This window comes from Notamacropus eugenii, chromosome 1, assembly GCF_028372415.1.
Source record: "Notamacropus eugenii isolate mMacEug1 chromosome 1, mMacEug1.pri_v2, whole genome shotgun sequence".
NCBI lineage: Eukaryota > Metazoa > Chordata > Mammalia > Diprotodontia > Macropodidae > Notamacropus > Notamacropus eugenii.
In genome coordinates, this window is record NC_092872.1 from 81,282,489 (window position 1) to 81,344,092 (window position 61,604).

Genomic DNA, 61,604 nt, shown 5'->3' on the forward strand with positions numbered 1-61,604 from the left:
TGTCCTTGCTTACTCAAGGTCTTTCCCAGTGGCCAGTCCCCAAACACAGACTCAGCTCCTGCCAGGGACAGTATGTGCTCAGCTATATAAGAAACCGAAATATTTTTCTTGGTCTGGGTTCCCAGCTGGGGCTCTGTCAGTGCCAGACAAAATGATTACAATAGTGTGAACATGTGTGAGAACCCCACAGATGACATATTCCATTTAGTACTGCCACCTTCATATTTGTGGGGTTGATGAACTAAGTGAAAATGATTAGAATGGATCTAAAATGATGGAAAGGGCAGCCCAGGAAGAGTAAATGTCCCAATGATGTTCTCTTAATCATAATAATAATATATATATTAACAAATTTAGCTTTTCAATTAAAAAAAATTGGGGGAACATCCTGAAGAACCAGCATTTCTGGCTTTGCCTCCAATATCCCAACACAGGTTCCCCTCACAAATGCCACCGTATACATTTTCAGATATTCCCCAATAACCTTTTTTTTCTTACAGGATGGGAAAACACATATAATTTTTTATAAGACATCCCTTCTCTTCCCCATCAAAAAGCCTGAGTTCTTGTTACTTTTATTGCTAAATGTTCATGGAAGCTATCAAGGACAGAGAGCCTGATCTGAGTCTCCTAGTCAAGCAGCACCAGGAGCTTAGGCTGGCAAACATGTAACACAGATCATACCACCTGGCAAGCACTAGTTACATCCCCACTGCCCACCTGAAGAAAAGCAAAGGCCCAAATAAGCTACAACTAGTCCCCATGTTGCCCAAAGGCCTGCTTCTCTAGCAATTTGACATTTTGGTACTCATGTGAACACAAAGATTAGTTTAGTTTTAATTTTCTTTCTTCATTTTATTTGTAAATTCCATGTGAAAAATCAGACCATTCAAAAAAAGATTAAAATTATTTACCCTAATAAATAATATTCCCTCTATCTACATCACTTTGGGGATTATACAAATGAATCTTGGCCCTCTTCCTGTTCAAGAAGATGCCTTGATTCCTGATTCCTGGCTGAGTTGGTAAAATATTCCCAATAAATATGAGAATAGTACTGTTGCCCAGAAAATTAGCTCTCACCCCCCTACCCCACACCCCACCAAAGTCTGCATAGTAGGATCAGTAATTCACATTCCTCATGGAGGCCACTTTGCTGGCTAGTCGGCGGGGAAGACCTTTGGCTGCCTGTCTATAATCCTCTGGTTTGGTCTTCAAGAGAGTCACCATGTTCTGGAGGGCCCGGGATGGCTGGAGGCCCAAGGCATCCATCACATTTATCAGATAGTCTGTAGGGTTTAAAAGGAAAAGAAAATACATCTCTACAAGATCTTTCTCTATAAGCAGGCAGGGGTTATTACTTTAAAAGCAAACAGGCATTATTACTCAGCACAAAAAGTAAAGATGACCAGCACATCCTCTTCCTAAATAAGAACAACCACAGCACTGCAACCTGAATGAGACCACTAAACTTCATGAAGAAAAGTTCAGGCACACACGCCCCCAGATTCTCATTTAAAGTGCAAATAATCTACAGTTCTGTCTGAATTCAAATATGCAAAGGTCAAGTCATATATCTTTAAAAATAATTCCATTTAGTAAAATTCCATAACATTTATAACTGAAGTGCAAATTACATCCCTTAAGCCCAGTGTTGTAAAGGGATATCATTATAACTAATAGCATTCAATTCCATAACCTTAGTTACATTAATTTAGAGAATCAAGGAAATATGTTTGCTTTTCTAATATATTAAACTTAGAAGAAAAAAACACAGAAGATAAATATGACCTCTTAAACAGATGTGATATAAATTAGGAGGCAATGCCTTGTTTTCCTTCTTCCCTTCTGTCATCCATTCCCTTCTCTAAATTCATATGGCATTAAAAATTTGTACCACATAATGTGGCTTCTGATTATACACTGCATTTTCCTGTTCTCTACTATTACCTTCGTGGTTCCTAACACAACCAATTTTATAGTCTTATTTTACTGGGCCCCTTCCCAAAGATGTTGCCTAGGTAACAAAGATAATAAATCAAGCATCAGTTTAACTGCTAAGATAGCTTGTTCAGCTCCTTGGAACTGAATGAATCCTTGGACATCTCTTTAAAATATGTAGGAGAAGGAATAACAGATGATTATAATTTACAAAGAATCCCAAAATCTCAAGGTTTCAACCACTCTTCCTCACCAAGACTTTTGCCTGACAGGGGTGGGGTACCTGCAGCCTCAAGGCCACATGTGGCCTTCTAGGTCCTTGGGTTCAGACTTTTGACTCAGTCCAAGCGTTACAGAACAAAACCTTTGTTGGCGGATTTGTTCTGTGAAGTTTAGATTCAAAGGGCCACACTGGCTACATGTGGCCTCGAGGCTGCAGGTTCCCTCGCCCTGGCCCTAGAACAATTAATAAGTAGTAACACAAATGAATTTGAGTTTTATTTCTTTTTACTTTCCTAAATAAAATATGTCCAGTAAAGTGGGAAAAAGTAGATAGTTACACTGTGATACTGATGGCTTAACAGGTAAGAACACTGGAAGAGGAATAGGAATGCTTGGGTTGTAGTTCCAGGTCTACAATTAGTTTCTATGTGACTCTGGGCAAATGACTTAAACTCCCTAAGCTTTTGTTTCCCCATCTATACAAAAAAAGGTTGGACTAGATGACCTGTATCATCCCTTTCTGTACTAATATTCTATGAGTCTATTTAGACTAAATCCACAAACAAAACTATGTTTTCTAGGCAATGTGGCATAACAGAAAAAATGCTGGAATGCTAAGTTCTGGTTCCAATTCTACCATTAATAAGCTATTCAACTTTGGGAAGTAAAGCCTGTTTCCTCATCAGTAAAATGCAGGGGGCTGGACTTCACGGGCTAAAGTTCTTTCCAGCTCACAATTTCTTACTATGATTCTATTAAAGTGACTGGTGAAGGTTTTCTCTTCACAAACAGCATTATCTTAGCAACCCTCTCTCATCCTGTGGAAAAGAGTTTTTTGAACATCAAACAGTTAGACAGGCACTCAGATGAAAATCTAGGTAGGCACTGTTAATAACTAGTGCCCCATGCTGGCAGGGTCATTGTCTTGCAAGGAATAAACAGGCACCTGGGCTGCTCCTCAAGGAAACTCTTTATTGTAAAAGGTTCTTTTTCTGTAGAGAGCAGGCAGCATTATACATATGAGGCTTTACAACTATCTCTAAATGTTCTCGTGTACTCTAAGCAGAGTCTGCAACACATAACATAGTTTGAAAACAAAAAAAATTCAGATTTTAAAGAGAGACTTGAAAGGCTCTTTCTGTAGTGTCCCGTGTTGTTGGTAAAAGCTGGTCTTTCACCTTTCAGGAAGGAGGCAGAGGGGCACACCTCAGACTCTGTCACATGCTTGGGCATGCTGAAAGGTGTTAAGCTCTATATCTGATCTGGCAGCTGGTCTATCCTGTCAGAAGCATAAGGACAGTGCTGGGATGACCCAAACAAAGAGGGCAAGGAAGCAGGCTTGTTAGTGTTTGTTCATTCCAATCTAACCCCTATGTATGTATTTGACCCTGAGGGCCTGCCAGAAAACCAGCTGGTTCCCATAAGCCCCATACATACCAATGTCTGTAGCCAGTTGCTTTGTGGAGTGTGGGGTCAGCTCAGGAATCTGAAGGATCACATCACAATATGTCTGCATTGTGGCCCTGGCAATGGAACCCAACCAATAGTCAGCCATGTTGTCCAGCTCAGGTAACTCATCCCCTGAAATGAAGAAAGAATATTTCACCAAAAACACAGGATATCTCCCCATGAAAAATCCCACTGGTCAATTAGATGTTACTGAATACCTCCTATGTGTGTACAGGATTGTGTTGCATGCTATAGAGGTTACAAAAGAAGCCTAAAAAGTGGTCTGTCTTTAGGGAGCTCCATGTCTAAATAAGGCCAACACACAAAATAATCAAAAAAATGTGTTGAATTGCATGATACATGAAATACCACAAGAGCTGGAAGAAAAGGAAAACAGGATGGCTTGGAATAATTGGTGAAGATGTCATGAAAGAGATGGATCTTCACCTAGGCCCTTAAGGATGCATTAGCGGGTTTTTTTTTTTCTGTTTTCCACTGTTGGTTGAAAGCAGAGAAATGGAGCCCAGGTAGAAGATCAGAGTTGGAAATGTAAATTCAGGAGTCATCAGCACAAGGAAGACAGCTAAAGTTGTGAGTGAGTGACTCCAGGAAAGGGAAGTGGGGTAGGATGAACCTTGGAGGACATGCTTAAGTCAAGGGGCAGGGAAAAAGAGCCCCTAAAGGGTAGTCAGAGAAGCGGGCAAATAACTAAGGAGAAGAACTGTCACAGAAGTCAAGGGAGGGGAGAGTCTGAGAAGAGTTGTTCAAAAGCTAGATTTCTGAACAACAGCTCTACGGTATCTTTTAACTTTGGATTTGGGGTCAATGCAAAATCTTGTAATTACTTCAATCTTCCTCAATTGTAATAGCAGCCACTTCACAGAAATGCTTCTGATTAAGTTACACCCAAGGACTTTTGACTTTACCCAAAGAAAACATGAACATTCTGATGTTTCACCCTTGAGGTCAATAATGCTTATCTCTGTTTTCTAGGCCTGTGACCCAACCTTTGCCTATCAGCTGACCCTCCATTTGAGGCAAAGTTTCCAGGAACCTTAAACCTATCACTCTCAACCTATCAATAAACACTATACCAGCCCTGACCTGTTCTATTATAAATGCCCATTAGAGAGTGGCAAACATCAACAATATTAGTTAAACATCTGAGCAAATACTTTCTCCTTACTATGGAGTCACAATTCCACTGCTGTAGCTTTCTGACAACCGTTGATCCAAAACTGTTAATCTATTCTATTAAAGTGAATTAATTCACTGATAAGAGGGATATAAAAAGAATACTGAAATGAGAATTAAAAGAACTGGCTTCTAATCTGGGTTAAGCCAAGAGACCTCAGGTAAGAGTTTTTCTTTCTCCAGACTCAGTTTCTTTATCCATAAAATACTCCAAATAAAAGCTAAGGTTCCATCTAGCGAATATTTTATGAGTTTCTTTTTTGGAAGAGAGTACATAAGCAAGCATTAAAGTGCTTCACTGATAAGAGAACAACAGCATGGTGTTGTCTACAACAGTGGTGGATTTAGAAGTCAGAGGACCCAAGTTCAAATTTCCATTCTTCCATTTACAATCCTTGACACTCTAGGCAAATCACTTAACCTTCAAAAGCTTCAGCTTCTCGGGCTTTGGACTCAATGACCTCTAGGGTTCTTTCCCAATACAAATCTGGGATCCTGTGACATTCGGTGATATCTGGATCCGTGTTTCCCAAGGTGCAATGGCAGCTAAGTGATTCTCTCACCTTGCTCAGGAGGAAAAGGCAGCTTTCCAGCATGCAATGCTAATTCCAAAGCAGAGTCTTCCTGGGTAACAAATGGCTCAAGATTCAGTGGGAGGGACATGATATACTGCCCAATCTAAACGGAAGATCAAGTGTTATTACTATTCATGTCCAGGCACAATATGTATAAACATTATACTAGCCCACAAAAAAAGGCTGCTAGTTTGTTCTTCTCATTGGTAGCAAAATAAAGGACATCAGCATCCTTTCTTATTCAAACTTTACTCAATTTGAATAAACTCTGACTTTAAAAGTCAGATTGTACATTTTGAGTTGAAGTTGACAACACTGTTTTAACTTCTAAGGTTATCTCTCCCCTCCCCAGCTGGTTGCTCTTTTCTCTCAATATTCACTCCCTTGGTGATCTCATCCACACTCCAGACAAAAGAGACTCCTCAGTTTTTATCCTTTTTGGGCAGAATACCAAATCTACATTATCTCTACCTCAGAGAGCTCACCTGTATGCCAGTCCTGTATTTCCAACAGATAGTTTGACTGTCGTATCAGATTTGTGTTGGCAGGATGCAACCAATTATTTAATATATTAATTATACTAGTATGCTTATTAAAGGCAAATAAAAGACAAAATATCTTGATACAAGAGCTCTTTGACCTAAATTTCTTTCCAGAATTTAGTTACATTGACCATTGTTATAGACTTTCCTAATCCAATGACATTTTGTCTGTGTGATACAGATTTATGTGCTTAAGTTGTGTGATTATTATCACTTGTTTCAAAGACAAAACTCTTGACTTTCCTGATATTCTTACATGTAGGCATATTGAAAGAGATGAAGAGATAACCCACAGGCTTTTCCCTACTACCTACAACAAATACCATTCTCTCACTAGAAGATTCAACTAACATTTTTCAGATCCCAGTGCTCCATGCAACTCTGTCCCTAAGACTCATCTTTACCCTATGTCTAGCCTCAAAAATCTATGAGTGCTAGTTTACTCTATTATTGTTACTCTTCTGACAACTCACAACAGTGTAGTCTGATGGAGTTGTGCAATCTTTAAAACAACTGTTGATATAACTACTAGGGTTGCAGCTGCCATAGTTCAGTTTACCATATAGGTACAGCCCAGCCTAGCTCAGCAAAGTGCTGACACAGTCAATATGGCTAACAGATTGGCTAGATTTCAAAATCCTGGTGGTGATCCTCCTGGCTTGCACTTTAGCATGAATCAAAATTCAGAGAATACCAATGCCTAAAATACCAAATGTAAAAGGTCAAGCCCAGATTTCAGTTATAAAGAACACTGTAAACAATTCTTTAGGTTTCAGGTTTACATACTCCTCTAGCCTCTAAAAAATGGACTAGCCTTACTGGTTCAATATTCTCGCTCCAATCTATTAGTATATCCTGAGACAGCATGCTACTTAGGAAGCACATGAATATAAAATAGCAATGATGAAAAAGTACAGCAATTTCGACTACATTGTACTCAGTTTCCTCCCATCATAAGGTATTTTATACAAGTCTAGACAGATAGGATTGGAAGTCACAAATCCCAATTTCTAACCCTAAACCTGCTGTTTAAACAATGAAGGTCAGATATTAAAGGAAATCATGTAGTTCTCATACTCCTTGATCTCTTGGCAGCATCTGACACTGTCCATTACCCTCTTCTCCTTGATAATCTCTTCACTCCCAGTTTTCCTGCCATTGCTCTCTTCTGGGTCTCCTCCTTCTCAGGCTCCTTTTGGGGATTTTCACCCATCACATTCACTAACCACTGGTTTCCCCTAATGCTCAGTCCTAGGCCTTCCTCTTTTCTCCCTCTATTCTATTTCATTTGGTGATCTCATTAGCTTCCATGGACTGAATTATCATCTCTATCCTAAAGATTCTCAAATCTAACTCATCCAGACCTAACCTCTCTCCTGATTTCCAATCCTGCATTTCCAACTGTCCACTGGACATCTCAAACTAGATGTCCCACAGCTATCTTAAACTCAGCATGTCCAAAACTGAACTGCTTACCTTCCTCCCTCTCAGACTTTCTCTCTTCCTAACTTTGCTACTGCTGTCAAGGATACCACCACCCTCCCAATACCCCAGGCTCACAACCCAACTGTCACCCTCAACTTCTCACTTTCTCTCTTCATATTCAATCAGTTGTCAAATCCTCTTGTTTTAATCTTAATAACATCTCTTACATTAAGCCCCCTTCTCTCCTCTGATACTACAATCACCCAAGGACACATTAACTCATACCTGGACTATTACAATAAATAGCCTGCTGGTTGATCTCTAGCATCACTCAGCTATCCAGCATGTATTGGCAGAATACATGCGTGTTAAATGATCAGTTTACAATATGACACTATACAGTTACATGACAAAATATTGTATCATCAAAATTTCAATGTAGGAAAACCCCACAAATTTACAATAAAATATTAAAGACGTGTCATTTTTTAAAAATTATTTTATATTTTTGGAAATAATGCAAATTTCAAAAAAAAAATTATAAGATTAAAGAAAGATCTCTAAGGGGGGAACTGAGTAATTTTCTTTTTGAAAAGGGGGCAGGAGACCAAATAAGTTTGGGAACCTTTGTGCTAGATAAATGCCAACAACAAACAGTATGGCTGTAGTATAACCAGTTTACTAGCTTATGAAAAACATTACTAGTTTACACTCTCTCTGATGAAGGTAATAGAACATTTTAAATTAGCATTTATTTTCAATTAATTAGAATTCAGTCTTTATATAATCTGACTGAAACAAGACAAAATAATACTGTTCATTTGTTTGAAGCTGTCAACAGTTTTCCCATTTCTATAAAGGACTGAGAAAATCAAAACAGCATCACCAACTTCTAATACTGGAACTTTCCACATATTTATTTATCTCATTCCTTTTCCTTTTCATGAAACTTCACCTTCATCCTTTACCTACCATATGTGTTTGATAAGTTCTTTAAAATAAGTTTTCCCTTAAAGAATGCGATTTAAGTACAGACACTGTAAAAGTCAAGGCACAAAATGCAGAACTGGAATAAACAGCTACTTAACCTTGAGTGTCAAGCAGCCAAAACACAAAAAGATATTTTATTTGCCATGGCTGTCCCAGAACAATCAATATGCTATGTCTCTTACATTGCTAATGTATTCAAGAGGGGTAAGGCTAAACGTGGGAAGATCATCTGTCAAAGTCTCTCCAATTCCAGCTGTGTTCCAACTCTGAAAAAGAAGGGGACAAAATCAATTTTATTAAATAATTCTGCCTTCATCAATTACCTGAGTCCATCAATGATCTGCTCATAATTGAGCCTAAACTTTAGAATGTGGCCCTGAACCTCTGGCTTAGCACTATGGGGCTGGCCAAGTCACTATGGACAAGTCATTTAAGCTCAAAGAGTCTTACTTTCTGCATCTCTAAAACGGAAATGACAATACCTGTCTTGCCTATTTCAGAGTTGTTATGGGATTCAAATAAGATCATGTGTGAAAACAGTATGGTACAATGGCAGAAGCACTGGATTTGGAGTCAGAGAACTTGAGTTTGAATTCCAAATATGGCACTTATTACCTATATGACTCTGGGCAAATTATTTAACGTCTCTTGGTCTCAATTCCTCTGCTGCAAAATGAAAGGCCTGGGCTTTATAAATGGCTTCTAAGGTCTCTTCCAGTTCTAAATCTCCAATCCTATAATCCTAGGTACTATATAAATGTCAGTTATCAGTATTATTCATCTTCAATCACTAACTTATTCCTCTTGATTTTTTTCCCTTCTAGGAACACCTCTTTATGTAGAGAGCCTCTTTATTTCTCCGCTCCTGCCCCAGAGTTTTCTAGTCACCTTGCCCTGGTTCACACTTTCTGCTCTGAATTCCCTTCTTTGACTTCAAATATGTCTTTATCCTCAATGTTTTCCTTTCTATCAGTCAAATTCTAACTTACTACAAATTAACATTTCAAATACCTGTTTTTATTCTTCCAACTCAACAAATATTTACTGAGAGTCTCCTATATGCAAAGGACTGTTCTAACTGGTAAGGTAAAAAGATTTAAAAAAAAAAAAAAAAAAAGGCATGGTCCTTCCGTCCTTCAGGAGTTTAATACAGGAAATATGACAAATACTTATATTACAAAGTAGTATAAAACAAGTATCAGAGGGCCACAAATCTGGAGCTAGAAAGGACCCCTAAGTCTAACCCCATTTAGTCTAGTTTTTCCATTTTACAGATGAGAAACTTAAGGCCCAAGGAGCTTAAATTCCTCAACCAAGGGTACACAAGTAAGTTTCAGAAGTAGGATTCAAACTCACATCCTCTGACTTCAGAGTCAATGTGCTTTCCACTGTGCCAGATAATAAATACAATAAAAGAAAAGAGATTATTTCTGGCTGGGGTAATCAAAAGAGACTTCATAGAAGATGTGATATTTAAGCTGGATGTAGAATTGACAGGTGAAAAGTGAGGAAAGAATTCCACTTGAGAGTAGCATGGAAAAAGTAATTAACATAAATGACAGCCTTGTTTGGAGACTGCTGAACAGATCAGTCTGGCCAGAACAAGGGGTTTATACAGTAGTGGAACAGTGGGGGAAATCAATTTGAAAAGCTATCTCGTGTTCAGTCAATGAAGAGTCTTAATTATCTGGCTAAGGAGTTTAGACATCATCCTAAAGGAGACAAGGGAATGACACGATGGAAGAAGGAGTTCAGAAGTTGAATCAGGTGATAGTGCTCAAGATATAGTTTAAAAAAGAAAAACTGAAGGCATGACTGAAGTAACAAGGCCTGAAACTGGATGGTGTAAGTAAGAATAAAACTATGGATTTGTATTTTTCATTGCTGTTCATACTGTCTCCCTGATATGTATAATATTTTCACTGGATATACATGTATTACAACTGTGTTCCTTCTGTCAATGGTATCACCAAGTCCTGTCAATTTTTCCATCTCAGTGTCTCTTCTATTCTTTCTTTCATTTCTGGTCTGAATGACACAAACCTAATTCAAATTAATGGTATTAACTCAAGAATCCATGGTAAATAATAACTTACAGAAGAAAAGTCAACTTTTAAGGTGAAATTCTAGGATAGTGAAAATGGACTTTCCTTTAAAGTCCTGGAAAGAAAAGCTGAATGTTAGCCCTAGATTTAAACAAGAAGTAGTGCCAAGGGAGTCTCAAAGATGGTCGGCTTCCTGATGAAAACAGAGATCTATAAATCAGAATGGGTCCTGGGAGAAACTTCAAAAAACAAACCTCCATCTTAGAAATGAGTAGAAGCTGCTGCTTGATGCGCAGGAAAACAGAATCAAAGGCCAGCTGGTGGGCCTGCTGATTGAGGCGAGTTAAGGCTGTACGAGAGGCAGACAGCAGGTTGTGATTACTCGAGCCCTTTTCCTACATAAGAATAAAAGGTCATATTAATAAGCAGAGAGGACTACAAGATTTTTTACTAATATCTCTAAATACAAAGTTCTATGGAAACTACCATAAAAGACATTAAATGACAAAAGTTTTTGAAAAATGACAATAAAACAGGATTTAAGGAATATCTTTATACAACTTCTAACCATTCAAGGAATAGAGAAAGGGGTAGGAAAAAAAATCACCAGCTTAATATCTATGTACACTAAATACATAAACGTGATCATGATTTCCAAGGAGGTTAAGTCAATAAAATTTAACTAAAAGCCAAAATATGTACTGTTTGTGTAAATTCCAAGGAATTCTAAATAGCCTGAGAAAATACCACGACAGAAACTGTACCCTTAGTTTTGCTATTACAAATGAGTCAGTTAAGACAAACAAACATAAATCAGATTAGCAATAAAGATAAACAGAGTTACTTTAACCTAATCACAAAAACACGGATGAATGGATTTACAGAATTACTTTCAGAAATGTATGTGTCAGGCTAAAGTGCAGCCAGGTAAGGGGGACAGGCTGTAGAGAGCAGGGAAACCGCACAAAGATGGTATACCAGCATGAAGATCTGACCTGTCTTAGGGTGTAGTGGTCTAGGAAATCACTGACTAAATAACAGAGGGACACGCATGGTCAAAAGCAGGTTCACTGGACGATACAATGTGGGTACAGAGTTTTTGTAACCAACTTCCTGAAAACATTTCTGGATATAAAAAACTGGTATACCACACCTTATCAATACTGCCATTCACATTATAAATCACAATTTATTATTTGCATCACCCCTTTTGTTAAAAGGGTTGTTATCCCCAAATGCCAAGAAGATTTCTGTACAGTTGACACAGGCAGACTAACTTAAATGAGAGTCAATGTATAAATGGAAGGAACAATGGCCAGAGGGAAAGCAGCAGCATGCATCCCACACAAGGAGCAAGATTAGCTATGTTATGGGAAGAGCACTGGACCCTAAAAACTTCCAGAGTTAAAGTTCCCAAGAACACTGTCATCTGGCCTCATACCTTGAGAGTGTAAAGTACTTCCATTAAACTGGCATATTCTACTGGATTCTCCTTTTGAAGATAATTATATTCCTGCCATGGGTTTTTAACAGAGCTCTTCTTCTCCGTCAGGCTGCTGTCCTGAAAGCCAGTCAAACTGCGAGGGCTGTAAGAGTCTGCAAGATACTTCCCAGCTGTGGACAAAATCCTATAATAAGAACGAGTATTATTATCATGACATTATATATGTGTGTGTATATAGTATGTATAGGTATATAGCATGTGTGTGTGTGTGTATATATGTGTGTGCACGTATATATGTGTGTATGTGTATATATATATATATATGTGTGTGTGTGTGTGTGTGTATACACACACACAGAGCAAGTTGGGGAAGGGACCTTGCCATTTTTTCCAGCTCCAATTTACTAAGCTCCAGTGGATCAACATGAAGCAAGCAGGGAATGGTTATTACAATTTCCACATCAGTACTAAGGAAATGGAGGCACTGAGGGGTGAAGCGATGTCTCACAGTCATAAGTCATACAGGACAAGATGGATGATTGTGAAGACAGGGCTACAGAAATAAAAATGAGTTTTCCCCCAGTAAAATATAAGTTCCTTCAGGACAGGGATTCTCTCATTTCTGTCTTTGTATATATACCCTGTGCTTAGCACAGTACCTTGCCATAATCAATATTTAATAAACGTTTACTGAAAACACCTCGGATGTTCTAATTCCTAATTCAGTACTCTTCCCACCACATTACTGCCTCCTTAACAGTGCACATGAACTAGTAAACAAGAATAGGTTCAAAGGAGACCAGGCAGTTGTCAGGACCATCCTTAAGAACCATTACAATTACAAACAACTTTCTGGGGGAGAGGCAGGAGCGGTCTTTGTACCTTTATATTTATGCTTCGAAGACTGAATGAAAATGAAATTTTAGGCCTCATGTATGAAAAAGACAATAAATCTATGTGCAAACTATGGGCTGGTCTGATATTGGTGACCAGACATATGAGAAATCAATTTCCTCCCTGGCTCACAGTACACAGGATCTCAAAGTCTGATTTCCCTATTAAAATACTCCAAAATGATTCTAGCATAAGTCTCCAACATTTTATTCTATGGATATCTTTCCAAGAACTAGCAACACTTAAGCGCACAAAAAAACAACATACACCTCACTTAAATCTGAGTCACACATTATATGGGAAATCCTTCATCTAACAGCCATGCAATCCCACTTCTACTTGCTACAAAATCATTAAACTATCAGCTTCTGCAATGTGGCAATCTTACAAGAGAATGATGACAAATCCCAAGATTGTTGCTGAAGTGAATTCCATTGAATTTAAAGATGCTGCCTCTGCTGTTTAAGGGAGTGGCCTTTGTTAGAAGTCTGTGTTCCATATTTAGATAGATTGGGAGATAAGATAAGTTTTATAGGCCAACGTTACTCATTTTGTCTTCTTAACAGAGAGAACACGTGGTAGATTATTGTCTTTCCTTTCAATTCTCAATGTTTACAGGATTATAGGATACAATATTTTCTATATGCTTGTTCCTTTCATTCTATCACCACAGGAAACCCCTGCTTCAAGCCTCTCCTTTCTTCAAACTCTGAGAAGTCAAATCTTTTACTCAGACTCTCCTATGTCTGAAATACCATGTTCACTTACTCCTCATCCCAATTTAGAACTTTTAAGTTAAATATTCATCTCTTCCAGGAAATCTTACCAAATCTAATCTCCATCTCATTCACTGTCAACAACTGACAATGTGTTTGGAGTAAATATTGATTTCTCACTTATATATTCCATTCCACATATGTAAATCTATTCACATAACTTCTTTCTTCACCTGTGAAGATAATCCTGACTGACAAACAAACTATACTTATGGGCACCCCCTGACCTGCCCTGGCTCCCTCAGTAACAAAGTAGCTACCGTGAAACTAGTTATAAAATATGAGAGAAGATAGTGAAAACACAGATTAAAGAATGGGATGAATTTTGAAATCAGATCAAATTGTGTGCAATCAGATCAAACATCTTCCCCTTTCACACTCCATACTGCTCCATTTTTTTTCCATTTTACTTTTATGTTGCCTCAAGTATACTACCAATTAGCATTTTTTTACTTTAGCAAAAAATATTTTTTTAAAATGCTAATAACTGTGAAGAAGTTAGCAGTCATTAATACATCAATTTAAGTTCAGTCATAGTGCTTTCCTTCTAAAGTCTAGTTGGTATTACCTACAATGAAGGAAAGCTTCTTTTTGGGGAGGGGAAGGGAGTAATTTTAGGATATTGAACACTAGAGAAAGGCAGATCTAGCTGATGTACAGAAGTAGGAGGTTCCGAGAGTATAAAGTCACTGAGTTCCTGAAGAGAGGGATATCGGTGCAGCAAAAGGAGAACGTAAAAAAATACATACCTCAAACTTTTACCTAGGAAACTATCTTTCTCCTCTCTCCTGCCCCCAAGTACCTAAAACTCAGACATATACCATAGTTTGGCTACATTGTGAATTCAACATATGTCTGAGGCCAGAACTGGCAACCTAACCACCATTTATATAACATTATTTCTATTGGAAAACATGGTTAGTGGTCCAAGCAACTTCTATTGACCGTGACTAAACAAAACTATACTATTAGCCCTTACTAGCACTAGACGGAACCATGGCCTCTCACAGTGCTGATAATGAAAACAACAATAATATAAATTTTATCCAGGTACGTATCAGCAGGTCTTGAGCTCTACAGACTTTGAATTTGACCGGTTGGTTGTTGTCCTTCATTTTCAAAGAGGATCAAAATGACATCACCATGATAAAGTGAAGCTTCAGTGTGTCTGACTGCGGCTGATCAGACCAATACAAGCTTGGAATGCTCTACCACAGGCTGGGCACAGATAGTCCATTTGAATATTTGGGGTGGATATCCCAAATTTGCACATCCTGCGTTTACTTTGTGCTGTCTCAATTCTGCTTTGCTCAAAAAGCAAAGCACCTTTTCTTATGTGGGCACACCATGCTGAATGGTCTGTGCCAGTGTCTCCCATGTTGCACAGTCAAATCCAAAGTTCTTGAGAAAGACCTGGAAGAGTGTCCTTGTATCGCTTCTTCTGGCCACCATGTGATCACCTTCCCTATGTGAGCTCTCTATAAAAGTTTTTTTTGGCAAGCATACATTTTGCATTTGAACCACATGGCCTCCCCATCGGAGTTCTGCTCTCTGAAGCACAGTTTGAATACTTCACAGTTCAGCTCAAGCAAGGACCTCAGTGTCTGGTACCTTATCCTGCTGGGTGATCCTCAGAATCTTGCTAGAGTCTTTAACAGGCTGATCTTGGATTTGATAGACTCATGACTATAACACACATTTTTAAAAATCAAGTTTCCCTCTGAACAAAATTCTATACAGAGAAAATCGTAACCCAAATCTTCCCTACCTGTTTGCTAGCTGTTGCTCAAAGTCCCCACAATGCCGCAAAAGTTCTCCACAGGTGGTTATTATCCTAAGCAAAATGAAAAGCACTTTAAAAAAGTGAAATATGCAGAATTATGACACTTACATAACAAACTTTGTCTCCCTAACAAAAATTCCCGACTTAACTATTTAATGATTTGATGGAAAGCATTTCCTACTCTGGTGATTGCTATAAAAGGTAAATGCTATATATTTATAAAATCCTCCCTATCCCAGCTCTTTCTGCCCCAAAGCAGTTTTTCCTGCTATGGGAGTTCCAGTAATAATAAATCAGAGAACTGCTTAAGGAATCTCATCTTGAAAAAGGAGAAAGACATAAGTACCCATCAACTGGAGAAAGGCTGAACAAATTATGGCCTATGAATGTAGGCCATTGTGCTGTAAGAAATGGCAGATAAGAATTCAGGGACAGCTAGAAAGACGCATTTGAACAAATCTGCAGAACCACAAAAATGATTTACACAATGAATATAATAACATAAAGGAAAATAAAATTGGAAGACTTCAAAACTGTGGTCAATGCAGCATCCAATCATGACTCCACAGCTCTGATGCTAAAAGCGTCGTTCCAACTTTTTAGCAGAGAGCTTCCATTTGGTAAGACAGATAGTCAGGGGAAGGAAGGTGCTAGTGAGAAAATGATATAAGTATAAAAAAGAAAAGAAAAAAGCATCAATAAAACATTTTTAAAATAAAAGTGGTAGAAAAATACTTGGAAAAACGTTTTCTGTTAAGATTAGAATGTTTTATTGAATATTTGTTGAGGTACTACACAAAACTTAGATTTTGGTACTAGGGCTATATCGTAAGAGTTTTCTGTCTATGATTTCTTGGAAATTCAATGAGAAACAATCTACTCATTCTTCAAAGATAATTTGCTAAGGCCATCAAGTTAGAATTAGTAGTCCTTTGATTTTCAACGCATCTTATGGCAGACTTCAAATTTCAATTGCTGAGCCCTTTAACACCAAATTCATAATGTCAGGACAGATTCTAGAATTAAAAATATCCCAAGTCTGGTTAACTTTTAACTTCCTCTCAAACTGACTATCAGCAGGGTATCTAAGCATTCCATCATAAGGAAGGTTTATGAGAACTAAAACATTCCATCACCCTCTAGGTACAACACAACTACCTGTACACACCATATCAATGTATGCTAAGAAAATGTGGACCAAGGGGAAGCAAAAAATGCTATCCTGCCAAGCAATAGTAGGCTTTATAGGAGGGTCTGCTCTAGGGTAACAGGGGAATCTTAGAAAAAAGTAATTCCCTGCTAACCTCTATACATCTTCCAAGCAGACCCAAATCTCCTTAAATAATCTAGGCTTAAAGCACTCTGAGGCTTTCTAAACAAATGTTGAGAAACATCAACCAGACTCCTGAGGATAAGACATCAGTGTACCTAACCTGATGACTAATATGTTAAAGGTTTTCTCAAAAAGATTTCATTGAACATAGGTTCTCGTTCTGACTCTCCCTTTGGCAGGTCACTTCCTCTCTCACATAGCCCTTTCCAAACAATGCAATGTTGCCTTATGATTAATTGTCCCAATTCTTAACAAAGGAAATCATTTTAGATTTCCAAACAAAAAGGTATCTTTTCATTTCTTCCATTCTATTTAAATTTGTTTGCCCATCACACTCGACTTAACTCAATTACACTAGAAAACATTATTGAGGTAAATCAACTGTATTTTGGAGTGTTTTGCTTTTTAATTTAAAGAATACATTTGGATCCATATACATGTGGTTATGGGGGTAAAGAAGTATTAAGTCCTTTAAATTTTTAAGAAGTGCTAAGAATCATTAAAGTATAAGAAGAATTCAAAAGAACTTTTCCTTCCCCCATACCCCAAAGATTCCAGGGGTGTGGGAATGGACAGTGGGGGACAATGGAGAAAGAAGTTTTTGCTTTGTCTGTATTATTCATTTTATTTCTTTAAAGAAAAGGCAATGAAAAAGAAAAATTACAACTCATACGCATTCTTTTCATAGAACATACTATAGAACTTCACACTTTCTGTATTTTTTTCCTTTAAATCCCAATTCCCACTTTACCTAACAGAGTTCTGGAAAGCTGTCCAATCTTCTTGAAAAAGGGAGTTGGAAGGAATATCATCGAGTTTACACTTTTTTCGGATTGACTGTAGGGTGTTAGTGAAATCAGATACATACCTTTGAGGGAAAAAAAGGAAGAAGACAAGTTTTCAGTAAACTCCTCAAATCTACAAGGCAGATGAAATAAATATATGATCTTGACCAAAGAGTTGATTACCTAAAAAAATATATATTTTGATTAAAGATGTTGATCAAAATAAATGCTGAATGTTGAACTCACACTGGTCTTAATGAGGGATCAAGAGACCTGGGATATGGCCATAGCTTTGAAGTGGGTTGTTACTTCTCCCCTCTGGGCCTCAACTTCCTCATCTATAAAGGAGGAGGCTGGACAAGAGGATCTCTAAAGGTTTCTTGTACCCTTGTCCTGGGACAATCCTACTAGCATCTCTGGGTCTATTAATTTTCCAGACTCATTTCAAGGAGCAGTATGGTGGAGTGGATGGAGAACCAGCCTCAGAGCCAAGAAGACCTGTGTCAAGTCCTGCCTCTGACCCCTACAAGTGGTGTGACCTCTTGGTTCCAGGTCACTCTCTAAGACTACAAATTAGAGAGAAGAACCCATCCTGCAGAAAGGTCATTCTTTACTGGGAGGTCCCTACATCAATGAAATCCCAAGTCTAATCCCTATTCCTTTACTACTAATTTATAAATCACACCACAATAGATCTATCAGGGACCTTAACATATCATTTAATCCAAAGAAGATAATAATACCTGCCCTACCTACCACACAGGATTTTTGTAAGGAAAAAAATGAGATAATTTACAATAAAGTAGTTTTCAAAAGCATAAAATATAGTGTAAGAGAGTAATGTTAGAAGAATCTCCTTATGACAGAAAGAAGGTCTACATGTCCTCTATGGGCTATTTGGATTCCCTAGAAGTTAAGAGCACTAACATACTTGTCTACACAATAAAGACTTACAACTTCCTCAAAAAAGGAACATAAAGGCGGAGCCAAGATGGCTGAGTAGAAAGACAGACCTGCTCTAGCTCTGCCCCTATAACCCATAAAATACCTGTAAAAAAAATGACTCTAAACAAATTCTAGAGCAGCAGAAGCCACAAAACAACACAGTGAAAGAGATTTCCAGCCCAAGACAGCCTGGAAGGCTGACAGAAAAGATCTATCACACTGGGCTCAGAGCAGAGCACAGCATCACAGACAGCAGCTGCAGTTCCCAGATTTCTCAACCCACAAACGCCAAAGACAGCTTCAAAGGTCAATGAGAAAGCTCTTTAACCTGGGTGAGAGGGTAACTTGGTCTGGCCCCAGCCCTGGTCCCAGGGCAGCAGCAGCCAATGCAGCAGCAGTGTCCACTTTTGGAGCCCTCAGCCTAAAGACCCTGGGGGAATCAAGCAGCCCAATCTGGGTCTCAGTCCTGGGGTGAGGAGGAGCACTGGCGTGGTGGAACTGGAGGCAGTTGTGGAGAGGGAACCCTACTTGCAGATCCTGGGCAGAAAAGACTGCTTATGGTTGCTCCCAGACCAGAGCGCAGGCCAGGAGAGGAGTAAACTCCTCTCCCTTGATTGTGCCACCTTGGAGGAACTGAGAACTTACAGGTCCCTAGAGTATACTCTCCACTTGACAAAGGACTCAAAACTGGCTGGAAAAATGCCCAAAAAGGGGAAAAAAATAAGACTATAGAAGGTCACTTTCTTGGTGAAAAGATATTTTCTTCCATCCTTTTGGATGAGGAAGAACAAAACATAGCATCAGAGGAAAACATCAAAGTCAAGGTTTCTGTTTTCAAAACCTCCAAAAAAAAAATATGCAATGGTCTCAGGTCATGGAAGAGCTCAAAAAGGATTTTGAAAATCAAGTAAGAGAGGTGGAGGAAAAACTGGGAAGAGAAATGAGAGAGATGCAAGAAAAGAATGAAAAGCGAGCCAACAGCTTACTAAAGAAGGCCCTTCCTCCTCCTGTTCCTGTTTCTCCTTTGTTGCCGAAGAAGACCACGCCATCAGAGAAATGATGACATGACTTGCACTTGACTTTGTTTTGAGTGAGGGAGGGCTGTGCAGGTCACCAGCCTCACTTCTCCTCCAGACCCATCTGAATCCAGTGACCTGATATTCCTCAGGATGACTGGAGATGGCTAAAAAATTGCTCAAGAAAATAACACCTTTCAAAACAGCAAAAGAACTCCAAAAAGCCAATGAGGAGAAAAATGCTTTCAAAAGCAGAATTAGCCAAATGGAAAAGGAGGTTCAAAAGCTCACTGATGAAAATAGTTCTTTAAAAATTAGAATGGAGCAGATGGAAGCTAATGACTTTATGAGAAACCAAGAAATCACAAAACAAAACCAAAAGAATGAAAAAATAGAAGACAATGTGAAATATCTCACTGGAAAAACAACTGATCTAGAAAACAGATCCAGGGCAGACAATTTTAAAATTATGGGACTACCTGAAAGCCATGATCAAAAAAAGAGCCTAGACATCATCTTTCATAAAATTATCAAGGAAAACTGCCCTGACATTCTAGAATCAGAGGGTAAAATAGAAATGGAAAGAATTCACTTATCACCTCCTGAAAGAAATCCCCAAAGGAAAACTCCTAGGAATATTGTAGTAAAATTATAGAGTTCTCAGGTCAAAGAGAAAAAACTGCAAGTAGTCAGAAAGAAACAATTCAAGTATTGTGGAAATACAATCAGGATAACACAGGATTTGGCAGCTTCTACACTAAGGGATCTAAGGGCTTGGAATATGATATTCCAAAGGTCAAAGGAGATAGGATTAAAAAGAAGAATCACCTATCCAGCAAAACTGGGTATATGGAATTTCACTGAAATAGAGGATTTCCAAGCATTCTTGTTGAAAAGACCAGAGTTGAATAGAAAATATGATTTTCAAACACAACAATCAAGAGAAACAAGAAAAGGTAAACAGTAAAGAAAAGACTCAAGGAATTCACTAAAGTTGAATTGTTTACATTCCTACATGGAAAGATGTTATTTGTAACTCATAAGACCTTTTCGAGTATTACAGAAGATAAAGGGAATATATATATACATATATATGTAGGTGTGTATGGGTATATATGTATGTGTATATTATATATGTGTAGGTATGTATATGTACATTGTGCATGTGTAAGTATATATGTATACATATATACATAGACAAAGGGCACAGGGTGAGCGCAGAATATGAAGGAAGAATACCTAAAAAAAAAAATTTACCGTTGAATGGAATGTACTATGAGTAGGAGAAAGGGAAAGACAGAATATAACAAATCATCTCACATATAAGAGGGAAGAAAGTTTCTACAATGGAGGGGAAGAGGGGGGAGATGAAAGGAAAGGGAGCCATACTCTCATGGGATTTGGCTTAAGGAGGGAATAACATACACTCAATTGGATATGGAACTCTACTTTACCTTGTAGGAAGATAAGGCGGAAGGGAATAGGAGAGGGAAGATAATAGAAGGGACAGCAAATTGGGGAAAGGGATGATCAGAAGCAAACACTATTGTGGGAAAACAGGTCAAGGGAGAGAATGGAATACATGTAGGACAGAGGGAAATGTGGTTAGTCTTTTACAACATAAATATTATGGAAGTGTTTTGCATTGTAACATATGTACGACCTGTACTGAATTGCTTATTTTCTCAATGAGGGTGGGTGGTGAGAGAGGGAGAGAAAATGGAACTCAAAGCTTTAAGAATGAAAGTTAAAAATTGTTTTAGCATGCAACTGGAAACTAAACTATACAGGCAATGGAGTACAGAAATCTATTTTGCACTACAGGAAAATGGAGGGGAAGGAGGATGGAAGAAGGATGAGTAATAGAGGAGAGGACACACTGGAGAAAGGGGTGGATGGGGTGCATGCGGTCCTGGGTTGGGGGGGTGGGGAGATATGAGGAGAAAATTTTGAATTCCAATTCTTGTGGAAGCGAATGTTAACTGAAAAATAATAAATTATATATTAAAAATTTTTTTTAAAGAAATATAAAAATGACTGAAGTGTACAATAGCTCCCCTTGGGCCAAATCCTAAAAGCAAAGGAGAGAGAAACCACCTAAAAAGTCCAGCTGGGAAACACTGCTTGAAAGCTTATCACTATAGCAAGGGGCTTATCTAATTCCTTTTTCAAAATCCTCTCACCTGCCGTAAGAGGATTCCTCTCACCTATATAGGCTAGTTTTTAAAAAGAGGAAAACCATGAAGCTATGACTCCACTCATCCCTTTTCTTAAAGCAAAGAAAGATTAACAACTTTCTTGGCCTTGGGAAGAGGAGCAAATCTTCAACCAGCAGCGGAATGTAGTTCTCATTGTATGTTTTAGCTATAAGAAGCTGAATAACTGTCACCTCTACAACTATGACAAAAATATATTTTTCAGGATATACTAGCCAACATTCATGTGCACTACCCAAACCTCATGTGTCAAAGTTCTCCAAGATAATAAGCATGATAATTTCTGGAGAGTTCCTATGTCATTCTCTGGAAAAGAATCATCACAAGCTGAGCCCTGAGAAGAGGGGAGAAATCCCACTCGTTTTAACTCTTCTATGAAATGTGAATAACGCGAAAATGTGTTTAATGAGAATGTATGTGTAGAACCCATATAAGATTGCAAGCCATCTCAGGGAGGGAGGGGAGGAGAGGAAGAAAATTTAAGACTTATGGAAGTGATTGCTGAAAACTGAAAACAAATAAATTAATTAAATTTAAAAATATATCATAAAATAAAAATAGATAATTCTGACTACATAAAATTTAAAAGTTTTTGTGTGAATAAAATCAAATAAGATCAAAGAAAAAAAGAAATGGAAGAACATGAAAAAAAAGATGGGAGAAATGCAGCTTCTAACAGCAAGGGCGGAGTACAGGTGTAAAATACTACATATCCTGTCAGATTCAGCGGATGCACTGGCTAGTTTCGTTGAACTGCTTTTTTTCCCCTCTCTTTTTTAGTCTTCATTAAAAGGGCCATTGATGGCTCTCTGAGAAGAGGATAGAGAAAGGATCTATCTGAAATTAAAGGGACATATAAACAAATGATAGCAATAAAAATTTTAAAATGAAATCTGTCATACAAAAAAGAGGAAAAATATAATAATTACTAGTATTCATTTTAGAAGAGAGAATCCAAGTTAGCCTCACTTCTCAGGAATTATCTGCAATTTTAATTTCTGCACATTTAATTACATTCTAAAATTTAGAGCATATTCATTACAGAAGTACAGCATGACATTTCATAACAAAAATTCCAACTATATTCCAGTCATATAATTTATCTTCCTAGAACCCTCCAATGTTTCTCAATTTCATACCTAATTAAAATTCTTCATTACTCCTCATCTAACTGCTTCTATCTTGTACTACTCTGTTCCAGCCAAGAAATGGCATTACCATCTCCCTCATGTGCTTTACCTCTCTCACCACACTCATTACACCTGCCCTAATCTAGAAACCCCTCCCATTTACTGTTCTTTCCATCAAACCATGTTCCCTTCTCCTTTTATCACTTCTCTTAAATTGCCCCAGACTAGGCTGACCCAATGCTCACTTCAGTAGCTTTCAACATTCCTTCACTCTCAACCTTTTATTTCTTTTTTGAGGGGTTGTTGTAGGCGGAATGAATAATTTTTTGGAAAATATATACTTTATTATATATTTATAGGTCTCTAGCATTCGTAAAAATATTATTTGTGTTTATCTGGTCACTTAATTTAGATTTGTCGAGTCACTTTAATTTAAATTGTTTCTGCCTGTAAAGAGAACTTCCAGACCGTCCTAAACACGCAGTCCCATTAAATGTAAATGCTGTCAGGAATCTTAATGCTGCTCCCTCTTCATTGATTCAAATTTTAAAACAGCTGAACCTACTACATTCCTTTTTTTTTTAACCAGCACCAAATCATTTTAATGACTATCACTTTGTATAATTTGTGGTTTGGTACTGCTAGGCCTCCTACTTCCCCATTTTTTTTCATTACTTCCCTTGAGAATCCTAACTTTATGTTCCTCCAGAATAATGTTATTATTACTTTTTCTAGCTCTATAAAGTAAACCTTTGGTGGTTGGATTAGGATGGTCCCAAAAAAATTTAAGTGGTACTTTTATTTTTACTACATTAATTTGGCTTACTTGTCAACAATTAACATTTCTCCAATTATTTAGGTCTAAATTTCAGCAAAGAATGCTTTTATAATTATATTCTTAGAATTCCTGTTTTTGCCTTAGAAGGGAGACTCCCAAGAATCTTACACATTCTGAAATTATTTTAAATGGAATTTCTCCTACTGGGTTTTGTTAGTAAAAAAGAAATGCTCATGATTTATGTGGATTTATTTTACATCCTGAAACTGTGCTGAAATTATTTAAATTACTTTTAGTTGACTCATTAGGGTTCTCAAAATAAACCATACCATCGGCAAAAAAGAAATTGTTTTGTCTTCTCCTTGTCCACACATACTTCCTCCATTCCTCTTTCTTGTCTTATTGCTATAGCTAACATTTCTAGTATTATAAGAAAGAAGAGGGGTAATAAAAGACATCCTTGCTTTACCCTTGACCTAAATGGAAAGGCCTCAGATTTATCCCCTTTACACATAATGCTGGTTCTTGGTTTTAGATTGGTACAATTTATCATATAAAGTAAAAGTTCAAGTATTCACAAGCTTTTTAGAATTCTTAATAGAAATATGTATTTTTTTTTGTCAAATTTTTTTTCTGTATCTAGTGATATAATCTTATGATTTTTGGTTCTCTATCTGGTCTATTATCATCTTCCTAACACTGAACTAACCCTACAAATCCAGCCTGGTTATAATGTATGATTTTTCTCTTATGTTGCTCTAGGCTCTACTAATACTATATTCAAAATTTCTGCATTGATATGCATTAGGGATATTAGTCTGTAGTTTTCTGCTTCAATTCTCCCTAGTTTAGGTGTAAAAACCACATTTATAGCATAAAAGGGATTTGGTAACATCTCTTCTAGCCTGTTAACAATCCTCTAACTGCACCTGGCACTGACTGACCCACTCTTGGTGACAATACCCTCTTGCTGAACTTCAGAACTCTCAATACCCTGTGCAGAAATTCTGGGATGATCAGAAGTCTCTCCCTAATCTTACTACAACAAGAGATTGCTCAGTTCAACCTAAGGAAAAAATATACTAACTATCAGGGCAATTTTACTCTAGAATATGTTATCAAGATTCTAGAATTTCCATGACTTAGGCATTCATTTGCCTCCAGGCAGGGAACTAAAACAAATGACCTATTGGGCTCCTTTCTACTTCTATTTCTCTCCATTGGGTAGTACTGCCTTACTTTGTGAAAAGAGATTTCAGGGCTGACAGAAGCCCACAAGTCCCCAGTCCATCTGTGAATTTGATGCATCTATCCACAGCTCCAGAGGCCAAACCAAAGAGTTTATTCACTGAGTGGCTCAGCTCTTGAACACAGTCAATAACTTCCCAATGTTCCTGGTAATCAAACAAGATAAAATAAAAGCTGCATTAGACACAAGGACATCCAGACCAGTGGTGCCGAAGGCAAACAGAAATCAAGGCCACTAAATCGTGCACATAGATCCCTGTGGACTGCATATTGATACTGACCTAGAAAAGCACATACTAACATTATCTGTGTCCCACTGCATTTTTATTTCTTTTGTTAACTATTTTCCAATTATTTTTTAATCTGGTTCAAGCTACACTCAGGAGTGTTGCCTGCCACACTACAGCCCACTGGCCGCATGTGCAAAGTGTAACACCTTTGATCTAGACTAACCAATGTTATAAATATATGGGGAGAATAAAAGGGAATTTAATTCTAGGACCTCTAAACTCCACCACCAAGCAAGTCATTTATCAGGAACATACTCAAAAACAGTGGCAGCACTTAGAAATTGTAACCATAGCTGACACGCTTAATATATCAATGTGATTGTAGAAATAAATTTCTGACAGAAATATGTTTAATTGAAACTAACATTTTCCATTTCGATCCCCACCCCCCCTTTTTTAATAGTTATTAAGTTGACCATTCCCACAGGTTTCTAGTAGGTGATCAAATTCTCTCGGAGAAAATAAACACACCTCAATGACAATATTCTCTTCTTGACCAATGGCAAAAAAAATAACTCATAAGAATAGACTGGGAAACACAAAAAAATGGCAAAGTAAGACTGTCACTGTTAGGATCATCTTTGAAACTTTCAAGAAAACAAGTTTCTAAATTGAAATGATATAGCTTTCTCATTAGCACATACCCACTGAACTTATAGGACTGACCATGAATTCTATCTGTCTACACTTAGATAATTAATAACTTTGTTTAAAAAGAGGTTTGCTAGAAAACTGAGAATTTTTACAACTAGTATCTGTGATAAAGGTCTAATTTCTAAAAATATAGAGAACTGAGTCGAATTTATAAGAATACAAGCCATTCCCCATTTGATAAATGGTCAAAGGATATGAACAGGCAGTTTTCAGAGGAAGAAATTAAAGCTATCTATAGTCATATGAAAAAATGCTCTAAATCACTTTTGATTAGAGATGCAAATCAAAACAACTCTGAGGTACCACATCACACCTATCAGTTTGGCTAACGTGACAAAACAGGTAGATGATAAATGCTGGAGAAGATGTGGGAGAGTTGGAACACTAATTCATTGTTGGTGGAGCTATGAGCTGATCCAACCATTCTGGAGAGCAATTTGGAACTATGCCTGAAGGGCTACAAAAATGTGCATACCCTTTGACCCAGGAATACCACTTGTAGGGCTGTATCCCAAAGAGATCATAAAAATGGGAAAAGGTCTCACATGTACAAAAATATTTATAGCAGCTCTCTTTGTGAAGGCCAAGAACTGGAAATCGAGGGGATACCCATCAATTGGGAAATGGCTGAACAAGTTGTGGTATATGAATGTAATGGAATACTATTGTGCTATAAGAAATGATGAACAGAAGACTTCAGAAACACCTCGAAAGAGTTATATGAACTGATGCTGAGTGAAATGAGCAGAACCAGGAGAACACTGTACACAGTAACAGCCACAGTGTGTGAGTACTGTTTCTGATAGACTTATCCCTTCACAGCAAAGCAAGGAGCTAAAACATTTTCAAAGGACTCAATGCAAAATGCCATCCACATCCAGAGAAAGAACTATAGAATCAGAATGCAGCATGAAGCGCACTATTTTCTTTTTTGCTATGTTTTGGTTTGTTTTTTCTCATGGTTTCTCCCATTTGTTTTAATTCTTCTATGCAACATGATCAATGTGAAAATGTGTTTAATAAGAATGTATGTGTAGAATCCATATAAGATTGCATGCCATCTTGTGGAGGGAGAAGGGAAGAAGGGGGAGAAAGCAGAAGTGATGTTGAAAACTGAAAACAAACAAATTAATTTTTAAAAAAAAGTTTGCTAAATGTTAGGAAGTCATCAGTTTATCCAGAACATTTAAACCTCTAATTTACAAAAAAATCCTTAAATAGGAAATTGTTGCTCTATCACTGACAGATTGTAAATACCCTTTAAAGTGGGCTCTGTATTTAATACTTCTTTGTAGCCCATCCAACACTTACCAGAATACTAGTACAGAAATACTAAATACATGTTGCTTAATGTACAGGATTATTACATTACCAAAGGGACAGCACTGATCTGAATAAGAAGATGACTCTCTTCCAATTCTCCATACTGAAGCTGGTAGGGTTTGTATGGGCCATACACAGCTTCCACAAGTTCCATGACCTTCACCAAGTTGTGTTCTCCTACAAGGAATCAGCAATGTCAAAGACAAGTCAACTAGAAATTTAAGCCACATTTTTGGAAAACGGTAAGTAAGCAATTTTCCTTTTACTCTATCTGCTGCATTAGTGTTCAAGTACTTGATAAATGCACCATTAACTCTTAAAATGATGTCATTAGGCTTTTGTCACCTGTGTCTTCTGTCATGAAGGCTTCTTCAATCAACAATCACTTCAAAAAACATTTCAGTCAACTCCCTGGCTTGCAAATACAGACTGTTAAATTAACATAGGCCTTACCTGTTGCTACTAGAATACTGTTAAAAGCATCAGCTCCTTAACCTCACAACTGACTGTTTTTAGGCATCCCTACAGAATAAATTTTAACAACTTACATCACATAAACTACTAAAACGTAAGTTACTAAGAAATAACTCTGCACATAAGGGAACACTTCTAATCTCTGGTGTTTTCCTGGTGCTTCAAGGGGAAAAAAACAGTAGACTCTAACATGAGGTATGCAAATACATACATATGGATGTATGTACGTCTATGTCTATCTGTCAAGTCAGCAAGTTGTTCCTTGAACAAAAACACTCAATTCTTGGACTCTTGGAATTTTCACAGGCTATTTCTCATGCCTGGAATTCTCTTCCTGCTCATTTCTGCCTTCTGCCTTCCCTGGCTTCCTTTAAGTTCCAGATAAAATCCCAAATTCCACAAGTCTTTCATGATTCCCCCTTAATACTAGTGCTTTCCCTCTGTTATTATTTCCAATTTGTCCTGTATGTATCTTGTCTATACACAGTTGTTTGCATGTTGTCTCCCCCATTAGACTGTAAGTGCCTTTGAAAGCAGGAACTGTCTTTGCCTGTCTCTATATCCCCAATTTCACATATAGTAGGCATATGATACATATGTCTGATGTATTCTAATCATGGGCCAAAAAAGAACCTTCATAGCTTATATTTTAAAAGATTTCTTTTTCTCCAATACCTAGTACCACTTTAGATGAATGCAATTAATTCATCTACCTATATCCTCACTCCACCCTGTCTCCAACAGCATGCCCAATCTCATAACTCTTAATTCTGGTGCCAACTGTATCCCATTCCTTTGGAGATTACTTCTCTGCAATATCCACAGTGGATCTCCTGCCTCCCATAATTAAAGCCTGACCAGTGAGTGCACCAAGAATACCTTATGAATCACCAGAAACTGAACAATAAATACTCCCTGGAATGTACAAGCAATTATAAGGAAATGTAATTAAAGAGAATAACTATTAAATAAACCAAGTCAGTGACACACACCAACCAAATGGCAGAACAAGGTCTTACTGAGGCAATTTCCGGATTAGACACCAACATGCGTCACAAGGTTCATGTAACTAAAAATTTATGATGTTTTAAAATAAATGGAGAAATGACTAGGAAAACAACACACCATGTACTGTTTGCCCAAAAGAGAATGAAGAGTTCTCTCTGCTCGTGTACTACGTGGGGGAAGGACCACCATAGCCCATGCTTGTTTGGGGTCCCTTCTAGTTCTTGATCTATGATCCTACAGCCATGCTACTCCCTAGTCCTGAAATAGCCTGTCTCTCTACTTCATCTGCTTCTCTTGCCTGCTCTTCACAAGAAAAGAGCATCGATATTCATATGTAGCTGACACTTTCAAAGTGATTTCTTCCTCTCCAAGAATACCTAGTGCCACTGAAGGGATCAGAAGAGATTCCTGAGGCTATTTTTCTTCTAAGTCTAATTTTGGTTCAGATTAGCTGAAGTCCCAAGAAGACTTGAAGAAACAATACACTTCAAACGTGATACATGCAATTCAATGTGATTCCAACTCTTCTTTTTTCCTGGTCTCATTTAATCTCAAAGCTCACTAAGAAACACAAGATTTCCTAGGTTAAAATAAAGTGCAACTAACCTTTGGTTGCTACTGAATGATGGATACCCCAAAAAGGACTAAAACTGCAACACATTTTGATATCAAAGTATTAATTACCTATCGAGACTAGGAATGTTGATTCCTTAAACTGGTTATCTTAGCAAACAAAGCCAAGCTTGGCAATCTCCAAAAAGAACAAGTGAAACAAGTGGAGGTAAGGAAAGGGAGTGGAGAGACAGAGAAAGAAAAAAGAGACAGAGACAGAGATAGAGAGAGATATAAACTCCTTACGGGAGTGTGAGAGAAGTGCCATCTCGAGGCCCTTGGCAAAGTGAGCAGTGGTGTCATAGAGTTCCAGGAGCTTTGTGAGCCTTGTATCAGGCCCTGCTCTCTCTACTCCAGAGTCCAGGCAGACTGGCAGAGAGGGTACCAAAGCATTCAATGTCTGAATCAGAAGCACAGTCACCACCTCGTGAGGGTTCTTGAAGACCTGCGTGTGGAAGACATATACTAGTTTCTTAAAAAGCCCTCTAACCCAGTAAGTACAAGTGGCTTAAAATAATAGCCACTTTTCACTTCAATCCATTTGTCCCCAATATGGCCCATAAGAATCACTACTGACATCAGAATAGACTATAACATGGTCCGGTAAAAAGCCAGCAGCCCAAGGGCTACTCACTGTGACTTTAAGCAAGGATCTTTGCTATATAACTGGCTATTTGCAAATCTCCCACTTGACTTCATTTAGTACATAGAAATGGCTACCAAAAATCAAACCAGAAAGGTAGTCCTTAAAAAAAAATGTAAAAATAAATAAAAATAGTCCTGTAATAGCAGGACTAAAATATCGAAAACAAACAGAATCAAGGAATAATCATGCACTGAATCAAAGTTGGAAGGAATTTCCAAAGGCCCAGTACAGCCAACTGCTTTCTGATACATTCAAAACAGATGACTGTTAACACTATTTAGTACGTTTTTATTGATGTCTTTTTTTATAGCCTCAGTTTTTCCAGTACATCTTCCCCTCCCCCTCCCAGAGAGCTATCATATATAAATAACAATATTTTTGAAAAGATGAAGAACAAAAAAATCAGCAAACCAATCAATATATTGAAATTATAAATTTTCTTAAAGAATTTCTAAAAATAGATATTTTACCCCTGAATTATAAACCACAAATCTAATTGCTAGATTTGGATCTTCTTATTTATAGTCTGAAAAAAAACAAGAGCAGGAAGGAAATGAAACAAATCAGAATAATAATAAAAAGGTTTACCAAATGGATAAATTGCTGATGATTCTCAAATTTCCATTTCCAGCCCCAGTATTCCACCTAAGCTATAGACTCATATCTTCCCCTGTCTACTGGATATCAACCATAACCCTGAACTCAACACATTCAACAGCAAAATAATCATTTCCCCCCCTCAATCTTGACTCAACTCTCAATTTCCACATTTCCGTCTACGTACCACCATTCTGAAACTTAAGAGTTATCTTTTATTCTTTTCTTTACTTCATGCCCTACACCTAATCTGTTTTCAAGACATGCTGATTTTTCATTCAAACTATCTCTTGGGCCATCAGGCCCTTCTCCATTCCCACTGCTACCCCCAACTTCCTAATGGATATACCTGTCTCTAGAATCTCCTTTATGAATCCATCCTATGTACCACCATTAAACTAAAACCCTCTTAACACATCAATGTTGTTGCTCAAAATAATCTATTGCTTCCTCAATGTCTATGCAACACTATACATAAAATTTTGGCCTGGCTTTCAAGGCTTTGCTTCATCTGGTCTCATTGTATCTAATCTAATTTACCACTTCTTCCCAATATAAACCCTGTACTTCAGCCAGACCAATATCCTTACTGTCCTCTAAACATGCCACGTTTATTTCCAACTCCAGTCTTTTGTTCATACTCTCTCTTGCCACTCTGCTTATCTCCACCTACCCAAATCCTACCCTCCTTTTAAGAGTCAGGTTGAGTTCTACTACTTCTATAAGAATTTCTCCCACCATTCCATTCCACAATTATCTCTTCTTTTTCTCATATCCTAGTGTACTTATGTTCCATATGATTCAATTTTTCAGCTAAGCATTCAACAAATATTTATTAAGCACCTCCTGTGTAAAAAGCACTTAATTCAGAAGATTTAGGTAAGATATTTCTCTTGCCCTCATGGAACTTACTATCTATCCAGCTGTTAGGGTGAAAAAAAGTTGTCTTATATTTATCCTGGATATATTTCACATATACATACATGCACATATAAGACAGACTAGTGGTACAGTGGGTGGAGGACCAGCCTCAGAACCAGAAAGACCTGAGTCCAAGTTTTGGCTCTGAAACATACTATGTAACCCTGGGCAAGTCATTTAACCCTTTAGTGTACGAAGCAACATAACTATAACATATAGGGCTCTATTAGAATACACAGTTCTCTACATAGAATATATTGTTAGAAGTATTATTCTAGTATTTATTACACTGAAGATCTATAGTTATTGAACTTAAAAAAACATGAAACAGAATGACAACTTTGTTATGGTTGAGACAACCAAAGAAGAACACTACACAATGCTTTCTCTTTGAAAATAACTGTTACTGACAAGCATTATTAGTAGGTAAGGAAAGTCTTCAGGCATATAAATTTCAACTTCTAAAGTTACCCTTTACAAGGCAGCTGAACTGAAAGTCTACTCATGTCAACTAGGATCACATCATCAGATGTAACTGCTGACAATAGTCAGCGAATAATTAACAACAATAAAGGTTTTTAATGGATGAAGGGCACTCATCATTTTTCCTTCTAAGAAATGAAAATTCTGAGAAGATAGCTTCTGTCCCACAACATGATTCAAGAAAAAGGAGACACCACATTGAAACAAAACACAGAGAAAAAAAACACAAGAATACAGTATCTGAAAGCTACTCCAACCAAAAAACAGAAAGCCTTTTCTTGTATTACATTAATTCATCTGATGATAGAGTAAACAGAAAAGACATGTCTACCTTGTTTTCATCTTTTATTTAAATAGTTGGGGGAGATGGGTGACAAGCTATTTCAAAGAGATAATTAGTCAGAAGATTCAAAGCTGTAAAGAGTACTAATTAACTTTCTTCTGTTCTGGAACTCCTGTTAGTAATATGAGTGGTAATGAACTTTCATTATTATTTCCACTTATGCTTCAATAACAACATAGTAGTTTTTCATTCTCAGAGTTTTCTAGTATACATGAAGTTGTTGAATTAATAGATAATTGCTCTCAACCAGAAGTAGCAAATACGTGGCCACAACATTCCCAAGTGCCATGCCTCCTCATCTCTCACATGGCTAGGATACTTTGGGACTTCTCTGACTTCTTCACCATACCCCAGGAAGTTCATTCTTGGGATAACTTCATCATCCTGTAAGATCTTATCAGCCTTGTTGGGGCAGCTAGGAGGTGCAGTGGATAGAGCACCAGTGCAGGAGTCAGAAGGACCTGAGTTCAAATCTCACCTCAGACACTTGACACTCACTAGCTGTGTGACCTTGATCTAAATTCTACAGATCTTCAATTAGCACAAGGAATGAAAACAAAGGTTTTTAACTATGTGCTTTCTTTCCCTTTTCTTAGATTTTTACAGGCATTTATATGAGGGGGAGCTGTCAGAGTTCCTTTACATAAAAGCAGAGCTGGTGTTTTTATTCTAGTAATACAGGAAGTAGTAGAAGAGGTGAAGTGGCGTAAGTAAGTATGGACAGAATCAATGTAGTATGATATCCAAGTGAAAACTGATATGCACCTACAATTTTTTTAAAACCATATGCAAGAATGGCTTGGTCTAACACAAAGAGAAGGGGTTAGGGATATGTGGAGGGAAGTCCTTCAATCTAAGTGACATTACTGTGTACAGTGAGCTCTTTTATTTTTTTAAAAATGTTAGCCTTTCATATGACACATACCAATGAATGAGTGAACACTTAAAGAATGATTCATAATTAATTAGAAAAAATAGCCACATTTCAAACAGGCCTTGCAAGACATTGCACTAAAGCAGGCTCAACTTTTCCTCTTGTATGACTAGGGTATCTGTTGTTGTTCAGTTGTTTTTTCAGTCATGTCTGACTCTTTGTGACTCCACTGGGGTTTTCTTGGCAAAGATAATGGAGTAATTTGCCATTTCCTTCTACAACTCGTTTTACAGATAAGGAAACTGAAACAAACTGGGCTACGTGACTTGCCCAGGGTCACATATCTAATAAGTGAGGCCAGGTTTCAACTCGGGAAAACAAGTCTTCCTGAATCCAGGTCCAGCACCCTACCCACTGTACCACTGAAGCTGCCAGTGACAAGAATATGCAGCATCTTAAAAGTTTCCAGTAAAGAAAATGGTCATCCTTCATAGCTTTAAAGACTTAAAGGTTTGGGGGTAAGCAATTTTAGATTACCTTCAGTTGAAACATATGACCCTCAACAATCCCTCCCCCCACCCAGACACAGGTCAATTTCATAGTAGATTTATACAAATTTCTCTAATATTTGGGATGACTGATAATGTGGGAAACTTCAGACACTAGAATGTCACTCCATAGTAAAGATACAAAACAGCAATCCAATACTACCTGATTGAGTTCCTCTGGCATTCAGATAAGAAGATAATGAAATTCAGGAATTTTACATGCTCTCAAACTGAACAAAGGACAACACTCGTCACATTAGATGCTATTTAAGATACAAATAAAAGTGATAAGAATTTTAATAGCAACCAAACAACATTACAAACATGAGTTTCTAAGATGATCTTTTAACTCCTTTGGTGATAGTAAATGGCTTTTACTCCATTTTACTCCAGTAAATTTTACTCCAGTCTCCAAGCAGACTGGCAAATTTCTGAGACTTTTTGGAAACTAAATATGAGGACACCTTTCTTAAGTAACCTTGATTTTCTTCTATTTTCTCTTCATACATACTTACCTGCATAGACCACTGGAGTTGGGTATGCCAGGCACCAAGCAAAGTGTCATAGAATTCAGTCAACTGTCGGTCTAAAGGTAGGTCACTCTGACAAAGATCCTGCCAGGATGTCAAAAGTTGTGCCTACAAAGCAGAAGGCAAGGATATTTTAATGGGCCAGCCTTTCCCTTCTGGCAGGAAAAATGACTTACCACTATGTAGCATTCTCTGAAACAATAGCACAGAAAAAAAATATTCATGTACGTTTAGCAGTTTATGTGTAAAAGCACACATACACACACACACACAATGATTCCCAATTACTGAAAGTCTTGAAAGCTCTATATTCTAATACTCTAAATATTAATCCTTAAAAGTCACTTGAGCATAGGATTTGAAGGGATTAGGGTTATAGCTAGCAATTTTCAAATTTTTTGATATCCAATTTCAATACCAAAATATTTACCAAATTCCAATTATGTTAGGTAATGGAGTTTAGGGCAGCAATCAATAGAATACAATCAGAAAACACAAAAACAGGAAAAAACAAACACCTTTTCAGGTGGATGAAGCGGATAGATCAAACTGTTTTCTCTTTGACACATTAATTCCTTTAGTAGGAATATTTTTGCCAATATCCCAACATATAAAGACTCAAGAGATTTTAAACTGAAGATGGTTTAAAACATTACCAACTGAAAGCCTAAGCCAGGAGCACACCCTACTGGATAGGAAAATCTAAAGAAAAAAATCCCAAAAAGGGGACAAAGATTTATAATCTCACAGAATAATAACTCATGTTGATATAGAACTTTACATTTACAAAGCACCTCACACACCTTGTCTCTTCTAATCCTCACAATAATCTTGTGAGGTAATAATGATAATAACATTAATAACTATTATCTCCATTTTACATGAGAAAACTGAAGCTCAGTTAGGTCAAATAACCTGCCCGTAGACACACATCTAGCAGGAAGCTGAGCTAAGAGTAGAACTCAGGTTTTCTGACTCTCATCCAGAATTCTTTCCACTACAACAAAATGTTATAGACATCGCATGATCATAGCTATCCAACAATTTTTTACCTTATGGCATTTGAAATAGTAGGCAAGAAGTTGAGGCATCCGGTCAATTTCTGTAAAAACTTTCACAAATACTTTGGCCTGATCTGAAATAGCAAAATGAGGCAAATATATATAGAAGGGTTAAAAGGTGTTCTACTACAAATAAATTCAATATAAGAGGAATTTACCATTCCTCAATATAGACATAAAGAGGTAAATTAATATTCTGAAGTTCTCACCCCACTTACGAATAAACTGACTTAATAAAATACAAAAAGTGAAGAAATTAGACTAGATTATCCCTAAAGTTTCTTCCAGCTCTAAATCTATGTGCCTAGGATCTTACTGTTATTATTGACAATAACAGCAATGAAAATAAATACGCAAAAGGCAAATGAAAAACAACTAATCATATAATTAGAATATGTGCAATATATAGTTATGGATACTATACCAATCAACAAGCATTTATTAAACACCAACTACGTACCAGTCGCTGCTTTCAATGAGCAAGGTTATATTTTATTCGAACAAACTATCAATTATACCAAAGTGAATTACATTGGTAGGCACAAGAAATCAGACATTATTACTTCCCTTAAAAGACAAGATACCAATAACTACCAATCAAATATGCTTACTTTCTCATCTCTACAAATCCTCATGAAAATAATTTATAAACAAATCAAGGACATCCTTGATGAAAGGATGAGATGGAGATAGGCAGTTTTTCATAATCAATATTCTACAGCAGACCTTATCTTTGTAGTTACACAACTGACTGAAAAGTACAGAGAAGACAGTGTCCCACAGTCTTTAGCGTTAGACATTTGATTCTTTTGAGCAAAATGCAATTTTAAAGGCTTTCTTCCGACAAGGAGTTCTCATGCAAAGGTTAAGATCATAAGAGGTGAACTCACAGTATAGGAGGCATTATATGGATGATGAGTCATCAAAGGGGATTGAGAAGAAACAATCAGACAGGAATAGTGTCACAAAAACCCAGGGAAGATGGAGTGTGCAGGAGAAGGAGGTAATCAATTGTAATTGCAACAGGAAGGTACAAACAAATGAAGATTACGAAAAGATCACCAGATTCAGCAGTTAAGAAATCGTTATTAACCGTGGAGGGAGCACTTTTCAATGAGTGATGAGGTTAGAAAACAGGATTCAAACGGCAAAGAAGTGAATACAAGGAGAGAAAGTGAGAACAATGAACGTGAATAGAGAAAGGGAGGAGAGATATAAGCCAATAGCGTGAGAGTGTGATAAAATCCAATAAAGTCTAATCCTTTTTAAGGATGAGGCAAACAGGTATACTTGTAAGTATCAGAGAAGCAGTGGAAAGGAAGAAGCTAAAGTTTAGTGAGGGGTGATTGAAGATAAAATACATGAGAGAAGATGCGAAGGGATGGGATCAAAAGCCCTTGTAGAGAGGAGCTGCCTTAGAAAGGAAAAGGGTCACTTCATTATTCAGACACTGAGTAAAGGAGGATAGAGTGGGGAATGATGTCAAGGATTTTTGAGACAGAGAAAAGGAGAAGAGACAGCATACAAAGCATTGCTATATTTGATCCAAAAATTACCTTAAAAAGCCCACAGATTTCATAGGAATCACTCCTTTTATAATATACCCAGTACAGTGTAATATAAAGAGGAAAAGAGACCGGAAGTCATGGAAACCTGGATTCTAGTTAGAGTCTTGATAAAGTCATCTCATTCTCTCTGGTCCTCAGCTTCCTCATCTATAAAATAAAGAGAATTACACTAAATGGTCCCTAAGTTTCCCTCCTACTCTAAAATGTTAAGATTCTAATCTAGCAGGAACCATTCCACTGTAGGTTCTTTCTGCCAACTACCACACTATGAAACTTAAAGAAAAAAACAACTTAAGTAATGTTGATGATCAATGATAGCTTTCAAAGTTCTCCCTTGGGAAATTCAGCTCCTGGTTAAAGTCACCTTGTTCTGTGAAACTGCTGATATCAATGGAATTTTTTAAAAATTGTGTTCTAAATATTTTCTTATCCTCAAGATGAAGAATAATATTGTAAATATAATTATTCCAGACAGAGTATGCTCTCTAAGTACCAATCTTCTTATCCTGTTTGAAGATGGTTCTTACTTACTTCATGCAGGGCAAACAAAATGAGGAAATATGGTAGCTGCTTTCCAACATAGTATACAATCGCTAAGGACACTGAAGTATAGTCCTGTGTATAGCACCACCTGCTGGCAATAATCAGTTCCAAGTTAATCCTACTAAATGTTACCTATCAGTCCTTTAAAAGTGAGTTCTATTGGAAGGAAATTATCTTTCACAACTCTAAATAAGGGAAAACTTCTTAATTAAACCAGGGGTAAGGAGCATCACAGAAAATAAAACAGACAATTTTGATTACATAAAGTTGAAAAGGTTTTGCACAAATAAAATCAATGAAGTCAAAATTGGAAAATAAACAGTAACCAGGGAGGAAAATTTTTTTTTTTTGCAAATTTCTCTGATAAAGGGTCTACATCCAAAATATATATGGAACTGATTCAAACATATAAGAACAGGAATCAATAGAAAGTAGTCAAAGGATATGAACACATAGTTTTCAAAAGAAGAAAATCAAGCTAACAATAACCATGAGAGAAATGCTCTAAAATCAATGGTATCAAACTCAAATATAAATAGGGACCACTAAAAAGGAAACAGGAATCACTGTGAGTCACATACTGAGAAAACCATAATGTATATGTTTTTATTTTTTTCTTATTAATATATCAATATATTAAAATCAGATAGGAACTACATTTTAATTTGATTCGGTCTTATGGACCACTTCTATACAAGAGTGGCATGTTTAACACCCTTCCTTTAAATCACAAATAATAAGAAATATGCAAATTAAAATAACCGAGGCTTCATCTCACACCCATCAGATTGGCAAAGATGACCAAAAAAGGAAAAAGACAATGGCCATCTCCTGGACATTCAGAACAAAAACCAAAACACAGAGGACATAATCTTTTCACACCTGGTCCTCTCACTCTAACCCCTTCCTCCTCTTCTGATGGTTCGCTTACTGCAGCCAGTAAGCTGGTCCAGCTCCAGCCACAATTCAGTTCACTTCCCTGCCCACTCTACAACAATCACCATGCCATGTCACATGTGTTGTCTGTGCCCTCTGAGGAAGGATGGAGAGAAGGAAGGAAAAAGGGTAGAAAGAAGGGAGAAGAAAGAAATCAAAGAAAAAAATAATATTAATGAAGTATTTTAAAATTTGCAAAGAAGGGAGAAAAACAGATCTGAGGGGAATAAACAAAAGGAACAGTTTTTGGAACTAATGTGCTGAATTTAGTATATGCTTTTTAACAAATAAAAAACAGCTGTACACATTAAGATTCCGTTTCATGTATACAAAAGTCTTTTTCTGATTCTTTTTATATGGAAATGTTTCAATTTTTTAGTGTTTCCTAAGTTCATTATGACAAAGGATAAAATTTTTTTAATTAAATAAGTGAAATTAAGCAAACATTTATTAAGTACCCACTATATACAAAGTATTGTTAGGCACATAAAGAAACAGAACAGCTCTTGCCCTGAAGAAACTCAAAGTCTAATAGGTAAGAAATGATGATACAAGGTGGTGTGGGGTAGATATAAAGAGAAATCTAAACAAGGTGCTCAAGGAAAATTTGAGGAGAGAGAAATCACTTTCAGCTTGAAGGCCCAGGGAAGACTTTGTGGAGCTAGATCTTGAAGGGAGAAAAGATGAAGTGGGATTGTACTCTAGGTATGGAGAAAAGCAGTCTGGAATAACTCCACCAAAGTGAAAAGGCACCCGGTGATTCTAGAAATAGCTCACAGTCTAGTTTGGTTAGTGTCAAGTGAGGAAGGCAGTAATGTGAAATAAGACTGGAAAGAGCTTTAAATGCTAAGAGAATTTTATACATCCCTACAAACACCTGGGAGCCACTGAAGTTTTTTGAGCAGACTTCAGACACGTGGCCTAGCAAGAGTTTTTGGGGTAGCTTCAAACAGGATGATGTCTTAGAGAGGAAAGAGACAGGAAGAAGCAGCCAGTGACAAGGCTATTACTATCACCTAGGCAAAAGCTCATGAGAACTTGAAAGAGCATGGTGATAGTATCAAGAAGGGAAGGAAAAATATTTAATGACTATTTTCTATTTAATGAGAGGCAGTAGGCATCATGGTTAGGGACTTGGGATCAGGAAGACATGAGTTCAAATTCTGCCCCAGACACTTACTGGCTGTGAGACCCTGAGCAAGTCACTCTGTGCTTCAGTTTCCTAATGTATAAAATGAAGAGTTTGGCCCTGATGGCCTCTACTATCCCTTCCAGTTCTCAGTCTATGACCCTTTGATCCTGAGAATGAAGTAATGAATGTTAAATGCAGTAGAACTGACAGAACTCAGTTACTGAATGGATGTGGGCAGTAAGGAAGAGGGAAGAGACAACTATGAGATTTCAAACCTAAGCTTCAAGAACATAAAAGAAGAAATACGAGAGAAGGGATCAATTCAGTGATGATTCTGTTGAGTTCAATTTTGAATCTGTACAGTATAAAGTGATGGCAAGAAACCTACATAGCAGACAGTGAGACTGGAATTCAAGGGAGAGACTAGACATAAACATATAGAGGTGGGGATCACTATCTCCTCCAATCACTATACAGAAGTGATAAATTAATCCATGGGAACGGACAAAATTGCCAAAGGAGAGTGTAGCAAAAGAAAAAATTAAAAAAAGCACAAGACAGCTATTTGAGGGACATCCTCACTTAGAGGTCAAACAAGAAAGGTGACCATTGGATAGAGTGAGAAGTTGAAGAGGTAAGAAGATCATGGGATCATACATCTGGTCCAACCCAATAAGAATCAAGAGAAAAGGATGTTATGGAAACCATTGGAAAAGACAGAAAGAGGGAGTGACAAAGCATCACATGGTGGTCTACTAAGCTTTCTCTGTTTTACCTGTACTGTTATGGTCATGAGGAGAGAATAGCCAGAAGGAAAGAACTGGGCAGAAAAGTCTGCTGAAAAAAAGAGTATGGTAGCAAAAGTCCAATGTCCAAATAAACCAAAATCTGTTCTTGTTTGTTATTTGTTCTCAAAGAGGACCATAATATCAGGAAGATGATGCCATAACTTGCAAGTGAATTGGATTTAAGGGAGGGCTGTGCAAGGTCACCAGCCTCACTTTCTCCTCCAGGAGCTATGTGGGTCCAGTGGCCAGATATTCATCAGGACAACTGGAGATAGCCCCAAAGCCAAAATCTACATTTCTATCAACAAACACATGTTAAACCCTGGCTACATACAAGGCTTGTATACTGTGTTCAGTATACAAAGACAAAAATGAAACAGTTCGTGCTCTCAAGGAACTTGCATATGAATAGATAGATAAGTATAATAACAGCTAATATTATATAGGGTTTTGGAAAGTTCTTTACATATATCATGTCCTTTAACCTTACAACAACCCTGTGAAGTAGGGCTACTCTATCCTCATTTCACAGATGAGGAAACTGTGGCTATGAGAAGTAAGTGATTTGCTGTGGGTCTCATAGCTAGTAAATGGCTGGGACAGGATTCACATTCACATCTTCCTGACTTTAAGTCCAGCAGTCCATCGAAGAGACCACCTAGCTGCCTAAAGAGTTTAGAGGCAAAGGAGAGTTCAGAGAAAGTGCTCTAGAGATATCAGAAGGAGACAATTCAAATCGAGAGAGATTACAGAGGATTACAAGGAGAAGGTAGTACCTGAACTAAGCCTAGAAGGAAAATAAGAAAACTGAAAGGCAAGGAAAAGGAAAACACATATTCCAGGTTTAGGAAGCAGACTGAATGTATCAGACCCCAGCAACCAGAGAAACATCTGTAGAGTTAGACAGCATCTCTCACAGACAGTCAGAAGCCCATAGTGATTTCACGAGTAGCTTCATGACCCATCCAACTTGGCACAGTGCCAAGTAAACAAAGCAGGCATTCCAGTCAGGTTTGAGGGTCAGCTCTGCCACATACTCAGTCTTGGACTAGTCATTTCAGTGTCTCCTCTTCTAAAAAATGAGGGGACTGGTCCCTTCGGGCTTTAAATCTCTGGATCCCATGATCCTAGTCCAGGTTGACAGTATTGCCAGTAATGATCAGGCAGGCAGGCAGGATGCTTTCTCTTTAGGAACAAGTGGACACAGAGACAGAAAAGACTTGCACTCACCTACGGACTGAGAATTGAATGCAGCCACTATCTGTGGACTGGCCATGGCCTCGAGCCTGTTCTTCAATGCCTCAAGGTGCACACATTTATCTGAGTAATCTGGTGTATCGACAAGCATGGTCAAACTGTTCTGCATACTGGTTAATTTAGCAGAAATCACAGCCACATCCTTCAACAAAATCAGAAGAAGATGGTACATGGGATATTCATTAATAAAAAACTTATGTTCTCAAAAGTTATAAACTTCAAGTTATTTAAATCAAAGAAATAAGCATTGTCCATAAAGTGCGCAAATATTCTACAGAAATGATCTAGGAGTTAGATGACCTTGGGCAAGTCACTTAACCCCAACTGCCTCCAAAAAAAGGAGAAAAAGAATCATCCTGGGGAAGAAACATGAAATTATAGTAGAGAGTCCCTAATTTTATCAATATTTAACATTTTCATTTATATCATATGATAAACACTGGCTACATAGAAGGCTTTATGTTCAGTATACAAAGACAAAAATGAATATCACAAATCATAAAGCAAAAACATAAAGCAATTCCAAACATCAAGCATCTCCTCTCTTATATACACAGTCAAGAATTAAATCATATAGAATGTTTATAGGTATTAAAATTAAGCCTCACCTACACTTATTATGGAACAGACAGTGATGTGGGAAGAGACCGAAAGCAGGATGACTCTCTAAAAGCTTTTATTTCGGCTTTCCCAGAAAAACACTTTTATGCTTGTAGGTTCCAATGTAAGGACAGTAGGGAAAGTGGGGGAAGTAGAAATACTCCAGAGAGCTAACAATTTTCCCTTCTCTATGTTTCCACATACTGGTATAATCCACTAATTAGGGTTATTAAGCTTTTGTAGTCACACCCTCTTCCATTTGATTTCTCCAGGTTTCTATCTCTCTAGATAGGTTTTCTCTACAGTATTTTGAATAGCCTCCCCCATAAATAACCTACTTGTGTCTTAAATGTTTCTTCAATATCTGCACTCAAGGTACTCCACTTATCTGCTTCTTGAAGAGATTCTGCAGCAAGTTGCATTCTGGATTTCACTTGATCAATCTCCACCAGTACCTAAAACAGAAGAATGGAAAGTAAACTAAAGAAAATGACTTGGCATGTACACTCCTTTAGGTCAAGGACTATACAATATTTGTCCACTGTAGTACAGTGTGTGAGAGGCTTCGTTGCTGAAGAAGACCATGTCTTTAGGGAAATAATGACAACTTGCACTTGCCTTTGTTTTGAGTGAGGAAGGGCTGACTATAGCATAGTAATAATTTACTAGATTGACAACAGCAGATACTCAATAAATGCTTATTGCTTTGTATTCTGCTTAACCAGGCCTTCTATTTTTTTCCTCCACCATCTCAGCGTAGGCTTGAGACAACATGGCGGTGTGAACAACAGTCAAAACAACCCTGGATTCAGCCTAAGGAGGACTTGATCCAAGTCTTGACTCTGAAACCCACTGGCGAGCTAACCCTAAGCAAGTCAATTTACTTTTAAAAGATTCAGTTTTCTCAGCTCTAAAATGCGTATGATAGTTCTTGTACTGTCTACCTCATTTACAGAATCCTGAGGAAAGTTTTTCATAAACCTGAAAGCACTATCGAAGATAGTATGAGTTAATATTATGATGTAGCAGTATCATCAGTATCCTGGGAAAAGGACCAGATTTGGAATCACAGGAGCTAAGCTCAAATCTGGGCTCTTCTATCCATATAAAGACGGAGAAGCTTATTTACCTTCTTTGCACTTCAATTTTTTTCATCTGTAAATCAGACCTTCTTTCCTTGAACCCAGAAGGGGCAGAACCAGGAACAATGAGTAGAAACAGAAAACAGGCCAATGTGGGCTCAGTGTCAGAAAAAATTTCCCACCAATTAGAGCTGGGCAAAGGGGCAACGGACTACCTCAGAAGAGAGGGGGCTCCATTTCTCCAGAATTCTTCACGCAAAGGCTGTATGACCACTTGTCAGGAAGGCTACCAAGGGTCTCCTTTTTTAGGTATAGGCCTTTGAGATAACAGACTTTAACGAAGCATCTGGCGAATCCAAAGGGGTTATATAAACCGGCGGCATTCCATGACTTCAACAAAATGCTCCCATAGCCTCCGCAGGGATGAGATGGTAACAACTCCTCCTATTTATAGTGCTCTTTGCAGTACACAACATGCTTCCTTACAAGCCAATGAGGGTGCTGCCTGGTAGGGCAAATGTGATTATCCCCATTTTTCTCAGAGGAGAAAACTGAGACACAACAATGTTAAAAGATGTGCTCATTATCACATAGCAAGTGACCGTCAGAACCAGGATTTAAATCTGAGTTCTCTGACTCAGAATTCAGTGCTTTCTATCACACCACCCTGGCATAATAAGAAGGAATCATGTCTCCTGACATTGCATTAATCAATAGAAGGTTTTCTCTCATCAATCTCCCTTTCTAGCTTTTGACATTCCTAACGGCCAAGAGTCACTATTAACACCAGTCATTTTTCATAAATGTCAAAGTTCAGCAAAGTCAGAGTATTCCAAGAAATAAGAGCTGAAGAAGAAAAAGTACCATTTATCAGAATTATAATAAAAAAATTTCACAGTTTAAAATAATGAAACTAATGAAAAGAATTCTTTCAATCCAATAAACATGGCAAATCAATAAAGAGAATCTTCCATTCTTCAAAGTAAAAAACTTGCAATAGCTTCCTATTTCAAAAAAACAATCACAGAATCTTACAATTAGGAGAAAACTTAACAATTTTTTGATCCAACCTCCCAGAACATGCAGAATTCCTTTTATAATATCAATGGCTAGAAAAAGAAAAAAGAAAAAAGGCATCTAGCATCTGTGAGACCATGTAAAGCTTTAAATGAAAGAGGAGTCTGCATTTATCCAAGAAGCAATAAGGAGCCACTGAAGACTTAGGAAACAAGGGAGTAGTATCACCAGATCTGTATTTTAGGAATATTTGTCTGACAGCTCTGTAAGAAAATGATCAGAGAGCGGAGAAACTGGGGAAGGCAGACCAGAAGTCTATTGTAACAGACTAGGCAAGAAGTGTTAAAGGTCTGAACAAGGGAAGAGGCTGAATAAGAGAATGAAGGGATGTATTTATTAAACACTTTTTGTTTGTCCTTCATTTTTGAAGAGGATCAATGACATCACAGGGTGATGTACTCACTTGAGTGGGAATTGGATTTAAGTGAGACAGAATTGCACAAAGTCATCAGCCTCAATCTCTTTTCCAGAACCATCTAAGTCCAGTGACAGGACAAAAGTCAGACGACTGTCAATGGCCTGAAATGTAGTGAATGATCTTGGTGTCTTCCTTGTCTAACCAAGCTCTAAGCACTCCACAGCACCTGCTTCAGCCACCTTCATGTCCAGTGGAACAAATTGCTCTCATCGGCTCATTCCACTGGGGAAAGTCTTCACATGCTTAGGGTAGACATTGCCCTAACTTAACAACAGGTTTACGGCCTGTTGGTTACCCTCAACCTAGTTTAGCCTGTCTGCCAAGGCGGTTTTATCAGAGTGTAAGGGTGCTTTTAGGGTGTAACCCTGAATGCATGTGCATGCTACAGCTTCTTGGAGCCACAGGTGAGAGGAGACTTGGACACCAGAGAAGGATGAGCAGCCCTGAAAAGGGCTCACCAAGCCCTTACACCAGAAATGCTGGTCCTCCCTGGACACCTCATGCACCCCTACTAAATGCTTACTATGTGCTAAGTACTATCAATACAAAGAGAAAATCAACAACAGTTCCTCCCCTCAAGGAACTCAAATTCTAATGGGGGAGACAACACATAATGAGAGTTTTGACTGCAAGTCAATTGGAAAGGTCTCTTCTTCCTGAAGGTACAAGGTAGAGCAGTTAGTAATCTATCTTTTTAAATGTAATTTCCACTGAAAAGTTATATCTATATATGAAGGTGAACTACCTTACGGGGGGGGGGGGGGGGGGGGGGGGGGGCAAGGCCTTTGGTAACAAGAATGTTCTCTTCTGAGTCGTCAGTAGCATCTGCAGAAACAGCTGCTAGAAACTCTCCCCACAGGAGTTGTTCCCTGGCTGATGGCAGCAAGGGCTGGGCTGGAAGCAGGATCAGAATTCTGGGGGACAGTGTTCCTCCTAGGGCTCTTGGGTTTACTTTCCCAGCAGTGGCAAGTTGTCATCAGATGGGGTAGTGGTGGTATAAAGGTGAGCCTCGTCTTCACAGTGACTGATCCCTCAATAATAACTGTGAGGCCCAGGCTGGAAGCAGGAATTGTGATCTGGGGGAAATGGAACTCCCAAAGTCCTTGGGTTCAAGGTCCTGTGAAGACTCCATTGAGGTTTAAGGAGAGATGGTGGTCAAGATGGTGGTGGTTTGATTCACCTAGGATATGCTACCTCCTGTCTCTGCTTCTGACTCAAGAGATGATGTAGAGAGAGAACTGACAAACCTTAGCAACTAATTGGACATGAGGGAGTCAAAGATGATTCCAATACTGTAAACTTGGGTGACTTGACGGTCACAAAAATAAAGAAGTTTGAAATACAAATAGATTTGAAAAAAAATATGAGTTGCACATTATACATTATGAATTTAAGATGCCTACAGAACCTGGATCCAGGTGAAGTCTTCTAGCAAGCAGTTTATAATGCAGCACTAGAGTTCAGTAAAGAAAGATGAGGGCTGGATATGAAGATGTGGTAATCAGCTACATAAAGATGACAACTGAACAAATTGGAGTAGACAGGATCGCTAAGAATATAGAGAAGAAAAGAGAGCCCAGGAAAATATTTATGGTGACAACGAGAGAAAAAGTGTAGTCTGGCAGTTGGAGGAGAGCCAAGAAAGAGTGGTGTTATGGAAACAAAGGGAAGACAGACCATTTAAAAAGAAGAGGGGGGCCAATAATGTTAAAAAGCTTCAGAGAAATCAAGCAGAATGAAGAATGAGGAAAGATCATCAGATCTGGTAATGAAGAGAACACTGGTCATTTTAAAAAAGCAGTTTCACTTCAGTAGGGGGGTTGGAAGGCAGAATTCAAGGAACTAAGAAGAAAGTGGGAGGTGAGAAAATGGAGACAATGACCATAGGAAATCCTTTTCTAAGAGTCTGACTGCAAGTTCCTGCCCCAGGAACCTGGCAGCCATGGTGTGGGGTGAGCAGGCTACACCACCCACTGCTGCTGTCACGATGGCCCACTACACAGCCACCAGCTCGAAGCGGGAACAGTTGTGGAGGTACCTAGAGAAGCTGGGAGTGGTGGACATGCTCACCAAAGCATCAGCAGCCTTGTATAAAGAACCAGAAAAACTCAATAGTGTATTGGATTTTCTAAAGCATTACTTCGGAGCTGCGACTCCAGAAAATCCAGAAATACAGTTACTTCACCGAGAGTTAGCAGAGGTGAAAGAGAAACAGAAGCTGTAGTAGAAGAAAATAAAAAAAGTGAAAACAAAGCTTGCTCAGCATGAACCACTTCAGGAGGAGAAGTGTGCTGAGTAGGATTCTTCTCAGTTGAACAGGGACTGAAAACTGGCTTTGTACAATCTGCATAGTTTGTACAGTATATAATCAATCTTTTATGGACAAATACTATAGAACTCTTCTAATATGCTTAATCCATTTATTACATTTAATTGTTATAAAAACACTTAGAATCAGTAACAAATAAACTTAACATAATTTTCTTTGGCTCATAAGGCAGGAAAATCAAAAGTAAATCCTGAGGAATTCTAAACCCAACCAATTAAATTATCTTCATTGCTTAAATGTAGTTACTGGTTGTTTTCTCAGATTAAAAATGACTCCTGTTCTTTCATTTTAACCAAGCAAAAATAAGCAAGGAGTTGCCTTGAGCTTATTGCAGAGGGGCAGTGCAGACAGGACCCCCATGCTTGTAAAGCTGACAATGTTGTAGCTTCGAGGCTCTTCTCCACCCTTAAGAAACCTGTTTAACTCTGACATTCCTGAAACACTACTGTCCAGTAGCTCTTCTCCCTTCTGCAGTCAAATTTTTTTTTAAAGTTCCACCAGCTTTAATTAGCCACATGATGACCCACCCAACCCACATTCTGCCACATCCTATAACAAATGAGAGTAAATTCTAATGGTGACTGTGGGTTCTTGAAGTAGGAACCCAGTGACAGGCTGTTATCTCATCTGAAGTCAATCTATCTAAATTTCAAGATCAAGGCTAAATAATATGGATTTTTCAGTCACAGCAACTCTCAAAGGCTACCTAACTAGCATTAGAGCAGAAATATGCATTGGTGGAGGAGAGCTGGACATATATTTAAGCAGTAGAGAACCAAGTAGATAAGCAAAGACTGAAGATGAGAGAGAGGGGATGTTCAAGGAGGGAGCACCTAGATAAAACATGTAGAGATCAGAGCAGAACCCCAAGTGCAGGCTTAACTTTGGTAAGAAGAGGTACCCACTTCAGACTGCAGAAAGATGAAGACAGATTTTAATGCGAGCAGTAGGTAAGGTATAAGACAGAATTCTAACCCAAATTTCTGGATTGTGAGTTCAGCATTCTTTCCACTATCCTACTGTGCTACATCTAATGTAAGGGAATGGGTGACCTTAAAGTGACACCTATTCAATGCATCAAAACAGCAGAATTCACCAGTACCATTGACAAAGCATAGCAATACATTCTTTCCCAAAGTTGGGAGAACTAATTCATTTATTGTACTGAAGAGAAATGTTAATCATCTCTGTCTTTTCATAGTATTTTAAGTTTTTCAAGGGGAAATAGTACAAAGAAAACTAGCCTGGGATTCAAGAGAGATTGATTCTGGACTTAGCTCTGCCAAATGTTGCAACCATGGGTTAATAGTTAGCTTATCCCTCTGGGCTCTGGTTTCCTCATTTGTAAAATAAAGGGGTTGAACTATTCTCTAAGGTTCTTTCTAGCTCCTACATTTAATTATTTCTACGAGTCTATGAATACCTGCATTGACTGAGCTGTGTCCTGTTCAAATTTTTTAATATCTTCCTTGACAAGAATCATTTGTTCCTTCAGGAAAGATGCCTCCTGCTTAAGGGCTTCCACATCTCGGAGAACTTTGGGCATATTCTGGAGGGCCTGATGACTGGTTTCTGTAGAAAGAAACAAAGAAGCAATATAGAAGGAGATGAAAACTGGCCATCACAAATGAATAAAATTGAAGAACCCTAAAGACAAATAAAAATCTTTACTAAAGCATCACAAAAGGAGATAGAATACTTGCTAATCAAGTTAAAATGTTTTACTATTTACAATAGCCATTCAGTTAAAGCAATTATGCTAACATCAAGGGTTTATAGCTGTAAAAGACTTAGCTGCTCTGATCAATGCAGTTATCAACTACAATTTCAAAGGACTCATGATAAAACATGCTACCAGCCTCCTAACAGAGAAAATATGAAAACAGAGAGATATGAAAGGCAGCAAGTAGTAAGAGATATGGCTGGAAGTATCAGTGAGGGCTAGATTGTGGATAACCCTGATGTTAAACTGAGGCATACTTTTTGGACCTGCCCAATTCATTCATTTGTTTTGTTTGACTATACATGTTTGTAAAAGTTTTCCTTTCTCAGTTGGGAGTGTAAGGGGCAGGGGGATCAGAGGGAGAAAGTAGATTTTAAAAGATAACAATTTTTTTAAAAGATCAGGATAGAAATGAACAATATGAAGGTCAAAAGAATAACCGAAATTTTAAATAAACACCAAAAATTGTTTTTGAAACGAAAAATTTTTTTTTTAGCAAATTTAACTTTTTTTAAAGAGGAGAAAACTGTGCCTACCAAAATTCCCAATTAAAAGGGGAGATGACAGCAAATCTTATCAATTCACCTCTTGAAAACATCCAATAGAAGCCAAACTCCTGATTCTGACATCAGAGTTATCCGCAATCTGGCTCCAATTGACCTTTATGGTTTATAAAGTACCTTCCTCACAAAGACTCCAAGAGACAGACATTGCAGGTGAGGAAATTGAGGCTCAGAGGGGCTGACCTACTCAGTTACAAAGCTGGCCAATAGCAGAGTTTTGACTCAAATCTAGTTCTTCTGATGTTAATCAATGATACTCAAATAAAAGGGGATTGGAACCTCAGATCTTAGATTCTATCAAATGTCTATGACTTAAGAGCCATCAATATTAGTTACAGCAAATAATGTATCTAAATGACCAGGCAGAGAATCCTAATATATAGATGAATTCTTCCCATCTCCAGAAGTCTCCATACAAGAATTAGTATAACACTCTAAAGAGCTATTTAGCATCAAATCTGTTTCTTACATCTGTACTAACTTAAAGGAATATATGGAAAAACAAGTTAACATCAAAACTCACACTCCTTCCAACAAAGCATAAATCCACAAGCTTATCTGGATACCTAATTCACTCTACCATCATCATCTGCTAGTTAGAAATGGTACATTATTCGCTAAGTATAAACTAATAGAGAAAACAGTCAACTATGGTCTGAATACTTACAAATCAGCCATCTTATTGAAACACCACAATTCTGTACTATGCTACCAAAAGCTCCTCTGGAATTCAAGAAATAGCTGCTGGAACCAAGCTGATGGGTATTATGTCTAATTTATGTTAATGTATACAAACAACAATAAGATTCCAAATAGATATATCACAACATGGGATGGAAACACACCAGATGGAATCATTGGTTCACATGCTTCATTTGTGGCTCCATTAGCTAATTAATTTCTGAATATTAAAACCCAATTAAATTGCTAGCTAGTGGAAAAGAACACCAAGAGTGCTTTCTCACATAGACTCCTCTACCTCATCAAACTGCTAGAGATGCTAAAGTAGAATGTCTTAACAATTTTTGTGTCATGAACCTCTTTGGCAGTCTGGTGAAATCTTTGGACTACAAAGGATAAAGTTTGTAAATGCACAAAATAAAATACATAGGATTACAAATTAAATCAATTACATTAAAATACAGTTATCAATTTTTTAAACAAGTTCACAAATGCCAGGTTAAGAATTCCTGTACTAAAGGAAAAAAAATGCATCTTGTCATCAAGTCTTAAGATAATTATATTTTAGGAGAGAGTATTTCATTGGAATGAATTCCCTTGGGAGGAAGAGGGTTTCCCCTTACCAGAAGTCATCAAACAAAGGCTGGATGACCACTAGTTAGTTATACTGTAAAGAAGGTTCTTGTTTGGGCGCAAGTTGGACCAGTTATCCTCTGAGGTCCCTTCCAATACTGAGATTCTCCAACTCTGTAGGCAAATGTGAAATGTCACTGAAATTGTAATATTTCAAAACAAATCAAGTGTGCCAAGCAGAGATATACATTCAACTTCAAAGAAAGAACTCAACTCCTTGTTCTTCCTTTTTTGAGATCACAAAGGTTCTGCAGTTTCAGTAGTGTTGCTACTCCCTTAACCACTGCTAATAACAACCCCACCACACTTTAATATCAAGATTCCACACATTTTGGACACATTTGAGTTTGATGCTGTGCAACACCCAGAATGGAACGTAAGGAAGAGATTATGAACAGAAATATACATTGGTGAATCAACAGGATAAAGGTGACAATTGGGGTCACAGAAGTATATGACATCACTAAGGAAGAGAATGTGGGAAGAAAAGAGAAGGATAAGAGCAGCCCTTTGGAGGATTTAACTGGAAATTAAATGGGAAATTAATCAGTGAAGAAGCAGTCAAATAGAAGGAGGTGAACCTAGGAAGAACAGTGTCACAGAAGAAGCCAAGAAAGGAGAGAGCATCTCAAATGAGAGAGAAATCAACATGGTCAAGTGCTGCAAAAAGTCAATTAGGACTGAGAAAAGGTGAAGTAAAAAGAGAGGTCTGGATGAGACGACCTCTGAGGTCCTTTACAGATCTAAACCTTAGGATGAAAAATTCCTTTGGTGAACTTGGTGAAAACTCTTTCAGCAGCATGGTTCAACAACCAGAATTCAGAGGGTCAAGGAGTAAGTGAATAATGAGGAAACGGAGGTCACAAGTGGAGACTACTCTACAGATATTCAGAAGTGGAAGTGAAACAGTACAAGACAAGAGTTTGAGGGGGTACCAGGGTTAAGAGAAGGTGTTGGTTTGTTTGTTTTTAATGGGGAAGACTCAGCATCACTGCAGACAGGAGAGGAACAGGCAGAAAGGAAGAAATTGAAGATTAAAATAAAAGGGCAAATGAAAAGAAAGAAGGGAATCCAGATCTTGTGAGCAGTGAGATAGAGGACTAGACATTTTCTCCGATCGTCATGACTCTCTCCATAACAGAAATTATGCACCAAAGATAAAGTAACTTCATCTATCTCCATGATACAAGACATCCATAATTTAAAAGGTTTTTAAAAACACCAAAAACTAATGAACTAATGCTCACTGCCCCTGAGCTCGCTCACCCCTCTCACACCTCCCACAATACCAGCACTGAAGCTGCGTTAACAGACCCAAGGATGGGGATAAAGACTTACAACGAAACCCACCCTAACACCCCATCCCTTTCTCTCTTTCCAGTGCCATGGAGACCCTGGCTCCAGCATGCGAAAGTTTGCCTGGGCAGCAGGAACAAAAAGCCAGTAGAGCTATAACCGTGTAGCACCAGTACTTCAAAACTCTGAACTGCAGGAGCCAAGTCAGATAACTAAGGCACAGAGGGAGCCGGATAAGACATTGTGTGTTTAGGGGGTAGGGGGTTGGAGTTCTGACATTTCCCTAGGCCTGTGGGAAAGAGCACAGCAACAGCGTTCAGTTGTACTCAGTTCTGACCACCCAAGAGTCAGTAGGGGCAGAAACCTAGGCTGCCAAATCATGAATTACCCAGTGTGGGAAGAGGCTGGGAGGTTTTGAGATCCAGTCCCCAGGAAACCACAATTAGAAGAGACAGAGTGAGAAAATAAATAGGGGGAAATCAAGGGGAAAGAGGTGGGTGTGGGGGAGAGATGGAGAGAAGGAGATGGGGTGGGGGGCGGAGGGAGAAAGACAAGAGAGAGAGAAAGAGAGAGAAAGAGAGAGAGAGAGAGAGAGACTGAAATTACCAAAGATCTCAGGAAGACTGAATTACCAAAAACCCAGACCTTGAACTCAAACAGATACATCAACAGGAAAAATATTAACAGAAGGATATATGGTCTCCAGATCTAGCAGACAATTTCAGGAATCTATGGAAAAGAAAAAAAGGAAGGAAAAAATGGTTGAGAGAGGGGAAAAATATAATCATTATTTCAAAGTTAAAGCCTTTTATCTTTGACAAAAGTGAGAGAGAGAGGGAGGCAAATTTTATAGTTACTTATAGACTTAATAGCATAAAATATAAGAAGTATGCTTAGTGTTGTTAAATTCAGCTTAATTACGGAAACAGTAAAATAAAGTCTGAATTCCTAACTTAAGATGTGTTGAAGCTGACAATTTTACCATTAAGTTACATTTTCTTTCTTTCTATGGGATAAATTTGAGGTCCCTCATCATCCTGGTTGCCCTCCCTTTGAAATTCTCCATCCTATCAATGTCCTTTCTAAAATGTGGTATCCAAAACTGAACGTATTATTCCAGATGTGTTGACAGTAGAGTTAGTTAGATAGACTCAGAATTAAATGAATGACCAGACCCAGAGAGTAGGCCTTAATGGATCTAGGTCAATCTGGAAGAAGGTTTCCAGGGGAGTACTTCAAAGATGCCCTCAGCCCTGTGATATTAAATAATTTTTCAGTGACTTTGATACATGATTAAGAGGCATACGTAGATGTCACAAAATTGGCAGAGAAAGCCAACACAATAGATGCCAAAGTCAATGTATGAAACAGGCTAAAATAACAGGCCAAATATAATATGGAATCTATCAGATATAAATGCAAAATCTTAATCCTAGATAGAAAACATCAACTTTGCAAGTTGGGGGTGGGATGAGGGAAGGTTTTGCTAGAAGATGATTCATGAGAAAAAAGATCTGTGGGTTTTCAGGAATGGCAAACTTAGCCAAAAAAAGCTAATACAAATTTTTAGCTACATTAAGAGAAGTATAGTGTCCAGGATTGAAGAAGTGACAGCTCTGCTTAACCTCCTTAGTTAGACCATATCTGGAATATTATGGTCACTTCTAGGTGCTACATTTTAGGAAATACGTTGACAAGCCACAGTGTACTGAGGTATGGTGATCAGAATAGAGAATGGATTTAAAACTTTGCCAAATGAAGATTGGTTGGGATAATTAGTTTGGAGAAGGGAATATTGAAGAATGATATGATAACGGTCTTCAAGTATTTAGAAGGATATCATATGGAAGAGGAACCAGACTTCTTATGGTTGGTCCCAGAAGGAAAAATTAGGAACAGTGAACAGAAGCTTCAGAGAATTAGATTAAGGAAAATGTTCCTAACAATCAAAGGTATTTGTGGGATGAAATGTGCTGCCTTACAGTGAGCTGGTTCCCTCTCTAGTAAGATCTGACCCCCTCTAGAGAACTTCAAGAAGACCTTGAAGGGAGATATTTCAGCAGACAGAAATTTAAAATAATTAACAGTTAACATTTATATTATGCTTACTATATACCAGGCACTATGCTAAGCACTTTACAACTATTATCTCATTTATATTTCAATTATTATCTCACAACAACCCTGGGAGATAAATCTTATAATTATCTCCATTTAACAGATGAGGAAACAGAAGCAAAAAGAAGTTAGGTAACTTGCCCAAGGTCTCACAGCCAGTGAGTGAGTGTTTGACGCAAGATTTGAACTCAGGTCTTTCTGACTTTAGGGTCAACGTTCTAGCCACTTTACCACTAAACTGTCTAGAAGAGGTCTTAACGGACTTCAAGCTCAATGAATTAAAAGTTTGATATGGCAGCTGATAAAGCTAATATGATCTTGGATTGCATTAACTGCATTAACAAGGAGAGGATAATTCAGAAACAAGGCAGATAGGTGGCACAGTGGATAGAGAACTGAGCCTGAAGTTAGGAAGAGTCATCTTCCTGAGTTCAAATCCAGTCTCAGACACTTATTAGCTTACTAGTCAAACTAGGCAAACTCTGTTTGCCTCAGTTTCCTCATCTGGAAAAGGAACTGGCAAATCACTGTGGTATCTTTGCCAAGAAAACCCAAACCCAAATAAAGTCACAAGGAGTGAGACAGGATGGAAAAATGACTAAATGATGGTAAAGTTCTGAAACATCCAGCCCTCCTCAGACCACATTTCTGAGTTTCAGTTTCTTTAGCTGTAAAATGAAAATATTATATGTAAGTACCTATTCCACAGGGCTGTTGTGAGATTCTAATGAGATGATGGTAAAAGTCCTACACAAATGTCAACTACTATTGTTTTAATTCTTAATAGGATAAGAACTGGACCTGTCCACCCCCACTGACTTCTCTATCCAGGTAGCCACCCAAGAAGAAGATTGCCACTAGTTTCTTTGTCTTGGACCCCAGGCATATCTCCATCTGGGTTCAGAAGGTTACCCACAACCACTTAGTTTCTGGACTTCTGTCTCAGTGCCCTGTGATTTCAGCATCTGCCTCAAAGCCTTTCACTTCAGAACTCCTGCCTTCATGCTAGGGGACTTGAATATAAATACTGATACTCTCTCAAATACCTTAAACTCCCCAACTCTTCAGCAGTCTATTTAATTCCCATCACCTTTATCTCCATTCCACTTCAGCTGAACATAGAGATGGTCCTACTCGTGATTTTTACCATCTCCCAAAGTGTTTCATTTACAGGTTTAAAAACTCCAAAAACCCTTTGTCTGACAATATTTTATTCGAAGGATAAAGGCTGATGACTTTGCACACCTCTACCTCACTTGTACCCAATTCACACACAAGACATCACCCCCATGACTGCATCGGTACTCTTCAAGAATGAAGGACAAACCACAAAAACATTTTATTATTTATCAGGCAGCTAGGTGGTGCAGTAGACAGAGTACAAGACTTGGAGTCAGTAAATCCAGAGTTCAAATCCTGCCTCAGATAGTCCCTAGTTCTGCAACCCTGGGTAAGTCACTTAACCCCTCTATTAACTGAGATCTCTGTGCTTCGGTGTGAAATGGGTATGATAAAAGAACCTACTGTAAAAGGTTGTCATGAAGAGTAAATGTGTTATCACATATAAAGTACTTTAGGACCCTTAAAGCTCCATTTAAATGCTAGCTATTAGCTATTACTGCTCCACCTTTCCCTATGCCTTACAACCCTTAGTCCTGTTCTTTATCTTACTGATAACTCCTTTCCCTTCACCACTCAGTTCTCTCATAGGCTACCCCCACTAAACTCTCTTTCCTTCCCTATCCTGACCTCTTACTACATCAATTCTACTCGACACTACACTTTCAAGAACTCTTACTGTCCTACCGCCAATCACACTTGTCAACACCCAACTCCAGATCACTCTCATGATCTGCCTCCTTTGAGTTCACCATTAATTGAAGTTATCTAATCTCAACTCGGCCTTCCGAGAAGTAAAGCAATCATTCTACTCCTCTCTCAATAATTCCCTATCCCACTTTTCCTAGCAAATTTTCCCATCTCTCTTCAAGCTTCCCCTAGCACCTCCTCCCTCCATCCTCTGAGCTAAAGATTCTACCGCACTAAAGAATGTAGGCCACTCATGAAAACTCCCTCTTCTCCCCTCCTCCTCAACTATATCACTTAGACATCCTCCCATCTCCATTTCCTCCATCACTCCTGTCTCACATGAAGAGGCAGCCCTTCTCCTTTCGAAGGAAAACTCTTCTACATGTACCCTTAATTCCATCTTCTCCTATCTCCTTCAACAGAATTTCAATCTCTCCTTATCCCTTGGAGACAGAGCCTTCCTTGCTGCCAACAAACACACATCCTTAAAACCCCTCCCTCCATCTGACTGTCCCCAATTGCTATCATCCTATAGCTCTCCTCCCCTACTCAGCTCAACTCCCTGAAAAAAGTCACCTAACCTGGTGCCTCCTTCTCTCCTCTCACTCTTCTTAATGCTCTCCCATCTGACTTACGACCTCATCATTCAACTGAAACTGCTCTTTCCAAAGTTATCAATGATCTCTTAACTGCCAAATCAGATCTTTTCTCAGGTTACACTCATTTTGACTTCTCTGTCACATTTTTTACACCGCTGATCAATTTCTCCTCCCAAATACACTCTTCCCTAGGATTTTATGGCACTGCCCTCTCCTGGTTCCTCTTCTTACCTGGCTGGCTGGCCCTTCTCAGTCTCCTTTTTATAGATCTTCCTCTACATCATGACAAGTAATCATGGGTATACCCTAAGGTTCTGTACTAGATTCTCTTCTCTTTTCCTACTATACACTTCACTTAGTGATCTCATCATGTCCCACAGGTTCAATTATCCTCTGTATGCAGATGATTCCCAAGTCTATATATCTGGTCCAAATCTCTCTCTTGAGCTCCAACAATTATATTTTGGATATCTAGAACTAGATTTCCTAGGAGCAACTTAAACTCAACATGCCCAAAACAGAACTCATCATCTGTTCCCTAAATCTTCTCTCTTCTGAATATCCCTAGTCCCTTAAGGATATCACCGTCTTCCCAGATACCCAGACCTTGAGGTCAATCTTACCTTGTTACTCTTACTCATTCTACTATGTCCAAAATCTATTGGATGGTAACTATTATTATCTACTGACAAAAACTGTCATTCTTACTTTCTCAACAAATCTCATACTTTCCCTTTTATTTACCTACCCACCATGCTAGGTCAGGTCTTCTTCGCCTTCTAATTGGCCTCCCCACCTCATTCCCCCCCACACTCCAATCCTTTCTCCACTCAGCTGCCAAAGTGAATGTCCTAAAGTTTCATTTGTTGCCCCCTACTCAAACTTCAGTGAATCCCTATTACCTCTAAGATCAAAAATAAAATCCTCTTCTTGTTATTTAAAGCTCTTTAGAGCATGGCCCATTTCCTACCTTTAAAGTATTCTTACACTTTAAGCACTTCTATGGACTCTATAACCAGTCATAACAACCTATTAACTGCCACCCCATTTTCCTAATTCTGTCCTTTTGCAATGATGGATCCCCATGCCTGAAATGCTCTCTCCTCTCATCTCTGCCTTCTGGCTTCCTTCACAGTTCAACTTGTATCTCGCCCACTGCACGATGTCTTTCCCAGTCTCCCCCACTGCTAGCATCTATCCCTCTGAGATGTCATTCTATCTACTCTGCCTACATCTTATATTATTTGCTTCCCCATTAGAATCTGGTATTCTTGAGGCACAGGATGTTTTTGCCCTTTTTTTGTATCTCCAGGACTTAGCTTAGTGCCTGCTTAATAAATGCTGGATGAGTAACTGATGGTAAGGAAATCCTCTCCACCAAAGTAAATCAGCACCTTTCCCGCAATTTTCACTTTTAAAGAGCTTTGTCATGAACTGAAAGATTAAGTGAGTTCCTCAGTACGTGTCAGAGGTTGAGCTTGAATCCAGGTCTTCCTGGCTTTAAGGCCAGCTCTCCATCCACTCTGCTACGTTACCTCTCCAGTCTTAATAAATGTCTTTAATAAAAGAAATGAAATGTATCTACAAATCTCTGGTCCAGATCAAGGACACCTAAGGATCTCTAAATCAAAGTGTAAATTTAGTGGGACTTCACATATGGTATTATTTTACAATCTCCTTATATTTTTTACATATATACATACATATACACACATATTAAAAACCTATTATTTTGCTCAGTCATGCCCAACTCTTCATGACCCCGTTTGGGCAAAGCTACTGGAGTGGTTTGCCATTTCCTTCTTCAGCTCTTTTAACAGATGAGAAAACTAAGGCAAACAGGGTTAAGTGACTAACCCAAGATCACACAATTAGTGTCTAAGACTAATTATGAATACATGAAGATGAGTCCTCATGATTCTAAGTCCAGCGCTCAATCCACCATGCCACCACCCACACACATGCACGCACACATGCATGTGTGTACATCTCTTGTCTTCCCAACGGAAGGTAAATTCCTTGTGAGCAGGAATCATTTTGTGCTTCATTTGTACCCTCAGCACCTACTACAGTGTCTGGCACTGAGCAGGCATTTAATAAATTTTTAGTGGAATGACTGAATGAATTTCCCTTTGGGAAAGGGATTAGGAAATGGGAGATGTAAGTTTATACTTCAGCAGAACAATGATCTTCCCCATGTTGTAAAGGAACATTGGAATGGATTAAAAAATTGAAATTTGAAGTCCTACTTCTGTTCTGACTCCCATGATTTCGCTATTTGAGGAGACAACAAATAGTAAAGCTAAAGTTCAAGGACAAGGGTGGGGAAACTGTGGCCTCTAAAGTACAGCCCTTTGACTGAATCCAAAATTCAATCCTTAATAAAAGGATTTGTTCTGTAAAATGCGGACTCAGTCAAAGGGCCGTACTTTAGAGGCCTGTTTCCCCACTCCTGTTCTAGGATGATACTGATATTCAAAATATCAATACTGGCTACACTCCATACCAAAATACAAAATCTCAGTCTCTTTCTCTCTCTCTGAAAAATCTGCAGTATTTGTTACTTTCACAAAGCTGTTTTTGTCCCCTCTTTGTTTTTCAGTTTTTGTTAAGAGGAATGGTTTGCTGGGGAGGAAAGAATGAATTAGGGTGATAGTAAAACAAAATGTATCTATAGAAGTAAAAACAATAAAACATCGTGCACTGTTGTTTTCCACACCAAACCATTTCTAAACTATACTTTAGTTTACCTTCTTTATGATCTCAAGCATGGGCAGAGGCAGACACAGTTCCAAGCACTGCCTCTGACACCTGCAACATGAACCTCCGGCAGGTTATTCAGCCTTTCTAAGATGCAGCTGACTTTAAGACTGAGTACTGGGGCTGCTCCTGACCTTTCCTGGACGGTCGGATGTGTTCACTCACTATCCCACAGCTCTTACCTGGCAGGCACTAGAGCGCTGGGCTGGGAATCGGGAACACTGACCTTCCTGAGTACAAAACCACCTCAGACAACTATCGGCTGCGCGTCCCTGCCCCCTGCGTGCCTCGGTTTCCTCATCTGTAAAATGTACTGGGGAAGTCGATGGCAAGGCACCCCAGAAGATCCACACGGGGTCCTGAAGGGCTTCGTACAAAGTTCTCACCCACACGGACCGGCCTCTAGCTGTTTCCGGACCATGACCCAGTGCTCCCGATTCCGGACTTTTTCGGGGGTTGTCCTAGAAGCCCGGAAGGCTCCCTCTCCTCTTACCTGTGCCTCCCGGCGTCCTCTGGGTCTCATCCACCATCCTAGCTAGTTCAACAGCCACTTCCTGCCCCTGGGTGCTAGCGGTGCCTTCCCTGCCCTGAACATCTCCGATTTAATCCGCAGCTAGGCCGGGTGAACGCAGCGTCCCGCGTCAGGCTGCGGAGCAGGGCAGCTTCTGCCTCTCTGCACGCCCGTGCAGGTACACAGCAGGTGCTTAATAAATACTGGTGACTAGACACACCCGGAAAAACGAACAAGGATCGCTTCTTGAGGTCGTCCACGCCTCCCGGCCTGAACCACGTCCCTAGACGTCACCCCGGGCTCCGATCCTGGGGGCGACCCCGGTCCCCGGCGGCCTCACTGAACCCCTCCTCCCCGCGGGCCGGGCGCTCACCCTCCACGGCGTTGTTGACTTCCTGGATGAACAGCTGCAGCTTCATCACCAGTGTGGCGGCGTGCCCGTCCACCTTCCCCGGGGCCTCCTTGGGCACTGCCTTGAAGGCCCCGTTGATCCACTCCTTCACCTCGAAGTCATCCGCCAGGAACTTGGAGAAATCCATCGTCTTGTCCCGGGGCACGCAGGGCCCCCCGGCCCCTCTCCCGGACCGTCTGCCCGACGAACCTTCGGGCGCACGTCACCGTCACAGACCCCGGCGGGGACTCCGTCCCAAGACTGGCGTGACGGCGCGTCCGCGCGCTCCCCGGAAACCGCGCCTCCGCGGAGGCGGGACTTCCGCTCAGCTGCGCCGCCGGTTGGTCCCCTAAGCTTCGCTAGGTTATATAGAGCGGAAGACTTTTCTCCAAACTCTCGGAAGAATAGCTTCCCCGGGCGGCCACAAGCGGCGCTGTGGCGAGCTGTAATGTTACCGGAAGTGGTTGGCAGTTTCCGTAGCAACAGGCGATCTCCTCCCTTCCTCCACGCACTCTACCCCCGCCCCTCTCCGCCCAGCAGCCTAACTTTCTCACCCGGAAACTGGGCTCTGCTCTTCAACCTAAGGAGGTGCCTAGCTAAGGCAAAAGCTGCGAGGCTGGCTAACAAGCAGCCTCCCGAGCTGCGGCTCCTGCGGCCTCGGCGCGTGTCTGTGCGCGTGCGCCCCAAAGTGGGCCCCCCCCCCCCCCATCCAAGCCGGCTGATTTTCAGATTGGCTGTTTTGTTCAGTTTCATTTTATTATTATATATTTTATTATTAAGCGCAGCCTCGCCTGACGTCACCAACGCGACCTTCCTTTCCTGCCTTTGCGGGCATCCGGCCAGGCTGACCTCCCTGGATTTCCCCCCTTCGCGCCTTTGCGTCGCAGCCTCCTCAGCTCTCCTCCCGTGTCCCTGCACCCCCGGCGGCCCCACACCTCTCCGACCCTCCTGCCCCGCCGGCGCCTTCCCTCTGGACTTCAGCGCGTGCGCACTTGTGCGTATCAACTTTACATTGTTACAATACTTGTTCGCTTGTTTCCCGATTACAATGTAGCGTTTTGACCACAGACAGTTGTTGTTTGTACTCCAGCACTACTGGGTCCTTAACGGACTGCTCAGCTGATCGCTTAGGATACAAAGACAACCATGAAACGGTCCCTTTCCCAAGAAACTTGAAATTCTGCTGAGGGAGTAGGCGTGTGTATGTAAAGACAATAGACCATGTCCATGTGTACACACCTAAGGACAAAGGAAAGGCTGGATTCGGAGACGCCAAATGGGAGGTGGAAAGGAAGGAGGGTCTGAGCTTGGGTGGTTGTATGAGTGTGTTCCTCCTTCGTTGCCAAAGACCACGCCATCGGAGAATGATGACATGACTTGCACTTGACTTTGTTTTGAGGGAGGGAGGGCTGTGCAGTCACCAGCCTCACATCTCCTCCTCCAGAGCCATCTGAATCCATCAGTGTGACTGGAGATGACCCAGGCTGCACTGGGAGACCTGGAGCCTTATAGGCCAAGGTCTTTGCAGGTACTCACTTAGGGTGAGGCAACACCCAATCATTGAAGAGGCCTGTTGGAGAAGTAGCCGGGGCTTGGCCCCTTTAATGGGGTCAGGAAAGAGAAAGACAGCATGCTGGGAGGGAAACAGTAACAGTTACTCCTGATAATCACTCTGAAGGGGGGGGGTCCAGAAGC

At 38.9% G+C, this 61,604-nt stretch overlaps 1 protein-coding gene and 1 pseudogene across 3 annotated transcripts; one reads left to right on the forward strand and one right to left on the reverse strand.

The window, feature by feature from the left end:
- Positions 1 to 829: 829 nt before the first annotated feature.
- On the reverse strand, positions 830 to 60,209 carry COG7 (component of oligomeric golgi complex 7). 3 transcript variants are annotated; one of them, XM_072607260.1, is made up of 17 exons: positions 59,892 to 60,209; positions 48,249 to 48,397; positions 42,258 to 42,374; positions 41,293 to 41,461; positions 35,087 to 35,169; positions 34,020 to 34,142; positions 29,339 to 29,537; positions 27,048 to 27,175; positions 24,723 to 24,877; positions 17,365 to 17,481; positions 15,266 to 15,331; positions 11,825 to 12,011; positions 10,638 to 10,778; positions 8,521 to 8,604; positions 5,370 to 5,484; positions 3,601 to 3,744; positions 830 to 1,289 (listed from the first exon to the last, which is right to left on the reverse strand). In XM_072607260.1, the coding sequence occupies exons 1-17, from the start codon at positions 60,055 to 60,057 to the stop codon at positions 1,123 to 1,125; spliced, it is 2,310 nt and encodes a 769-aa protein (XP_072463361.1). In that variant the 5' UTR covers positions 60,058 to 60,209; the 3' UTR covers positions 830 to 1,122. The 3 variants fall into 3 exon arrangements, with proteins under 3 accessions (XP_072463361.1, XP_072463371.1, XP_072463378.1); XM_072607270.1 differs by lacking the exon at positions 59,892 to 60,209 and adding an exon at positions 59,501 to 59,889; XM_072607277.1 differs by lacking the exon at positions 59,892 to 60,209 and adding an exon at positions 50,416 to 50,509.
- LOC140503374 (c-Myc-binding protein pseudogene) lies at positions 46,484 to 46,854 on the forward strand (annotated as a pseudogene).
- Positions 60,210 to 61,604: the final 1,395 nt, after the last annotated feature.

Coding starts and splice junctions, on each gene's coding strand:
- COG7 (XM_072607260.1), bottom strand. CDS start 60,057: ATGGATTTCTCCAAGTTCCTGGCGGATGACTTCGAGGTGAAGGAGTGG. Junction 27,176..29,338: donor GGCACTTCTCTCACACTCCC/GTAAGGAGTTTA, acceptor GATTCCTTGTAG/GAGAACACAACTTGGTGAAG. Junction 15,332..17,364: donor GCTTTCCAGAACTCTGTTAG/GTAAAGTGGGAA, acceptor CATTTTGCTTAG/GATAATAACCACCTGTGGAG.